General features: G+C 45.9%; 1 protein-coding gene across 1 annotated transcript; it reads left to right on the top strand.

Moving 5' to 3' along the window:
• The first annotated feature begins 13,408 nt into the window (after positions 1-13,408).
• LOC143766873 (uncharacterized) lies at positions 13,409-66,832 on the top strand. The gene is made up of 7 exons (XM_077254871.1): positions 13,409-13,566; positions 25,697-25,846; positions 25,976-26,155; positions 26,239-26,362; positions 26,446-26,543; positions 26,742-26,832; positions 65,258-66,832. Exons 1-7 carry the CDS (start codon positions 13,417-13,419, stop codon positions 66,361-66,363), a joined length of 1,899 nt encoding a protein of 632 aa, XP_077110986.1. The 5' UTR covers positions 13,409-13,416; the 3' UTR covers positions 66,364-66,832.
• Positions 66,833-72,089: the final 5,257 nt, after the last annotated feature.

Genomic DNA, 72,089 nt, shown 5'->3' with positions numbered 1-72,089 from the left:
AGCCCTAAAACAACCAAATCATGCATTTTATGTAAAACCAGGAAACGTATCACCTCGCGGTGTTCAGGAGTCATGCAAATGGTAACCTGTGTCCAATACTGCGGTTTATTTGCTGCCAATGGTGTAGCATCAATACCCCTAAGAGGAATAGGATTTTCTAATGGTTCAAGAGTAAAACCACAGCGCTTAGCAAATGAGAGATCCATGAGACTCAGGGCAGCACCTGAATCTACAAACGCCATGACAGGATAAGATGACAGTGAGCAAATCAAAGTTACAGACAGAATAAATTTAGGTTGCAAATTACCAACGGTGACAGGACTAACAACCTTAGCTATACGTTTAGAGCATGCTGAGATAACATGTGTAGAATCACCACAGTAGTAGCACAAGCCATTCCGGCGTCTATGAATTTTCCGCTCATTTCTAGTCAGGATTCTATCACATTGCATTAAATCAGGTGTCTGTTCAGACAACACCATGAGGGAATTTGCGGTTTTTCTATCACATTGCACCGAATTAGGTGTCTGTTCAGACAACACCATGAGGGAATTTGCGGTTTTGCGCTCCCGCAACCGCCGGTCAATTTGAATAGCCAGTGCCATAGTATCATTCAGACCTGTGGGAATGGGAAAACCCACCATAACATTCTTAATGGCTTCAGAAAGGCCATTTCTAAAATTAGCGGCCAGTGCACACTCGTTCCAATGTGTCAGCACGGACCATTTCCGAAATTTTTGGCAATACACTTCAGCCTCGTCCTGCCCCTGAGACATAGCCAGCAAGGCCTTTTCTGCCTGAATCTCAAGATTGGGTTCCTCATAAAGTAAACCGAGCGCCAGAAAAAACGCATCAAGATCAGCCAATGCCGGATCTCCTGGCGCCAGCGAAAAAGCCCAATCCTGAGGGTCGCCCCGTAAGAACGAAATAACAATTTTTACTTGCTGAGCAGAATCTCCAGATGAACAGGGTCTCAGGGACAAAAACAATTTACAATTATTCACGAAATTCCTAAACTTAAACCTGTCTCCGGAAAACAGTTCAGGAATCGGTATTTTAGGTTCTGACCTAGGATTTCTGATAACATAGTCTTGTATGCCCTGCACACGAGTAGCCAGCTGGTCCACACTTGTAATCAAGGTCTGGACATTCATGTCTGCAGCAAGCATAGCCACTCTGAGGTAAAGGGGAAGAAGAAAAAAAAAAAAAACTCAGAATCTTCTTTCTTATAATCCCTCTTCTGCAATGCATTAAACATTTAATACCGGCCTGGCAAACTGTTATGACCCCAATGGCGAGGGTCTCAGAGGAACGTGGAAGTCTGCAGAATACAAAAATCCAGCTCATAGGGCAGTGGTAACTGGGTTGACCATATATCTACTCCTAACGCCAACACTAGAAGTAGCCGGGGATCATTCCTACGTTGATTCTAGATGACACGCGCCAGCCGGAGAATCTAGCTACCCCTAGTAGAGGAAAACAAAGACCTTTCTTGCCTCCAGAGAAGGGGACCCCAAAGCTGGATAGAAGCCCCCCACAAATAATGACGGTGAGGTAAGAGGAAATGACAAACACAGAAATGAATCAGGTTTAGCACAGAGAGGCCCGCTTACTGATAGCAGAATAAAGAAAGGTAACTTATATGGTCAACAAAAACCCTATCAAAATCCACACTGGAAATTCAAGAACCCCCGAACCGTCTAACGGTCCGGGGGGAGAACACCAGCCCCCTAGAGCTTCCAGCAAAGGTCAGGATATAGATTTGGAACAAGCTGGACAAAAATACAAAACCAAAACAAATAGCAAAAAGCAAAAGGCAGACTTAGCTGATATAACTGGAACCAGGATCAGTAGACAAGAGCACAGCAGACTAGCTCTGATAACTACGTTGCCAGGCATTGAACTGAAGGTCCAGGGAGCTTATATAGCAACACCCCTAACTAACGACCCAGGTGCGGATAAAAGGAATGACAGAAAAACCAGAGTCAAAAAACTAGTAACCACTAGAGGGAGCAAAAAGCAAATTCACAACAGCTCTCCTTCTTGTAAAACCAGTAAGGGGCACCTTTAAGAAGGTGCGAACTATTTACAATACAGTTTGTGAACCATTCACCTACATGATTTGGCAGTCTTTGTAACATTGTGGAACAAAAGCAAAAATAAAACAAAAACAAAAATAAAAAGCAATAGGGATCCCGGGTAAACAAAGGGATCCCTTTAAGAATAACCTGGGTCGGGTATTAGCAGCAAAAAGCAGGGAAACAGTTAACTATTTACATACTCGTGGTTCCGAGGTTTATCCTTACAAGAGGTTACACTGCATCAGCTGGTGGTAGACACGCTCCGGCCGGTAAGGCTGCGGTCCTGTCCTCGGCGGATGCAGGATCGATGTCATTGGTTGGTCTCCCAGGCACGGTCAGATCACCCGGTGTCTGGATTTGAATGTCAGCTGTGGTTGCAAGTTCAGTAGCGGCGATAATACACACCGTGGCGACAGTAGTAGCGTTTGTCAAATCAGGGTTAGTCGTAGTCAGGACAGCAGGTTGCGCTACTGCCGGCTCACATCGTTGGACGTCTCGAGCGCACCACCCCTGCGCACTCCGGTGGCAAGTGTAGGTCACCTGGTGCCCTTTACATGGTAGCTGATGGTCACATCTATTGCGGGACGGGGTTTTCACATTGTAGCTGGTGAAGAAGATTTCAGTCGGCAGTCCCGGTTCTTGTATAGAGCCCCAACCCCGCTTCGGGTGAAAGGCTAGTACAGTCCCCTGCCTTACCGAGTTCCTCTTATTGTGTTCAGTCTTTGGTCTCTGTACTCTGGGTGGGTCATTTGGTTCTGTCTCTTTTTGGTTTTGCCATTGTAGAATTAAGCATTGCTTATACTGTTCCCAGGTGAGCGCAGCAATGCTGAGGCCCTCCTGCCTAGCCGCATCCGGCCCAATCCGTGGAGTGTCCCACTGGAAGATCACCCCCTCTGAGCTCACATCTAGCAGTTTCCCCATCGTTGTTGGTAACGGGGGCACCAGCTTCTCCATGGTACCTGGGGTTAGCACTACCAGCTCAGCGGTGAAAACTCGGTTATTGTCGGGCTGGGGAGCGGTCACGGGAGCAGGATCGGTCGGGGGAGCAGGGACGCTTTCCATACCAGCGTCTGATGTGGTCTTTGTCAGACCCGCGTAACCGGCTAGTAAGGAGGAATGTCCCCAGCGAAGGATGCGTTCTCGATTCAGTTTGGGCACCAGCGTCTTACCTGGAGGTACCTGCGACAGTCGAAGCGGTGCAACCATGATCACCTTGGATGGATCGATGATGGGACGAGGTTCCTCCTCCTGATCGTTGGTAAGAAAAGACCGGGAGAGGGCGTCAGCCTTGATATTCTTATCTGCGGGACGAAAATGAAGACGGTAGTCAAACCGAGCAAAGAATAAAGACCAACGGGCCTGACGAGGATTGAGCCTCTGGGCAGACTGGAGATAGGCCAAGTTCTTGTGGTCGGTGTAGATCACCACCGGGTGCACCGCTCCCTCTAGGAGGTAACGCCACTTCTCCAAGGCCATCTTGATGGCAAGCAACTCACGGTCACCAATGGAGTAATTCCGCTCACAGGGTGTAAAGGCCTTTGAAAAGAAGCCGCAAGAGACCATGCGTCCGGAGGCGGCTTTCTGCGTGAGGACGGCCCCAGCACCTGTGGAGGATGCGTCCACCTCCAGAAAGAACTGCTTCTCAGCGACAGGCCTGTGCAGGGCTGGTGCGGAGGAGAAGGCCCGTTTGAGTGCCTGGAAGGAACACTCGGCCTCTGGAGTCCATCCATTAGCAGGTATTCCCTTGCGTGTGAGTGCTGTGAGAGGCTTGACCAGATCCGAGAAGTGCTGGATAAACTGCCGGTAGTAGTTGGCGAATCCTACGAACCGCTGGATGGCTTTGATCCCGACCGGCCGAGGCCAGTTCATGATGGCTGACACCTTGTCAGGATCCATCTCCAGCCCAGAGTCAGAGACGATGTATCCAAGGAACGGCAGAGAAGACCGCTCGAATAGGCATTTCTCATACTTGGCATACAAGCGGTTCTCCCGTAATCGAAGGAGAACTCGTCGGACATCTCTTCTGTGTGTGGGTAGGTCTGGGGAGAAAACCAAGATGTCATCCAGGTATACCACTACACATACGTACAGAATGTCACGGAAGACGTCGTTCACGAACTCCTGGAAAACGGCTGGTGCGTTGCACAGTCCGAAGGGCATTACCCGGTACTCGAAGTGACCATCACGGGTGTTGAAGGCGGTTTTCCATTCGTCACTGGCCAGGATGCGGACAAGGTTGTAAGCCCCTCGGAGGTCCAGCTTGGTGAAGATCTGGGCTCCCCGGAGCCGATCGAAGAGTTCTGGAATAAGAGGCAGAGGGTACTTATTCTTTACCGTGATAGCATTTAATCCGCGGTAGTCAATGCAAGGACGCAAGGACCCGTCCTTTTTTTTCACGTAGAAGAACCCGGCTCCCACAGGGGATGTGGACCTCTGGATGAATCCCCGGGCCAAGCTGTCTGTGACGTATTCTGACATCGCCTGAGTCTCAGCAGGGGACAGAGGGTAGATTCGTCCTGTAGGAAAAGAAGCACCTGGAACCAAATCGATGGCACAATCATAAGGCCTGTGCGGGGGCAAGACCTCTGCTTCTCGTTTATCAAAGACATCCGCAAATGCCCAGTAGGCCTCCGGAAGTCTGGGCAAGGACGTAGGTGAGGGAGGCAAACGGATAGGCCGGACGGCAGGCAACGGCTATGGCAGGCCGAACCCCAACGCTGGACCTCCCCACTTCGCCAGTCTATGACTGGCTCATGCGTACGCAGCCATGGCAGACCGAGCATGAATGGCAGAGAGAGAGTGGGTAGCACGTAAAAGGCAATCTTCTCAGCATGGAGGGCTCCGATCTGAAGCTCCACCTCACTGGTAATGCCCTCAACGGAATCTTGTAGGGGTCTCTCGTCTATGGTGGTGATGATGCGGGGATGCTGCAGGGGGTGTATAGGAATGCCGAGGCGGAGAGCCATGTCTCGCTGAATAAAGTTACCTGCAGATCCCAAGTCCAAATACGCCAACTCTGAGAATCGCCTGTCACCGACTTTCACCTGTATGGAAACAGTTAACGGTTGAGAGGTATCACTCTCACCTAGGATGGCCTCTCTTACCTGTCCTAGGTGGAGGAGTTTTCCGGTCTTCTGGGACATTGCCGGCGGAAATGGTTGGAGCCACCACAATAGAGACACAACCTCTGGGCGACTCTCTCCTCACGCTACCGGGGACTCAGCCGGAGATGATCCACCTCCATGGGTTCGGGTGCTTCAGCAGAAGAAGCGTTACCTGGTAACAGGGGCCTCTGAAAAGAGGGTGCCAATCGAGGTGGTCTTCTCTCCTGGGTTCTCTCCTTGGTGCGTTCTTGTAGGCGGCGATCTATCCGGACGGCAAGGGAGATGTATTCATCCAGGGTACCGGGAAGATCTCGTACGGTGAGCTCGTCCTTCAGGCAATTGGATAATCCTCTCCGGAAGACACCGATCAGGGGCTCATCAGACCAGCGAAGCTCAGAAGCCAAAGTGCGAAACTGTATGGCGTATTGGCCAACCGACAGAGTACCTTGCTGTAAGTTGAACAACTCCTCCGTGGCAGAAGCCACCCGACCTGGCTCATCAAAGATCTTCCGCAAGGTGTCCAAGAAGGCCCGCAAATCGCATACAATGGGGTCCTCTCTCTCCAGTAGTGGGTTGAACCAGGCCAAGGCCTCGCCCTCCAGGTGTGATGCCAGAAAGGCCACTTTCGCCACATCCGTAGGGTATTGATGAGGGAGAAGCCTGAAATGCAGCTGGCATTGGTTGATGAAACCCCTGCACAATTTTGGATCCCCAGAGTACCTGGTGGGTTTGCAGAGACGAGGGGAAGAGAAGACGCCTCCTACGGCACCGGGACTCAACACGGATGCTGCAACCGGGGCTGAAGGAGACCACTGCAGATTAGAGAGCCGCTCGTCCACAGACGTCATGTAATCCAGCATCTGGGTCTGCATCCGTCCTTGTTGATCCAGCTCCTGATGGAGATCTGCAAGATGAGAGGTGTAAGATGCATCCACCCCCAGAGAGGAAGCTAGACGGGCCTCAAGGGTCCGCATGAACGCAACAACCTGTTCCTGGCTCTGGCGGAGACTAGCGAGCTCCCTCTGAGCATCGAACCTGGCATCAGCGGGGTCCATGGCCTGGGCAAAATCTGTCACGCCCTACCGAAGGATCAATCAGGTAGACCCACTGGACCGCAAATACAGCGGTTGCTGATACCAGGAAGGGAGAGCCAGACCAGGGAAGCAGGTTCAAAAGCTTTATTGTAAGAAATACAAATATACTAGGAGAGACACGCCAGAGGAAGGCCACAGGACCAAAACACCAGGGTGCCTCTAAGGAGTCCAAGGCTAGGAGTGACCCCTATACAGGGATTTCCCCTTGACCTCCAAAAGCGGGTCCGATGAGACAGAAACCTGTGTTAAACCGACCTAGGAGGTTGAGAAGAAATGAACGGACAAAAACAGGGAAGAATGTGGAACTTGGAAGCAGGCTGAAGACTGCAGGGAACCACACTGGATACGGGACTCAGGATGCTGAGAAGACCAGACACGATCCTAGGAAAAAAGGTAAACAAAGTAAGACAGGCAAATTGGACTGGTAAACCTAGCTAGACCAGACCTGGAGCAGAGACTTCAGGATAATAGAAGTTGCCCAGGCGGCGTCCAGGAGTGACTGAGATCCTTATATACCTCCAGCCTCCAGGTGATAGGCCGGGAGGAGGGGCAGTGAGTAGGGAGGGGCTGGCCCTTTAAGAAGCCAGAGAGCTCGCCTGCCCGCCCCCTATGCACTCCTGTCATGATCTCCATGGCCAGAGAACTAGCATAAGCCTCAATAGGAACAAGCTCTTGGAAGATGTAACTGTACTGACCATGAACTAAACCTACCGCATCATCTAGAAGTAGCCAGGTAGCATGTCCTACTTTTTATCCCTATATGCCCAGCGCCGGCCGGAGAACTAAATAATGCTAGCAGAGGGAAATATAAGACCTGACTCACCTCTAGAGAAATGCCCAAAAAGGAGACAGAAGCCCCCCACATATATTGGCGGTGATATGAGATGAAACAACAAACGCAGCAGGAAAATAGTTTTAGCAAATTTGAGGTCCGCTTTCTAGATAGCAGAAGACAGAAAGCATACTTTCATGGTCAGTAGAAAACCCTAACAAAACACATCCAGAAATTACTTTAGGACTCTGGCATTAACTCATAATACCAGAGTGGCAATTCCTGATCAACAAGAGCTTTCCAGACACAGTAACGAAACTGCAGCTGTGAACTGGAACCAAAATACGAAAACAAAACATGGACGAATGTCCAACTTATCTAGTAGATGTCTGGGAGCAGGAACAAGCACAGAGAGGCTTCTGATAACATTGGAGACCGGCAAGCATCTAACAGAGAAGCCAGGTTATATAGCGACACCCAGATCTAATCAGAACAGGTGAACAGGGAAGATGATGTCACAAGTTCAATTCCACCAGTAGCCACCGGGGGAGCCCAGAATCCAAATTCACAACACACTCCCTAGGAGAGGGAGTGGAAGGAGAAGTGCAGCAGACATGGGAGCAAGGACCCGGGCCGCATGTCTGCAGGGACGGACCCCGGAGCGCCGGTGGACGACCAGAGCGTGACCCTGCTGGCTCAGGACAGGACCAGAAGAGGTAAGAGCAGGCGGGGAAGAGAAAGTAGGCGCCCCGGACCGTGAGGTGGTGACAGCAACATTATCAAACATTCTCTATAACAGTCTAGCTAACTACATATTACTCCTATGTAAAACATTATTACCATCTACTTTCTTTAAGGCAAAATTATACTTCAAGTGCAACTAGTGAACGTTCCCTTTAAGAGGGAACCAAGTCTCTTTGAGGTAAGGCAGACTCTCTCAATCTGCAAGTCCGGTTAAGGCAAGAGCTTCCATGTTGTACTCAGGAACAGTCTCTTCACAAAGCTCTCCTTCTTGTAAAACCAGTAAGGGGCACCTTTAAGAAGGTGCGAACTATTTACAATACAGTTTGTGAAGCATTCATCTCCATGATTTGGCAGTCTTTGTAACATTGTGGAACAAAAGCAAAAATAAAACAAAAACAAAAATAAAAAGCAATAGGGATCCCGGGTAAACAAAGGGATCCCTTTAAGAATAACCTGGGTCGGGTATTAGCAGCAAAAAGCAGGGAAACAAACAGTTAACTATTTACATACTCGTGGTTCCGAGGTTTATCCTTACAAGAGGTTACACTGCATCAGCTGGTGGTAGACACGCTCCGGCCGGTAAGGCTGCGGTCCTCTGTCCTCGGCGGATGCAGGATCAATGTCATTGGTTGGTCTCCCAGGCACGGTCAGATCACCCGGTGTCTGGATTTGAATGTCAGCTGTGGTTGCAAGTTCAGTAGCGGCGATAATACACACCGTGGCGACAGTAGTAGCGTTTGTCAAATCAGGGTTAGTCGTAGTCAGGACAGCAGGTTGCGCTACTGCCGGCTCACATCGTTGGACGTCTCGAGCGCACCACCCCTGCGCACTCCGGTGGCAAGTGTAGGTCACCTGGTGCCCTTTACATGGTAGCTGATGGTCACATCTATTGCGGGACGGGGTTTTCACATTGTAGCTGGTGAAGAAGATTTCAGTCGGCAGTCCCGGTTCTTGTATAGAGCCCCAACCCCGCTTCGGGTGAAAGACTAGTACAGTCCCCTGCCTTACCGAGTTCCTCTTATTGTGTTCAGTCTTTGGTCTCTGTACTCTGGGTGGGTCATTTGGTTCTGTCTCTTTTTGGTTTTGCCATTGTAGAATTAAGCATTGCTTATACTGTTCCCAGGTGAGCGCAGCAATGCTGAGGCCCTCCTGCCTAGCCCCATCCGGCCCAATCCGTGGAGTGTCCCACTTGAAGATCACCCCCTCTGAGCTCACATCTAGCAGTTTCCCCATCGTTGTTGGTAACGGGGGCACCAGCTTCTCCATGGTACCTGGGGTTAGCACTACCAGCTCAGCGGTGAAAACTCAGTTATTGTCGGGCTGGGGAGCGGTCACGGGAGCAGGATCGGTCGGGGGAGCAGGGACGCTTTCCATACCAGCGTCTGATGTGGTTCCACCGATGTCGATCTGTTCCATTGACAAGGACACTGGAATCGGCTGTAGCCCGGACTGCGGTTCCTCCAATGCGACCCTCTCGCGCGGCTCCGACTTCCGTGGCTTCAAAGCGGCTGGCTCCGCGTTTGGGATAGGCTGGCCCGGCTCCGCCGCCTGTAGCTCCGAGACGTCCGGATCCTCCAGCTGCGGTGGGTTCGGGTCCGTCTCCGGTGGGCGAGGACAGGCCGGGATCACTCCGTCGTCGCTCTGGAACTCGCTGGTCGTCATCCCTGCTCCGGGATCTTCGGTGGCACATGCACGTTGCCCCTCCATTTTTTGAGGGCGTAGCTTCTTCTTCCTCTCGTTCCCGACATTGCAAATCAGGGGGCGGTTTTCCTCTGCTTCTGGGCAGGTCGTCATCTCGCAACAGTAGTCGGAGGGGGCGGTCGCCACTTTTGGCGCCGCTTTGATAGTCTCCTCCCATGGCACGCCCTTCTTCTCCCTCTGCGCTCCCCGTGGTGCTGCAATGGCGGCAGTTTTGGCGGGAACTTTTGGCGGCAAGTGGCAATCCGCAGTCTTTGCAATAAATCACAGTTCAAGCACACTTCAGACACAGTTCCAAGGCACACATGACCTGATTCTTCAGGCTTAAGTAGATCCTGTTCGTGAAGCCAAGTTGGCGCGCCCCCAGACGCAGGGCCGCGGGGTACTCTGTACCGGGCTTCTCTGTCTCAGTTCTGGGGTTGTCACGGTGGCTAGACCCGGTCCGTGACCCTGCTAAGGGGCATCCAATGAAAGATGTGATGGTGATGCGTGGTGCAAGTCACGGTGAATAACGAGGACACAGGGTTGCAGTCTCTTTACCTCTTTACTGAAGGCTTCAGGATCCACAATCCAGAGCACTGCTAACAGGGCTGGCTGAGACCGGCCGGTCTGAAGGCACATCCAGAGTTTCCTTTGCAGGTGGAAATCAGTGCCTACCTTCTAGCGCCTGTGTGTTGTAGTACCTCCCTGCTGAGCACCACGGGATAGTCCTCACAACTGTTGTGTCTGTTTCTGATGTTCTTCTCTCACAACTCGTATCTATTCTGATGTACTTTCTCCGTCCCCCAGATGATATGGATAGGACGCACCCGTATGACGGGTAGGCCTGGAGTTCTTCCGGGACCCTAGCGTCGCCCCTCTCCCACAATTGCCCCCTATGTCTGCTTAGGTAATTTAGGTGAGACAGCCAACCTAAAATTAACTGTCCTGCCGCTGTTTGAAGTAATGCTTGGAGCCTAATACTTCCTCGGTGTTCCGGCCACCGGCTACGCGCCTCAGTAGGATGTTGCCTCGATCTTACGGCACGACTCCTACTTGCTTTATCTCCTTTTTGCTGCGATCTCGTTTCTCACTTCTCCACAATAAACTTCTCTTCATTTCCTTTCTTAGGATGCCGCTACAACGGGTGCAGGCGCGGCTCCGTAACGTTCTGTTCGCTAGGCCACTGTCAGGATCCCACCCCTGACAGAGACCCCCCTGAATCTTCCCCTGCAACACCCTCTGCCACATGATGTTGCCTGGATCCAACCTAGTCAGCTTCTGATTAACTTCCTATCCAGCCCCCAGTTTTACCAGATTGTGAGGAGTGGCCTAGTACATAGAACCCTTTGCTCCCCCTGGTGGCCAGAGTGTGAAATGTAGTGTTTGACGGTGATACCAGGTCAGGTGAACTCCTTAAGTGTCATCAGACGTACCATTACTCCCCTTAGCGGTGGAGCGTCAGTACTGCAACGACCAGGACTCTGGGGTGCTGCAGATCCTCCATTCTGTAGCCTGAGTGATCAGCCAACGCTTTTTGTATCGCATTATTCCCCTCATCAACACCTCCCTCATTTTCCCATAGGCTAGGTTCACATTGCGTTAGTGGCAGTCCGCTAACGGGATCCGTTACACAGCACCACTAACGCAATGTAACGGGTCCGTTAGAGCTGCCATTGACGGCAGTTATTAATGCATCGCTAACGTATGCCATTTTTTGCATGCGCTAGCGAGGTCCCGTTAGTTTTGCAGCGTTCGAGGTCTGTTCCTCGCTAGTGAAGATCGGGCATCTGCGCTAGCGGGATCGCTAAACGCGATCCCTTTTGGGACATTACGTTAGCACAGTCCGTTAGCGTATGCGCTAAACGGATTGCCCTAACGCAATGTGAACCTAGCCTTATTCCCATTCACTACACATTCTATCAGCTTCCACCATAGTAGCTCAACCCCAATACATGCTCACTAGGTTTATGTCTCCTGTTACCAGAACAGCCGCGATCAGGAACCAACACGCGCTCTTCGAATAGACAGCCGTCACATACAAGATCCAATCACATTCTTGTGTTGTCAGCACTTCCATTTCTCACTATGTAACACCCCAGGCTGACATTCATTCTTATTACTTATTAACCATTGGGTTACGGATTTGTCTTCTGGGTCAATGGATTCTTTTCCAATAATCCTATTTCTTCAGTCCAGTGCTGATCCATCCAGTTCACTAGTGGTGCACAGCTTTACACCACTATACCTGTGACTTCAGAACCTTCCAGAACACCAGGTCACATCTCATACAGGAAACTACTGACACAACTCAATAACACCATTTATTAATGATTTATTTACTGGCAAGAACTTTCTCATTCATATCACATACAGGTTTATTCCTTCTTTTAGGTGACCTCACTTCATTCATAAGTACTTTTTATATAATTAATGTATGTAAATGTTTTGTGTTTTTTTTTTCATGCACCATAATTTATCTTTGTTTGACGGACTTTCTCATGAACTCTGACATTTCGTGCTTTGTTTGGCTTTTTTTCATAAAGACTGCATATAAAACGTTCCAAGCTTGACATGTTCATCCGCTATCAGGTTTGTCCTGAGGAAGAGGTCCTGTGTGACTTTGAAACGCGTTGACTTTGAAAACCTATTGGAATAAACGTTTTTAAGGAAATCTCCATATCTGATGGTCTTCATCAGCAGTGCAGGTACAGACACATTATACCCGGATCAGCTACTCTGCTCGGTCTTTGGCCCCGTGTCCTGCAGCAGCTGATTTATACATTGAACATGTTGCTGAGGTGCCGCTCTATCAGGTGAGTGTAATACTCCTCTATTCTCATTATATCTTGTTATCAGATAAGACCCTATTTTTCGCTTGTTTGTTCCTCAGTATCTCGACTACAAGAAATCTCTGTAACACTTTCAGGTTACTTGGTTAGAAGCCATCAAGGACTGCTTGGACCTTAACGTGGTCCATCTGAAACCTCAATGCAGAAGCCAAATGTCCTGAGATCTGGACCTGCTGTACCACAAATTGCCATTTCTCCAGGTTAGCATATAAATAGGTGTCACGTAGAACCTGGAGAACCTGTCTGACATGCTCACCATGCTCCTCCAGAGTACGTGAGGAACTCAATATATCATCCAGGAAAATTACCACAAATCTACCAGTGAGAAAAATATAATTAATGACATTTTCAAAGACTGCCGGAGCATTGGTTACCCCGAATGGCAGCATCAAATGTTCAATCTGCCCCTCAGGTGTATTGTGTGCGGTCTTCCATCCGTCACCATGGCGATACGTATAAGGTTATATGCCCCTCTCACGTTAAGTCTGTAAAACCATTTATCTCCAGGTAATTGGCTAAACAGGTCAGGTGTAAGGGGTAAAGGACAGGGAAGGTGAGCTGTGATTTTATTAATCTCTCTGAAGTCCAAGCATGGACGCCGCCCTCCATCCTATTACCAAACCCCACAGTGACTGGAGAGGAGCATGGCCGTATATGACCCTAAGGGCTCATTTCCACATGCGAGGCACATGTCCGTGTCTCGCATGTGGAAACCAACCTCTGGCGCCGGCACTTTGGAGCGGAGCATGCGGCCGCATAGGAACACATGGAGCTGCACAGCTCCGCTCCAAAGTGCCGGCGCCAGAGGTTGGTTTCCACATGCGAGACACGGACATGTGCCTCGCATGTGGAAATGAGCCCTTAGCCGGACACTGGAAGGGGGTAAATAAGCGAGATTTCGGCCTTTTAGCTCCTGGTGTGGAGGCGATAGCACAATCATATGCCGCCATATACTAGACGTCCGGTAACCGGTGATAATCCCCTCATGTGTGGGGTCTATTTGTCTCCAGAGAAATCACACGTTACATTCCACACAGAACATTGTGTAGAAAAGGCGGCGCGAGGTGATTGTGCCAGTAGTGAGGGCGAATAATGGCGGGAATGTCACTGACTGAGGAGAAGTCTCCATGTAGCGTCTTCACTGCGGATCACGTGACCCCTGACTCCTCCCCCTGTGACCTCATCACAGGTCCTGTGCGCACAGAGCAGCCATATCTGTGGAGTGCGGCTCTGCAGGTGGAGGTATGTGGAGATTCCCCAGTACTGAGCGCAGCCGGGGACATTAACCCCTTCTGCACGGAGGAGACTCTTTTGGGGTTGTTGTTGCCCCTTTATAAGAACCATAACGTTGTTGTTCTGTTTCCTGTAATAGATACATACGAGCCAACTATGGAGGACAGGAAGTGAGGAGCGGAGTGTTCTCCTAGTACAGGGCCCCTTTCTTGGCCCCACACAGTGTAATGCCCCCATTATGCCCTGTAAGCAGGTTCTGCCCCACACCCAGCTGCCTCGGGCACTTTACCAGGAGCTGGTACCTCAGATTCTTCCCCGCACCCCTTTCCTTTGTTGGCGCCAAATCTGTTCTGCCTTTGGGGCTCCGGCCTTTATAATCTCAGTAACTGCGTCATCAAGGCCTCCTGACCAGGTGCACCCTCTAGACTCTTCCCTCCGGAAACCCTCCCTCTCCCCATTGGTGTCACATGGTCCCGTCTGGACGGCAGATAGCAGTCTGTACAAATGCAGCACAGCCCTGAGGAGGCTTTTTTATGACTCTCCTTTTTACATCCCTTATGTAATATATATGATGGCGCTCACACAGTATAATGTTTCCACAGTACTGGCATCTCTCGTAAAAAAGGTATTTTCACACTACCGCCATCCCCCCACACAGTATAATGTTCTCCTAAAACCGCCATACCCCCACACACAGTATATTCTTCTCATAGTACCGCCATACCCCCACACACAGTATATTGTTCTCATAGTACCGCCATACCTCCACACACAGTATAATGTTCTCATAGTACCGCCATACCCCCACACACAGTATAATGTTCTCATAGTACCGCCATTCCCCCACACACAGTATAATGTTCCTACAGTACCACTATATCCCCACACACAGTATAATGTTCTCATAGTGCCGCTATACCCCCACACACAGTATAATGTTTCTACAGTACCTCCATACCCCCACACACAGTATAATGTTGCTACAGTACCGCCATTCCCCCACACACAGTATAATGTTCTCATAGTACCGCCATACCCCCCACAGTATAATGTTCTCATAGTACCGCCATACCCCCACACACAGTATAATGTTCTCATAGTACCGCCATAACCCCACACAGTATAATGTTCTCATAGTACCGCCATACCCCCCACACAGTGTAATGTTCCTACAGTACCGCCATACCCCCACACAGTATAATGTTCTCATAGTACCGCCATACCCCCACACAGTATAATGTTCTCATAGTACCGCCATACCCCCCACACAGTATAATGTTCCTACAGTACCGCCATACCCCCACACACAGTATAATCTTCTCATAGTACCGCCATACCCCCACACACAGTATAATGTTCCTACAGTACCGCCATACCCCCACACACAGTATAATGTTCTCATAGTACCGCCATACCCCCCCACACAGTATAATGTTCTCATAGTACCGCCATACCCCCACACAGTATAATGTTCTCATAGTACCGCCATACCCCCACACAGTATAATGTTCTCATAGTACCGCCATACCCCCACACACAGTATAATGTTCCTACAGTACCTCCATCCCACCACACACAGTATAATGTTCTCATAGTACCGCCATACCCCCACACACAGTATAATGTTCTCATAGTACCGCCATACCCCCACACACAGTATAATGTTCCTACAGTACCGCCATACCCCCACACAGTATAATGTTCTCATAGTACCGCCATACCCCCACACACAGTATAATGTTCCTACAGTACTGCCATACCCCCCCACACATTATAATGTTTCTACAGTACCGCCATACCCCCACACACAGTATATTCTTCTCATAGTACCGCCATACCCCCACACACAGTATAATGTTCTCATAGTACCGCCATACCCCCCCACACAGTATAATGTTCTCATAGTACCGCCATACCCCCACACAGTATAATGTTCTCATAGTACCGCCATACCCCCACACAGTATAATGTTCTCATAGTACCGCCATACCCCCACACACAGTATAATGTTCCTACAGTACCTCCATCCCACCACACACAGTATAATGTTCTCATAGTACCGCCATACCCCCACACACAGTATAATGTTCTCATAGTACCGCCATACCCCCACACACAGTATAATGTTCCTACAGTACCGCCATACCCCCACACAGTATAATGTTCTCATAGTACCGCCATACCCCCACACACAGTATAATGTTCCTACAGTACTGCCATACCCCCCCACACATTATAATGTTTCTACAGTACCGCCATACCCCCACACACAGTATATTCTTCTCATAGTACCGCCATACCCCCACACACAGTATAATGTTCTCATAGTACCGCCATACCTCCACACACAGTATAATGTTCTCATAGTACCGCCATACCCCCACACACAGTATAATGTTCCTACAGTACCACTATATCCCCACACACAGTATAATGTTCTCATAGTGCCGCTATACCCACACACAGTATAATGTTTCTACAGTACCTCCATACCCCCACACACAGTATAATGTTCTCATAGTACCGCCATACCCCCACACACAGTATAATGTTCCTACAGTACCACTATATCCCCACACACAGTATAATGTTCTCATAGTGCCGCTATACCCACACACAGTATAATGTTTCTACAGTACCGCCATACCCCCACACAGTATAATGTTCTCACAGTACCGCCATTCCCCCACACACATTATAATGTTCTCATAGTACCGCCATACCCCCCACAGTATAATGTTCTCATAGTTCCGCCGTACCCCCACACACAGTATAATGTTCTCATAGTTCCGCCATACCCCCACACAGTATAATGTTCTCATAGTACCGCCATACCCCCCACACAGTATAATGTTCCTACAGTACCGCCATACCCCCACACAGTATAATGTTCTCATAGTACCGCCATACCCCCACACAGTATAATGTTCTCATAGTACCGCCATACCCCCCCACAGTATAATGTTCCTACAGTACCGCCATACCCCCACACACAGTATAATGTTCTCATAGTACCGCCATACCCCCCCACACAGTATAATGTTGTCATAGTACCGCCATACCCCCACACAGTATAATGTTCTCATAGTACCGCCATACCCCCACACAGTATAATGTTCTCATAGCACCGCCATACCCCCACACACAGTATAATGTTCCTACAGTACCTCCATCCCACCACACACAGTATAATGTTCTCATAGTACCGCCATACCCCCACACACAGTATAATGTTCTCATAGTACCGCCATACCCCCACACACAGTATAATGTTCCTACAGTACCACCATACCCCCACACACAGTATAATCTTCTGATAGTACCGCCATACCCTGTTATGATCCGGTGACCCTGGAGCCGCATGAGACTATCTCTGGAGTAGGTGGTACCTGTACTGACCGCAATCCTAATACTGACACCGCAACTAGAAGTAGCCGTGGGATGTTCCTAACATGGCTTAGACACCTCGACACAGCCGGGGGACTAAATACCCCTAAAGATGGAAATGGGAAATACTATCTTGCCTCAGAGCAGATCCACAAAGGATAGGCAGCCCCCCACAAATATTGACTGTGAGTTATAGGGCTCATTTCCACATGCGAGGCACATGTCCGTATCTCGCATGTGGAAACCAAGCTGTGGCGCTGGCACTTTGGAGCGGAGCTGTGCAGCTCCATGTGTTCCTATGCGGCCGCACGCTCCGCTCTGGAGTGCCGGCTCCACAGCTTGGTTTCCACATGCGAGATACGGACGTGTGACTCGCATGTGGAAATGAGCCCTAAGAGGAAATACGTACACAGGCAGAAAAGACAGAATTTAGCAAAAGAGGCACTTCTAGCTAAATAGAAAAGGATAGGACAGATGTTGTGAATTCTGCTCTTGGGCTCCCTCCGGTGGTTATAAGTGGTAGCGCTGCTGTCTTTGGATCGGAGCATTCATCAGGTGTGTCCACTTGCAATTCTGACTGGGCTATTTAGTCTTGCTTGACCCTTTAGTCAGTGCCAGTTGTCCATTGTTCCTGGAGGATTCACATCCCTGCCTGGTCTCTCCTGCTTTGCTGTTCATTTCAACAAAGATAAGTTCTGGCTTTGTTTTTTGCAGTCCACATGTTCTGGGCCTTATAGTTCAGTGTATTTCCATGTTTTGTCTTGTCCAGCTTGGTCTGTATAAGGATTTGTTCAGCCAAGCTGGTATCTCTGGAGATGCAGATATACCCTCCATATCTTTAGTTAGATGTGGAGATTTTGTATTTTCTGTGGTGGATATTTTCTAGTGTTTTAATACTGACCGCATAGTACTCTGTCCTATCCTTTCTATTTAGCTAGAGTGGCCTCCTTTGCTAAATCCTGATTTCAGTCTGCGTATGTTTTTTCCCTCTCCTCTCACAGTCAATATTTGTGGGGGGCTGTCTATCCTTTGGGGATTTTCTCTGAGGCAAGATAGTTTTTCCGTTTCTATCTCTAGGGGTATTTAGTCCTCCGGCTGTGTCGAGGTGTCTAGGGAGTGTTAGGTACATCCCACGGCTACTTCTAGTTGCGGTGTTAAGTTCAGGGTCTGCGGTCAGTACAGGTACCACCTTCTCAAGAGTACGTCTCATGCTGCTCCTAGGCCACCAGATCATAACAGACAGAGTTCTAAGCGGTCAGTATTAAACTCTAGAAAAATCCACAGCAGAATATACTATAATCTACATCTAACTAAAGACATAGAATGTATATCTGCATCTCCAGAGAATCCAGCATGACAGAAAAATCCAAACAAAGTCTAAGGTGGACAAAAACACAATAGATTGCACTGCACATAAAAGCACACTGCATGCGTGCTACAGAGAACAAAAACCAAACACTTATCTTAGCTGAAATGACAGCACGGCAAGAGGAGCCAGACAGAGATGCAATCCCTCCAGGATACAATGGACAACTGGCAGGGATAGATGGATCCTACACACCTAAATACCTAATAGAGCTGCAATAAGCAGAAACACCTGCCCTGGCTTACAATCCAGAGACCACTGCACTACCACTAACAACCACCGGAGGGAGCCCAAGAGCAGAATTCACAACAATACCCCCACAAACAGTATAATGTTTCTACAGAACCGCCATACCCCCACAAACAGTATAATGTTCCTACAGTACCGCCATACCCCCACACACAGTATAATGTTCTCATAGTATCGCCATACCCCCACACACAGTATAATCTTCCCATAGTACCGCCATACCCCCACACACAGTATAATGTTCTCATAGGACCACCATACCCCCACACACAGTATAATCTTCTCATAGTACCGCCATACCCCACACACAGTATAATGTTACTACAGTACCTCCATCCCACCGCACACAGTATAATGTTCTCATAGAACTGCCATACCCCCACACACAGTATAAAGTTCCTCCAGTACCATCATCCCACCACACACAGTATTTTGTTCCCACAGACACAGGATAATGTTTACACAGACTGGCCTCCCCCTCACACACAGTATAATGTTCCCACAGTACTGCCCCCTACATGCACAATATGGTACCATCCACCTCACTGACTACCTCCAACCACCGACAGTTAATTAATAAATACTCACTTAGCCTTATTCTTGTGGCAAATACTAATGAACCCAGGATCTATGAGATATTTACCATACAATATTTGGATAAGCAGGAGTGTATCATCCATAAAGGTAGCCCACTCGGTTGCTATGATGCCTATGAATTGACAGGGCTCGGTGGGGTGTGTTATTGGTCACCCTCTCCTTCCCATCATAATAATTTCAGCTAAAGGGCAAGTAGGAAGAGAGAGGCTAAATGCCAGAATTGGTGCATCTTAGGGATGTGCCTTTTCCGGGCGGCTGAAAGCTGATATTTTTAGCCTGGGGGCGGAGTATCCATGGCCCCTTCCTAGGCTATTAATATCAACCCGCAACTGTCTGTGGATCGCCCCCACGTCAGGGCAATGGGATACTCGGCACCGGGTCCTTCTCAGCTCTGGTGATGTCACGGTGGCCTGACCCGGCCCGTAGCCCTTTTGAGGGGCGCCCAATTAAAGGTGTAGTTGTTTGTACGGTGTTCGTGACGCCACCTGTGGTATTTGGTCAGGATGACCGACGCTGATGGAATGGCAGCTAGATGGTATACCTTTCCACAGGTGAAGTATGTCCCCAGGGCTTCCCAGGTAGGTAAGTAGTGATGGTGGGCAGTGTAAGGCACCATGAAAAACGAGGACACAATGTTGCAGTCTCTTTACCTTTTTCTGAAGGCTTCAGCATCCACAGTCCAGAGCGCCTGTGTGTTGTAGTACCTCCCTGTTGAGCACCTCGGGATAGTCCTCACAACTTTCGTAGATGTTTCTGATGTTATCTCTCTCTCTGTCCCCCAGATGGTATGGATAGGACAACCCGTATGACGGTGTAGGCCTGGAGCTATTTTATAGGGACCCTAGAGACGCCCCTCTCCCACAATTTGCCTCCGTGTCTTCTTAGGTATTAAGGTCGGGCAGCCAACTTGGAATAGACTGTCCTGCCGGTCACTGAAGTAATGCATAGAGTTTATTACTCCCTCGGTGTTCCGGCCACCGGCTACGGGCCTCAGAAGGAGGCTGCCGATCCTGGGTCAGAACTCCTCCCGGTATTATCGCCTTGTTATGTGACTTCGTTTCTCACTCTCCACAATACAATTCCTTTCTTGTCCTTTCTTAGGATGCTGCCGCAATGGGTGCAGGCGCAGCTCCCTAAATTGCTCTCCTGTGCTTGACCTCTGTCAGGATCCCACCCCTGACAGGGACCCTCTGTCTGCAGCTCAGATGTTCCTCCTTTCCCCCTGTCTGCCTGATAGGTCCTCTCTGGGTCAAACCCAGGTAGCTTCTGACTAACTTCCTATCCAACCCACTAGTTTTACCCATGTGTGAGGAGTGCCCTAATAGATAGAAGCAAGGCTCCCCCTGGTGGACTGGAGTGTGAAGCGTAGTGTGTGACTTGTGATACCTGGTAAGGTGAATTCCTTTAGTACCATCAGATAATATCACTCCCCCTGGTGGAAGAGCGACATTACTGCAACGACCAGGACTCTGGGGCGCTGCACTCCCGCCCCGTTATATCCAGTACTCTGGGACTGGGAAAAGAAGAACAACAATTACAGGTTATTAAAAGACATACAACATTTTTGAAATGCTGTGAACAAGTTAATTTAACAGTGCTTCCCTTTATGGGAAGTAAGGACACTTGAACGTTGCAAAACAAGAACATATTTACATTGTGCAAAGGCAATTTTTGGAAACAGTTATTATCTATCTATGTAACCAATTACCCATACAGGTATCCTATCTACTAAGTGCTATAACAATAATTTAACATTCTTCTTTCTTCAAGTGCAAAGTCTATTAACCATCTATCTATGGCTCTCTAGAGGACTCACTAACCCCTACGGGTTCACTTTATTGAAATTCAGAACAGGTTTCACCTCCACTACAGGCTAGACTGTATCTTTCTTCCAACTTCTTTTGTCCTCAATTTTATTTAAAGTGCATCATTAAACATTCTACTCTCAACAGTTATCAAACATTTCTTATCACTAGCTTTCTAACTACATACTAGTACTATGTAAAACATTATGGCTATCTAACTTCTTAAAACAACATTATCCAAGTGCAATAAGTAACATTCCCTTTAAGAGGAAACTCCAAGTCTTTTCAGAGGTAGTGCAAATAATCACATCATTAATATGCAAGTTTACTTAAAGGCAACATGACGTGATAGGAAATGAGGGACTCATTATGAACCCCCGAACGTTGGTCTTGGGTGGGCTACAAGACGTGTAATCCTGACCCAGAATTCTGCCGCATCAACGGGTTTTTCTTCAGGTCTCTAAGGCAAAACAGTTATTTTCACAGCATAATTAGCAGCAATTTCTGTTAAGAGGCAGTCTCTGTAAAAGCCTCTTATGTAAAACCAGTAGAGAGCACCTTTAAGAAGGTGCAAACTATATACAAGTAGTTTGTGAATCATTCACCGTCCATGATTCAGTAGTTCTTTAAAACAGTGATGAACTTGTGCAAACTGAAAACAATAGGGATCAAGGGTAAACAAAGGGATCCATTTAAAGGGAACCTGTCACCCCGTTTTTTCGGTATGAGATAAAAATACTGTTAAATAGGGCCTGAGCTGTGCATTACAATAGTGTAGTTTGTGGACCCCGATTCCCCACCTATGCTGCCGAAATACGTTACCAAAGTAGTCGTTTTCGCCTGTCAATCAGGCTGGTCTGGTCAAAAGGGCGTGTTGTCTTCCCCCAGATTTTGCGTAGTTTTCCGTTGGTGGCGTAGTGGTGTGCGCATGTCCAAGGTCCAGAATCCTCTGCCAGGGGATTTAAAAGAGCGCGCTGTTCGTTATTCATTGGTGATCGGTGGGCGCGGCCATCTTCCTTTGGCCGCGCGTGCGCAGAAGCGGCGCTCTGCTGGCCGCGACGCTCTGCTGGCCGCGGCTTCAGGAAAATGGCCGCCGCGATATCCATCTGCGCACGCGCGGCATCCCGCGGCCATTTTCCTGAAGCCGCGGCCAGCAGAGCGCCGCTTCTGCGCACGCGCGGCCAAAGGAAGATGGCCGCGCCCACCGATTACCAATGAATAACGAACAGCGCGCTCTTTTAAATCCCCTGGCAGAGGATTCTGGACCTTGGGCATGCGCAAACCACTACGCCACCAACGGAAAACTACGCAAAATCTGGGGGAAGACAACACGCCCTTTTGACCAGACCAGCCTGATTGACAGGCGAAAACGACTACTTTGGTAACGTATTTCGGCAGCATAGGTGGGGAATCGGGGTCCACAAACTACACTATTGTAATGCACAGCTCAGGCCCTATTTAACAGTATTTTTATCTCATACCGAAAAAACGGGGTGACAGGTTCCCTTTAAGAGTTAACCCTAATCGGGTTTAGGCAGCAAAAGAAGAACAAACAGTTAAAAGAACTATGTACAGTTTTCGGTTCTCCGAGGTTTATTCTGGCGATCTCCACCAGGGCTTTACCTGACATGTAGCTCTCTGTGCTTTAGGATAGCTCGGGTTCAAGATTACTCTCGGCGCCAGGTATACTCCATTGGTTCGTTTCCCATGCACGGTCAGGTCGTGCGCAGCGATAAAAGTCTGAGTGGCCTGATGGTGAATGCAAGCTACAGCAGGTGTCGCCGCAGCCGCGTCAGCGGTGAATTCTTCCTCCAGGGTCCTGGATACCGCCAAGATGGCTGTGCACTTCTGCACGTCCCGGGCCCACCAGCTATTTCCTTTCTGGTGCCGGCGATAAGTCACAGCATCCCCGGGATTCAAGGTTAGATCCATGTTGTCTCTGCACAGGCAGGACTCCACCTCTTCCCGGGTAACATGGACTTTCACTGGGGATCTGATTTCCTGGATGAAACCCTTTTTCCGTTTCGGTTGGTACACCACCACAACACCCCACTTCGGTAGAGAGCCATCCAACAACTCGCCGTGGCCTCCCGTTCCACCTTTCTCTCATACTCTGCAATCAGATGGTACTCTCCCCAGGGGAAGGGCCCAAGATCAAGCCCTCCTGGTGTTTTGGGGTCTGGTGCCGGGGACGCCGAGGCTCCAGCAGTCGCGGTGGTAAACAGAGCAAGTGCGGTGGGAAGGCGAGCTCCCTGAATTCCGTGGCACCGAGTACCTGCACATGAGATGACTCTTTTGGCGCCACTCCACTCCTCCGGGGAAGGTGCCAGGGCTGGCGACGGTGCAGGCAGCGGAGTCTCCATGGACAGCTCCCAGGGGTCCAGGCTCTCCAGCGGCGGCATATTGGAGTAATCCTCCGGTGACGGGGGTCGGTGCAGGGCCATTCTTTTTCGGGGGTCCCCGGCGATCTCCAGCTCCATTCCTTCCTCTCCTGGGGAGCGGTTTCGTTTTTGTTGTCTCCACCCGCCATGGAGAATCAGGAGGCGGACCTCAGCCGCTGACGGACACGTCCTCAAGGTACAGAAATATTTAGACTGGGCGGCCATTATTTTTTGCGCTCCTCCGTTCGTTCACGCCCACAACTCCACGCCCTTCTTCTTCTTCTGCGCTCCTCGTGGCGCTGTAATGGCGGCAGTTTTGGCGGGAATTTTGGCGGCAATACACAGTCCTTAAGCTATTCACAGTTCCAATTCAGTTCTAACACCGTTCTTAGGCACACATGACCCGATTTTCAGGCTTAAGTAGATCCTGTTCGTGATGCCAAAGTTGGATCGCCCCCACGTCAGGGCAATGGGGTACTCAGCACTGAGTCCTTCTCAGCTCTGGGGATGCCACGGTGGCCCGACCCGGCCCGTGGCCCTTTTGAGGGGCGCCCAATTAAAGGTGTAGTTGTTTGTACGGTGTTCGTGACGCCACCTGTGGTATTCGGTCAGGATGACCGACGCTGCTTAGGGGTCCGCTGGGGTGATGGAATGGCAGCTAGATGGTATATCTTCCCACAGGTGAAGTATGTCCCCAGGGCTTCCAAGATAGGTAAGTGGTGATGGTGGGCGGTGCAAGGCGCAATGAATAACGAAGACACAAGGTTGCAGTCTCTTTACCTTTTACTGAAGGCTTCAGCATCCACAGTCCAGGGTACAGACCACAGGGCAGGTGGAATCTGGCCGATCCGAAGGCAAATCCAGAGTTCCCATATCCAGGTGGAAATCAGTAGCCTTCCTACTAGCGCCTGTGTGTTGTAGTACCTCCCTGCTGAGCACCACGGGATAGTCCTCACAACTTTCGTAGATGTTTCTGATCTTTTCTCTCTCTCTGTCCCCCAGATGGTATGGATAAGACAACCCGTATGACGGGGTAGGCATGGAGCTTATTTATAGGGACCCTAGAGACGCCCCTCTCTCACAATTTGCCTCCGTGTCTTCTTAGGTATTAAGGTCGGGCAGCCAACTTGGAATCGACTGTCCTGCCGGTCTCTGAAGTAATGCATAGAGTCTATTACTCCCTCGGTGTTCCGGCCACCGGCTACGCGCCTCAGAAGGAGGCTGCCGATCCTGGGGCAGGGCTCCTCCCGGTATTATCTCCTGGTGCTGTGACTTCGTTTCTCACTCTCCACAATACAATTCCTTTCTTGTCCTTTCTTAGGACACTGCCGCAATGGGTGCAGGTGCAGCTCCGTAACATGCTCTCCTGTGCTTGGCCTCTGTCAGGATCCCACTCCTGACAGGGACCCTCTGTCTGCAGCTCAGATGCTCCTCCTTTCCCCCTGTCTGCCTGACAGGTCCTCTCTGCGTCAAACCCAGGCAGCTTCTGACTAACTTCCAATCCAACCCACCAGTTTTACCCATGTGTGAGGAGTGCCCTAGTAGATAGAAGCAAGGCTCCCCCTGGTGGACTGGAGTGTGAAGTGTAGTGTGTGACTTGTGATACCTGGTAAGTTGAACTCCTTTAGTACCATCAGATGTAATATCACTCCCCCAGGTGGAAGAGCGACATTACTGCAACGACCAGGACTCTGGGGCGCTGCACTTGCATAGCCTTTGCTGGTTATTTAAATATAGGGGGACCCTACATCACGTTTTTTGGGGGGTCCCCCATTTTAATAGCCACTAAAGGCTAAATATACAGTTGTGAGCTGATATTACTAGCCTGGGATGCTCCATGGGTATTACCCCCTTCCTAGGCTATAAACAAACTTCTGTGTGTGAATCAGGGCTGAGATCTAACGTGATAGAAGATTCCAGTGCGGGGAAGACGGGAAACCTTCATATAGACGGCCGGTGGTGATGGAGTCAGTGACCGACTCTGGCCAAATATGTCTCTAGAGCTGTAGTAGAAGATGAAGATGTCGTCCTCATCATGAAGCAGTTATTTCTCATGTCGCGTGTAATGAATATCTCCTGCAGTATTGCTAATGCCGATTCCAGGGTCGGTAAATGAGACGAGAATTAGCGTTATGGAAGATGAGTCTATGAGAAACGTATTCAGCTGCCGACTCCGAGGAAGAAACTGCTTGTTGTCTGTGGCCTAAATATATAGGATTTATTAGTAGATGTAAAGAAGGAAACTAAATACTGTCAAATAATAAATCTCCTCATATGTTTCCCTTATTATCTCCAGTAATTGTATTATTACACATGATTCTTATGTTGTTACATCGGCTCATCTTCTCATTCAGGTCGCTACAATATCGGATCCTCTCAGTGAAGATCTTCTACAAAAGAAAATTTTCCTGATTTACCCATCAAAGATGGATATGGACAGAGACAAGATGGCGGAGAGGATATTACACCTCACCCTAGAGATCCTCTTCCGGCTTACTGGAGAGGTGAGAGATTCTGATGACGTCACATTACATCATTCTTATCTATGGGAATAACAGATGGACAGAACTGGAGAGGTGAGGACTCTGGAAATGTCCGTAGTGAGATTTATTAATGTGTCTCTCCATTACCAGGATTACACTGTGGTGAAGAAGACCTCTAGTGATCGCTGTCAGGACCCTGTGTCTGAGGGATGGGGAAGACCCCTGAGCCCAATCACGGGGCCTGCACCTCACCCCCTGATCCATGAGGACATCAATGACCAGAAGATCCTAGAACTCATCTACAAGATGATTGAGCTGCTGACTGGAGAGGTGACACTGCTGGGAATGCTGGGACATTATACAGTAACACTATGAAGGGATCGGGGGGATGACGGTATCATTGTATGTGTCAGGTTCCTATAAGGTGTCAGAATGTCGCTGTCTATTTCTCCATGGAGGAGTGGGAGTATTTAGAAGGACACAGAGATCTGTACAAGGACGTCATAATGGAGGTTCCCCAGCCCCTCACATCTCCAGGTAATAGACAGGACTAAATACACATGGCCTATAATTATCTGTATGTAAAGAATGAATTCAGTCCCTGTATGTGTTTCCTCCAGATCTATCCAGTAAGAGGACAACACCAGAGAGATGTCCCCGTCCTCTTCTTCCACAGGACTGTAACCAAGAAGATCCCAGTGCTCCTCAGGATCATCAGGTAGATGGAGAGAAGGTGTCAGGAGATCTCCCCTATGATGTGTAGACGCCGGTGAAGGTCTTGTGCTCAGTCTTGTTTTATCCACCAGTATTATATGTTTTATACTTGTGTAATGAGAACGGTGGAGATGGCAGGATTAGAGCTGATCAGAGATGGGACTTCTCCATCTGTCGGTGACTTTTACAATATTTGTTTCAGGCTGAAGATCTGACCCATATTAATACTACAGAGACATATGTGAGGGGTGATGAGCGGTGTAAAGAGGAGATTCCTACATATGGCTACCCAGGTGAGTAGTGACCACTAAATGCAGAGAAGTCACAGATTCTTCTCATCACCGGCTGTGGCTGCTTTATCGGTGGTGTAGTCTGGCCGTATTACCATGATCACCATTTTACCTCTAGACCACAACATTCTCCTTCTATACACTGACCTGAGAGGCTTCCTGATCATCACTGCGCATGACAGGAAGCCTCTCAGGTCTGAAGACCCGGATGTCATCATGATGACATCGGATCTCCATGGCAGCGATCGGAACCACGCGTCATGCCACGGGGTCTAGGATCCAAAGTCAGAGGGGATGTTGGCCCATGTAGTGAGGGATCAGCGACCTGTCATAAGCCAATACAGATGCATATGTAATCAGAGCAGCACATAAAGCCCCGCCCACAGCCCCGCCCCAGAGCACCACATAAAGCCCCACCCACAGCACCACATAAAGCCCCGCCCCAGAGCACGAGAATCTCATTAACTGAAAACTACAGATTACACAACAAACACAAGACGGATTTCATCACCAGGTATCGGTGTAATCAGTATAACGGCACCGACCTGACAGTGTCTGTAGTCACTGAGCACAATCCTGCTGACAGGTTCCCTTTAAGACATCTCCGCTCTGCACTATTATACACAGTTCTCTTTAAACCCTTAGTGACGGAGCCAATTTTTACAATTCTGACCACTGTCCCTTTATGAGGTTATAACTCTGGAACGCTTTAATGGATCCCGCTGATTCTGAGATTGTTTTTTCATGACATATTCTTCTTCATGTTAGTGGTAACATTTCTTCGATATTACTTGCGATTATTTATGAAAAAAAAAACGGAAATATGGCAAAAAATGTTTAAATTTTGCAATTTTCAAACTTTGAATTTTTATGCCCTTAAATCAGAGAGATATGTCACACAAAATAGTTAGTAAATAACATTTCCCACATGTCTACTTTACAACAGCACAACTTTGGAAACAACATTTTTTTTTGTTAAGAAGTTATAAGGGTTAAAAATTGACCCGCAATTTCAAATTTTTACAACAAAATTTACAAAACCATTTTTTTTAGGGACCATCTCACATTTAATGTCACTTTGAGGGGTGTACATGACAGAAAATACCCAAATTTGACACAATTCTAAAAGCTGCACCCCTCAAGGTGCTGAAAACCACATTCAAGACGTTTATTAACCCTTTACGTGCTTCACAGGAACTGAAACAATTTCTAAGGAAAAAATTAACATTTAACTTTTTTTTGCAAACATTTTACTTCAGAACCAATTTTTTTTATTTTCACAAGTGTAAAAAGAGAAAATGAACCACAAAATTGTTGTGCAATTTCTCCTGAGTACGCCGATACCCCATATGTGGGGGTAAACCACTGTTTGGGCGCATGGCAGAGCTTGGAAGAGAAGGAGTGCCGTTTGACTTGACAATTCAGAATTGGCTGGAATTGAGATCGGACGCCATGTTTCGCGTTTGGAGAGCCCCTGATCTGCCTAAATAGTGGAAACCCCCCCAAGTGACACCATTTTGGAAACTAGACCCCTTAAAGAACTTATCTAGATGCGTTTTTTTTTTTTGTTGCGACCGCCGGTTAACGGTTAATTACCAGCGATCGCAACTCTGGGGGTCGGTAAAACTCCCCCGAATCATGTTCTCTGGGGTCTCGGCTACCCCCGGCAACCGAGGCCCCAGAGAAAATCCGACTCTGGGGAGCGCTATTCACTTTTTTCTATTCGCCACGACAGCACCCACTGAGAGAGGGGATCCGCCCCTGGGAACAGGAAACCTACAGAGAGATAAAAGGGGCGGCCCCCCCTCGCTCCTCAGTTGGTTTCCTGTTCCCGGGTGGAACACCTCAGAGAGAAACTCTGCGGACTTAAGGAAGAAGAGGACAAGCTTGCCTGGACTGCCGCCTGTTCGTCTCTGTTGAGCGGCAGGGGCTCCAGAGTAAGTCTCAGTGAAGGGGGATGTCCTGTTGGCTTCCCCCTGTCCTGATAGTATCGGCATGGATACGGGATTAATAACAGTCTCCCTGCTGGGACACTGTTATAGCGCTCCACCGCATGAGGAACCCTTCGGCTTCTGTCCGGTAAGCGGTTTCATTTTATTACCTTACACCTCGGTGTAGCGGTGTGCAGTACGGCAGCGGCAGCGGTAAGCGGTGGCTTCAGCCGCATGGTGGACGATGAGAGCGCACATGCGTGGTCTGATGGCGTCCCGGAAGTGGATAATAGAACTTCCGGGGGCGCGAGGTCAGCCGGGGCTCGGCTGTAGGCGCCATTTTGGTTGCGGTGATTAGTGCAAAGCATCTGCAGCTGGAGGAGGAGACTGCGGGCCGCGCCAGGGCTAATCGCTAATCTCCCCTAATGGTCAGGTACAAAAAAAAAAAGGGGGGAGGAGTGTTTCTCAGCTGTGAGGCACAGGCGGTGCTATATAAGGCAGTTTAGAGCACTGCTGGTTGCGCAACATGTCGTCCCAGGAGGATATCGAGCGCCCACTGGAGGATTCAATCCTGCCTAGTGGTGATGCAAAAAAGAAAGGCAGTGGACACTCAAAGATGAGTGACTCCACTGAGAAATCGGTGAAAAAGTCAGGCCGCTCTGCACCGAAAGCTGATCGTACAACCCGGCAGACGGTATTTAACCTTACTCCTGGGTGAATGCGTAACTGACTTTATGGGGGCTAATGGTAGTTTCTCCTACTTCTATCTTATAGGGTAAGCGGACGGAGAAATCTAGGCACAAGCAGTGTGCGATGTGTAATGAGCCCCTGCCGGACTCCTATATTAAGAAATTATGTCAGAGTTGCATAGATTACACCTTGCAGCAGGAGAGTTCGGTCAGGATGAAGGAGATTCGTCTCATGATAAGGGAAGAACTTCAGTCCTTGGGAGGTAGTCCGGCGGTGAATGTTGAGAAAAGAACCAGGAAAGCGCCTTCACCTGCAGCAGACACGTCAGCAGAAAGTGGGGAGGTCAGCTCAGACATTTCTCAGAAATCGGGCTCCTCGGATGACGAGGATTACGTCTGTTTCCCTACAGACAGTGTAAATAATCTGATTAAATCTGTGAGAGGTACTATGGGGGTATCAGAGTCTAAGGAACCTCAGACACCTCAGGACGTTATGTTTGCTGGTCTTTCACAGAAGAAAGGCCATGTTTTTCCGGTAAATCAGGCCATCAAGGACCTGGTTAAACGGGAATGGAGTAAAGGACAAAAGGGGTTTGTACCAGTCTCGTGTAAAAGGCGGTACCCCTTTGATGATGAGGACTTGTCCACTTGGTCCAAAGTACCTAAAGTGGATGCGGCTGTGGCATCCACCTCCCGCCGTTCCTCCCTGCCAGTGGAAGATGCAGGTTCCTTATCAGATCCTATGGACAGGAAGTCTGACACACTACTTAAGAAGTCATGGGAGGCCTGTGTAACTGCCTTTAAACCTGCAATTGCAGCCACATCTACTAGCAGGTCTATGCTAGTGTGGCTCGACCAGCTGGACCAAAACATCAAAACTGGGGTATCCAGGGAAGAATTGCGCTCTGCTATTCCTTTGATTAAGGGGGCTGCGGCGTTTATGTCTGATGCCTCTATTGACTCACTCCGTCTGGCGGCCAGAACGGCTAGTCTTACTAATACGGCTCGTCGGGCCTTATGGTTAAAAAACTGGAAAGGAGATGCCCAGTCCAGATCCAAGTTGTGTACCATACCCTGTCAGGGTGAGTACCTCTTCGTCACTATATTAGATGAAATACTCACTAAGGCGGGTGAAAGGAAGAAGGGGTTCCCTAATCCCTTTATTCCTTCTTACAGAAGGGCGTTCAGGAAGCCACCATTCGGCAAGAAGGGAGGCTTTAAAGACCGGTGGAATAATAATAAAGATTTTAAACAAAAAGGGAATTTGTTCAATAAACGTCCCTTTAAGCCAGCGGATAAATTCCGTTGACCCGGTTTTGCCAGTGGGAGCTAGACTTCTAGAGTTTGTGGAGCAATGGAAGGAGATAACGGTCAATCCATGGGCCATCAATTTAGTATCTTCAGGCCTCGTTTTAGACTTCATTCAAACACCTCCGGATTCCTTCCTTCTCACATCCTTAAAATCTAGGCCTCAGCAGGAGGCCCTTGAAACGGAAATTAAATCCCTCATATCCAAATGGGTATTAATAAAGGTGCCGCCATCCCAGATAGGGAAGGGCTTCTACTCCCTCCTGTTTCTGATTACTAAGCCCGACGGCTCTTTCAGAACCATAATCAATTTGAGAAAATTAAATTCCTTTATAAAACCCAGAACATTTAAAATGGAATCTATTCGTTCGGCTATTAAAAATTTGTTTCCAGATTGTTACATGGTAGTACTGGATCTTAAGGATGCTTATTACCATCTCCCCATACACCAGTTACACCAGCAATTTCTTCGGGTAGCAGCGGTTATAGATGGGCAGGTCTGTTATCTACAATACCGGGCTATGCCATTTGCTTTATCCATGGCTCCGAGGGTTTTTACCAAATTATTGTCGGAAGTAATGTCCTTTCTGCGAGTAAGGGACACACTGGTAATTCCGTATTTAGATGACCTGTTGATTGTAGGTAAAAATTCCCTACAGTGTAAGAAGAGGTTGGAGGAAGTAGTATTTTCTTTGCAAAAACTTGGCTGGATTATAAACTGGGAAAAATCCAGGCTCCAGCCAGTGACATGTCAGAAATTTCTGGGGCTCCTATTGGACTCAGTTGACCAGATATGTAGGCTTCCTGATGAGAAAAAGACCACCATAATACATAAAGTGAGTTTAGCCATCAGTAAGCGTAGTATGTCATTAAGGAATGCCATGTCTTTATTGGGTTCCCTGACTTCTTGTTTTCCTGCAGTCCAATGGGCACAATTCCACACTAGACAGCTACAGAAATTTATATTACAAGAGGACATTAGGAAGGAAGGAGAGCTGGATAACACAGTTGTTCTAACGTCAGATGTAATACACTCCCTTGCATGGTGGTTAGATTGGGGCAATCTGTCTAAGGGAGTTTTGTGGGTTATCACTTCGTCCACTAATGTTACCACGGATGCTAGTCCTGATGGCTGGGGGGCACACTTTCAGGATCAGGTAGCCCAGGGTCTCTGGTCTTGTGCAGAGCTTGAGAATTCCTCTAATGTAAAAGAGTTGAAAGCTATATTTTATTCCCTGCTCCACTTTCTCCCTCAGCTGAGAGGCTCTCACACAAGGGTCTTCTCCGACAACACTACCGCAGTGGCCTATCTGAACCATCAAGGAGGTACACGGTCAGAAAGTCTTATGGGAGTTGCTTCAGACATCATGGAGCTAGCCGAAGGTCACCTACTATCCTTGTCGGCAGTACATATCAGAGGCATAGACAACTTTCGTGCAGACTTCCTCAGCCGCCACACTCTGCATCAGGGGGAATGGATGCTCAACAGGGAAGTTTTCAAGTTAATAACAGCCAAATGGGGTGTACCCCAGATAGACTTGTTCTCCACACGAGCAAACCGTCAGGTCAAGACATTCGCCTCTCTATGCAGAGAGGACCATCCGGACATATTCGATGCCCTCCATATAACATGGGCATTCGACCTAGCCTATGCATTCCCCCCATGGAATCTACTGCCTGTGGTCATAAGAAAGATAAGGGAAGAAGGGGCAAGAGTTCTGCTGATAGCCCCATTCTGGCCCAAGAGGCCATGGTTTTCGTGGCTCAGAGCGATGTCAATTTCAGACCCCTGGATTCTGCCTCAGACCAAAGACCTTCTATCTCGGGGGCCGTTCCTACATCCTCAAGTAAGAGGAATGAACTTGACTGTCTGGAATTTGAGAGGCAGTTACTAGAGCTTAGAGGATTTTCTAGAGGGTTAATAAATACCCTCATGAGGAGTAGAAAGCCTTCCACTACCAGAATTTATGTTAGGATTTGGAAGAAATTTCTTGAATTCCATACTGCACAACTCTCTTCGGAGGTTCCTATATTCTCAATATTAGAATTTCTACAGAGGGGTCTGGACTTGGGACTCTCGGTTAGCACGTTAAAGGTCCAAATTTCGGCTCTAGGAGCTCTGTTTAATTCTGATGTTGCAGGCGATAGATGGATATCTAGGTTTATTTCCGCATGCGAGAGATCAAAACCTATTAAAATACCACAGATTCCTCAGTGGGATCTGACGTTAGTCCTGGATGCATTGACACAAAGCCCTTTTGAGCCTCTTCAGACAGCCTCTTTGAAGCATGTCTCATTAAAAACGATATTACTAGTGGCATTAGTATCTGCCAGAAGGGTGAGTGATCTCCATGCCTTATCAGTAGATCCTCCATTCCTATCAGTGACTTCTGACAGAATAGTTTTAAAGACAGATCCATGTTATCTCCCTAAGGTAGCCACTAGTTTTCATAGGTCTCAGGAGATCTTGTTACCTACCTTTTATGAGGACCACTCGACTCCAGAAGAAGCTAGGCTTCACACCCTAGATGTTAAAAGAGCTGTTCTAACTTATATAGATAGAACTAGGGACTGGAGGGAGAGTAGGGCTCTCTTTGTGTCTTTCCAGGGGAAAAACAAGGGATCCAGAGTCACAAAGAGCACACTATCGCGCTGGATCCGGGATGCTATAATCTTGGCGTACAGATCTAAGGGAAGAGATCCTCCTCTGCATATCGGAGCACACTCCACTAGAGCCTTACCGACTTCCTGGGCAGAAAGAGCGAACGTGCCAATACACCTTATATGTAAGGCTGCAACTTGGTCTTCGCCTAATACCTTCTATAAGCACTATAGACTAGACCTATCTGCTGCTTCTGATCTAACCTTTGGGGTGTCGGTTCTCGGCTCAGTTAACCCACCCAATCTATAATCTCTGTAAATCTCTCAGTGGGTGCTGTCGTGGCGAATAGAAAATACCGGATTACTCACCGGTAATGCTCTTTTATAGAGCCCACGACAGCACCCATTCGATTCCCTCCCTTTTCTTTATTTAGTTGCACGTGGGGTCTTATAGGGAGATGTATATAATAGAGTATTATGATATGAAATTGTAAATATGTATATATGACTACATAGTTACATAGTTACATAGTTATTGAGGTTGAAGGAAGACTTTAAGTCCATCTAGTTCAACCCATAGCCTAACCTAACATGCCCTAACATGTTGATCCAGAGGAAGGCAAAAAAAACCCATGTGGCAAAGAGTAACTCCACCATGGGGAAAAAAATTCCTTCCCGACTCCACATACGGCAATCAGACTAGTTCCCTGGATCAACGCCTTATCAAGGAATCTAGTGTATATACCCTGTAATATTATACTTTTCCAGAAAGGTATCCAGTCCCCTCTTAAATTTAATTAATGAATCACTCATTACAACATCATACGGCAGAGAGTTCCATAGTCTCACTGCTCTTACAGTAAAGAACCCGCGTCTGTTATTATGCTTAAACCTTCTTTCCTCCAGACGTAGAGGATGCCCCCTTGTCCCTGTCTCAGGTCTATGATTAAAAAGATCATCAGAAAGGTCTTTGTACTGTCCCCTCATATATTTATACATTAAAATAAGATCACCCCTTAGTCTTCGTTTTTCCAAACTAAATAGCCCCAAGTGTAATAACCTATCTTGGTATTGCAGACCCCCAAGTCCTCTAATAACCTTGGTCGCTCTTCTCTGCACCCGCTCTAGTTCAGCTATGTCTTTCTTATACCCTGGAGACCAGAACTGTGCACAGTATTCTAAGTGTGGTCGAACTAGTGACTTGTATAGAGGTAAAATTATGTTCTCCTCATGAGCATCTATGCCTCTTTTAATACATCCCATTATTTTATTTGCCTTTGTAGCAGCTGCCTGACACTGGCCACTGAATATGAGTCTGTCATCCACCCATACACCCAGGTCTTTTTCATTGATGGTTTTGCCCAGAGTTTTAGAATTAAGCACATAGTTATACATCTTATTACTTCTACCCAAGTGCATGACCTTACATTTATCCCCATTAAAGCTCATTTGCCATTTATCAGCCCAAGCTTCTAGTTTACATAAATCATCCTGTAATATAAAATTGTCCTCCCCTGTATTGATTACCCTACAGAGTTTAGTGTCATCTGCAAATATTGAAATTCTACTCTGAATGCCCCCTACAAGGTCATTAATAAATATGTTAAAAAGAAGAGGGCCCAATACTGACCCCTGTGGTACCCCACTGCTAACCGCGACCCAGTCCGAGTGTGCTCCATTAATAACCACCCTTTGTTTCCTATCCCTGAGCCAGCTCTCAACCCACTTACACATATTTTCCCCTATCCCCATTACTCTCATTTTATGTATCAACCTTTTGTGTGGCACCGTATCAAAAGCTTTGGAAAAGTCCATATACACTACGTCCACTGGGTTCCCTTGGTCCAGTCCGGAACTTACCTCTTCATAGAAGCTGATCAAATTAGTCTGACATGAGCGGTCCCTAGTAAACCCGTGCTGATACTGGGTCATGAGGTTATTCCTCTTCAGATACTCCAGTATAGCATCCCTTAGAATGCCCTCCAGGATTTTACCCACAGTAGAGGTTAAACTTACTGGCCTATAATTACCGAGTTCAGTTTTTGCCCCTTTTTTGAATATTGGCACCACATTTGCTATACGCCAGTCCTGTGGTACAGACCCTGTTATTATGGACTCTTTAAAGATTAAAAATAATGGTCTATCAATGACTGTACTTAGTTCCTGCAGTACTCGGGGGTGTATCCCATCCGGGCCCGGAGATTTGTCAATTTTAGTGATTTTTAGACGCCGCTGTACTTCCTGCTGGGTTAAGCAGGTGACATTTAATGGGGAATTTTTATCACTAGTCATATTGGCTGCCATGGGATTTTCTTTTGTAAATACTGATGAAAAAAAGTCATTTAGCAGATTGGCTTTTTCCTCATCCTCATCCACCATTTCACCCAGACTATTTTTAAGGGGGCCAACACTGTCATTTTTTAGTTTCTTACTATTTATGTAGTTAAAGAATATTTTGGGGTTATTTTTGCTCTCTCTAGCAATGAGTCTCTCTGTCTCAATCTTTGCTGCCTTGATTTGCTTTTTACAGAATTTATTTAATTTTCTGTATTTATTTAATGCCTCCTCACTACCTACTTCCTTTAATTCTCTAAATGCTTTCTTTTTGTTCCTTATTGCGCCCCTAACAGCTCTATTTAGCCATATTGGTTTCCTCCTATTTCTAGTATGTTTATTCCCATACGGTATATACTGTGCACAGGTCCTATCCAGGATGCTAATAAACGTCTCCCATTTTCTTTGTGTATTTTTGTGTCTCAGGATATCGTCCCAGTTAATTGCACCAAGATCCTCTCTCATCCGTTGGAAATTTGCCCTCCTGAAGTTTAGTGTCCTTGTCACCCCCCTACTACCCATCTTATTAAAGGTTACATGAAAACTTATTATTTTATGATCACTATTCCCCAAGTGACCCCCAACCCTTATATTTGATATGCGGTCTGGCCTGTTGGTTAATATTAGATCTAGCAGTGCCCCCCTCCTTGTTGGGTCCTGAACCAGCTGTGAAAGGTAATTGTCTCTCATAGTTGTCAAAAACCGATTACCTTTGCTGGAACTGCAGGTTTCTGTTCCCCAATCTATTTCAGGGTAGTTGAAGTCCCCCATAATAATGACTTCTCCTTGAGTCGCAGCTTCATCTATTTGCTTTACGAGGATATTCTCCATTGCTTCCATTATTTTTGGAGATTTATAACAAACCCCTATCAGTAATTTATTATTTTTTCCCCCTCCCCTTATCTCCACCCACAGGGACTCCACATTTTCATTAGATTCACCTATATTATCACGCAGGATGGGTTTTAAGGTCGATTTTACATATAGACACACCCCTCCCCCTCGCTTATCTGTACGGTCATTTCTGAACAGGCTATAGCCCTGCAAGTTAACAGCCCAGTCATGGCTCTCATCCAGCCACGTCTCAGATATCCCCACCATGTCATAATTATGCTCCAACAATATTAGTTCTAATTCGTCCATTTTGTTGGCGAGGCTTCTGGCATTAGTATACATGCACTTTATGTTCATCTCTGTACCTCTCTTCTTTCTTAAATTAATAACTGTTCTAACCCCACCCCCCATGCCACCGCCACCCCCAACTTCCTTATTTGTGCCCAGCTCTCTATCTGCACTATCTTCCCCTCCTATAAAATGAATACCCTCCCCCCCAATCCCTAGTTTAAACACTCCTCCAACCTTCTAACCATTTTCTCCCCCAGCACAGCTGCCCCTTCCCCATTGAGGTGCAGCCCGTCCCTAGCGTAGAGCCTGTAGCCCACTGAGAAGTCGGCCCAGTTCTGCAGGAACCCAAACCCCTCCTTCCTACACCAATTCTTGAGCCACTTATTAACCTCCCTAATCTCCCGTTGCCTCTCTGGCGTGGCACGTGGTACAGGCAGTATTTCGGAAAATACCACGTTGGAGGTCCTTGCTTTCAGCTTGCAGCCTAATTCCCTGAAATCATCTTTAAGGACCTTCCACCTACCTCTAACTTTGTCATTTGTGCCAATGTGCACCATGACCGCTGGGTCCTCACCAGCCCCTCCCAGTAATCTGTCCACCCGATCAGCGATGTGTCGGACTCGAGCGCCAGGTAGGCAGCACACCGTCCGACGATCCCTGTCTTTGTGACAGATTGCCCTATCTGTTCCCCTAACAATTGAGTCCCCCACTACCAGCACCTGTCTGGCCTGCCCTGCTCTCCTATTTCCCTCCTTACTGGAGCAGTCACTCCTCCGGCTTTCAGAGGAACCTAAACCTGTTAAACTAAAAAACCTGGCGGCGGTTCCTCCTTTTCTCTGTAAAACAACTGAGGAGCAGGGGGGGCCGCCCCTTTTATCTCTCTGTAGGTTTCCTGTTCCCAGGGGCGGATCCCCTCTCTCAGTGGGTGCTGTCGTGGGCTCTATATAAAAGAGCATTACCGGTGAGTAATCCGGTATTTCCACAGCGCCGTTAATTAGCGCCGCTGTGGTTTAAGTACCCTTAACTGCCGCCGTTAAAAGGCGTATCGGCGGTCGTTAAGGGGTTAAATGTGTAAAATTTCTTCTTGAAACTCATCTGACATAAAATATTGGACCTTATGATAGTTTAGATTGTGAAGTCACCGAGCCCCGTGCTCTAATTACCCCAGAGAGGTTTCACCACTAGCTCCTCATTTATTACTGATGGAGACTGTTCAGTTTGAGCATTTCAGTAGATGTTATTGTCTGTAGTCAGTTTTTGATTACAGTAGTGTCCAGAATACTCTGATTTATCCTCTTCCCGCAGCCAGTTTTGTGTTCTTAATCAGCCCCATTTTTACAATCTGACGTGTGTCACTTTATGTGGTGATAACTTTGGAATTATTCACAAAGGATAATAGAAAACAAATGGATCTTACAAATTATTTTCCAGCTTCTCACAATACCCTACATACGATTGTACACTACTCTCTGGGCACATGGCAGTGTTCAGAAGGGAAGGAGCGCCATTTAGCTGTTTGAATGTAAAATATGTTGGAATAATTAGTGGTTGCCATGTCGCGTTTGGAGAGCCCCTGATGTGCCTAAACATTGAAACACCCCACAAGTGACACCATTTTGTAAACTAGACCCCTTAGGGAACTTATCTGGATGTGTATTGAGCACCTTGAACCCACAGATGCTTCACAGAAGTTTATAATGTAGAGCCATGGAAATAAAAAAAATATACATTTTTCACAAATCTTTTTAGCTCCATATTTTGCATTATCGTAAGGGTAATAGGAGAAATTGCTCCATGCAATTTGTTGTGCAGTTTCTCCTGAGCACGCCAATATCCCATATGTGGGGGAATACTACTGTTTGGGTGCATGGCAGAGCTCGGAAGGGAAGGAGCGCCATATTGGAGAGCAGATTTTGCTTGAATTGTATGTGGGTGACGTCACATTGTCCGAGCCCCCATCGTGTCTAAACAGTAGAAACACCCCAACAAGTGACCCCATTTTGGAAACTAGACCCCCCAAGAAACTTATCTAGATGTGTGGTGGGCACTTTGAACCTTCAAGTGCTTCACAGAAGTTAATTACGTAGAGCCGTGAAAATAAAAAATCATATTTTTTTCTGCAAAAATGATCTTTTTGCCGTTAATTTTTTTCCAAAGGGTAACCGGAGAAATTGGATGCCAAAAGTTATTGTGAAATTTCTCCTGAGTATGCCGATACGCCATATGTGGGGGTAAACCACTGTTTTGGTGCATGGCAGAGCTCAGAAGGGAAGGAGCACCATTTTGGAGAGCAGATTTTGCTGGAATTGTTTGTGGGTGACATGTCACATTGTCAGAGCCCCTGAGTTGCTAGAACAGCATAAGCCCCCAAAAGTGACTGCATTTTACACAATACTTCCCTGAATGAATTCTTCTAGTGGTGCAGTGAGCATACTGACACCACAGCTGTTCCATAGAAAATTACACCATTGGGCAGTGAAGAAAAAATAATTACATTTTTACCACTGAAATGTTGTTTTAACTCCAGAATTTACATTGGAAAATAGGGAGATAGGTAAATGTCACTACACCCATAGATGAATTCGCAGAGGGGTGTCATTTCCAAAATGGGGTCACTACAGGGGGGATTCTTCTGTTATGGCACTTTGGAGAGCCGGTAAGTGCAAGAACAACAGAATCCCCCTGAAGTGACCACATTTTGGAAATGACGCCCCTCTCGTTATTCGTCTATGGATATAGTGACCATTTTCACTACACGGATGACTTCCAGCAACACTTAGTGGGAGTTTTAGAACAAAAATGTCATTGTAGTGCCCAATATATTGTGCCCAGCTTGTGTCTCTGGAGACATCCCCCCCCCTACCCCCGGAAATTGTTAAGTCAGCTCTACTGAGATGTGTCTGTCACTAAATAAACCAAATGCTTGAATGTCAAAACAGTGTAAAAACATGGTTCTGTGTGGAAGATTGTAAATCAGTCATGGAGGCATAAGGCCGGCAATGATGGGCATTGTGGGCAATAATAGCGGGTATCATGGCTCATTCCTCTCTTGGAACATACACGACATCCTCTCTGGAGGTTCTTTCTTGTTTCAGTTGCTGGACTGAGTACAATAAAATGTCGCTCAGTGAGTCTTCTGACATCTACAGATCATAAAGGATTGGCGGGGACAACATATTTTTTAAAAAACAGGAATACTGCAGGAATTCCGATACTGCAGGTAACCGTGTATGTGACACATGTACTGCTGCAAGTCATACAGTCACCAATAACCATTGTCTCAGGCCTCACTTAATACATTGCTTGGTATTTCCTGCATATTTACATGCTCCACATCTGCCCCCGCAGCTGAAGAAACTTTTAGTAGACAACCAGGACGTTCTACCAGGACCATCCATCACCAGATTAGGAAGGTGGGAGCGCTCCTTGTGGAGAATAAACCCCCTCCTGAAGAATACTCTCTAGTATTATACATGGTTACCTGCAGTATCTGTGATCTCTCCTATATCGGGGGCATGAGACCTCCGGCAGCCTCAGTGAGCCCCTCAGGGATCAGTGACCAGAGACCTAATCCCTCTAATGTATCCAGACATTTTATCAGGTGCACGGCGGTGATCTGAGCGGTTTCCAGTTTTTCGGAATGGAAAGTGTCAGTAAGCCCAGAAGGGGCAGAGCTTGGCGACAAACTTCTTAGCCAAGAAACCCACTGGATCCTGATGATGGAGACCGCCCGTCCCACTGGTGTAAATAAGCGCAGATAGAATATTGTGTTATTAATATTGATCACCGACCTCTTCTGTATAATGACAGCAGCAGATTGTTGGGTTTAAGTTTGTATTTTTGTACTGGTAGAAGAGTTTTAATGTTGTGGATGTGAAATAACTGAACCCTGTGATGGGGCGTTTTATATAAACCCTGACTCACTGGTATAACACTAGGTTATGACTAAGGGGCATATTTGGCCCTGAAACGTGTAACCCGGTGTCTGGGTCCCCTGCTATTTATGCCATTTTTCTACTGTCGGTTGTCCATGCTTTTAATGAAGATTTTGCAGTAAAGCTTATTGGACTGCAGCCTCTTGGTGCTGGATTTTTTACTACCTGTTGGATTTTCCTGGGATGGCGGCCATGGACAGAGGGGACAGGTGAGCTGTAAAGGACTTTTTATTTACTTAAGAATTTCAATGACCTTTTCCTGATAATCAAGGAAAGTATCTGCATTTCCGGCTTTTTTGTATGACACATAAGAATTATATGTGGCCACCTGAAACAAATAAATGACTAACTTCTTATACCAGATATATGATTTTCTTGATACCCGGTATGGCTGTAGAACCTGATCTGTAAGGTCCACACCCCCATATATTTGTTGTAGTCAATGGCAGACACCGGTTTTGGAGTAGTGGATCCCTGTTGGTCTGCAGTGGCCCTTGTGGCCTCTGTGTGGATCGAGCTCAGGATAAAAATATATATTTCTTATCCTTATTCTTAACGGCACACAACTCTCCATTGCGTAAAGCCCTTGACTGCCCCTTTCAGGACTTTTTGTTGACCAATGATTGCGGAAACCCCTGACGGTTTTTGCGAGTGGTCCCACAAGCCCCCATGTTATGTTCAACCAGACTTTTAACCCCTTTACCCCCAAGGGTGGTTTGCACGTTAATGACCGGGACAATTTTTACAATTCTGACCACTGTCCCTTTATGAGGTTATAACTCTGGAACGCTTCAACGGATCCGGTGATTCTGACATTGTTTTCTCGTGACACATTGTACTTCATGATAGTGGTAAAATTTTTTTGATATTTCCTGTGTTTATTTGTGAATGAAAAAGGGAAATTTGGCAGAAATTTTGAAAATTTTGCAATTTTCCAACTTTGAATTTTTATGCCCTTAAATCACAGAGATATGTCACACAAAATACTTAATAAGTAACATTTCCCACATGTCTACTTTACATCAGCACAATTTTGGAACCAAAACTTTTTTTGTTAGGGAATTATAAGGGTTAAAAATTGACCAGCTATTTCTCATTTTTACAACGCCATTTTTTTTAGGGACCACATCTCATTTGAAGTCATTTTGAGGGGTCTATATGATAGAAAATACCCAAGTGTGACACCATTCTAAAACCGGCACCGCTCAAGGTGCTCAAACCACATTCAAGAAGTTGATTAACCCTTCAGGTGTTTCACAGGAATTTTTGGAATGTTTAAAAAAAAAAATGAACATTTAACTTTTTCCCAAAAAATTTACTTCAGATCCAATTTGTTTTATTTTACCAATAGTAACAGGAGAAATTGGACCCGAAAAGTTGTACAATTTGTCCTGAGTACGCCGATACCCCATATGTGGGGGTAAACCACTGTTTGGGCACACGGCAGAGCCGTGAAAATAAAAAATATTTTTTTTTCCACAAAAATAATTTTTTAGCCCCCAGTTTTGTATTTTCCCAAGGGTAACAGGAGAAATTGGACCCCAAAAGTTGTCCAATTTGTCCTGAGTACGCTGATACCCCATATGTGGGGTAAACCACTGTTTGGGCACACGGCAGAGCTCGGAAGGTAAGGAGCGCCGTTTCACTATTTCAACGCAGAATTGTATGAATTGAGATCGGACGTCATGTTGCATTGCAGAGCCCCTGATGTGCCTATACAGTGAAAAACTCCAAATTCTAACTCCAACCCTAACCCCAACACACCCCTAATCCCAACCCACCCCTAACCCTAACCACACCGTAAATGTAATCCAAACCCTAACTTTAGCCCCAACCCTAATGGGAAAATGGAAATAAATAAATTTTTTTAATTTTATTATTTTTCGCTAACTAAGGGGGTGATGAAGGGGGGTTTGATTTACCTTTGTAACGGGTTTTTTAGCAGATTTTTATGATTGGCAGCCGTCACACACTAAAAGACACTTTTTATTTCTAAAAATATTTTTAGCGTTACCACATTTTGAGAGCTCTAATTTTTCCATATTTTGGTCCACAGAGTCATGTGAGGAATTGTTTTTTTACGGGACGAGCTGACGTTTTTATTGGTAACATATTCGGGCACGTGACAATTTTTGATCGCTTTTTATTCCGATTTTTGTGAGGCAGAATGACCAAAAACCAGCTATTCATGAATTTCTTTTGGGGGAGGCGTTTATACCGTTCCGCGTTTGGTAAAATTGATAAAGCAGTTTTATTCTACGGGTCAGTACGATTACAGCGATATCTCATTTATATCATTTTTTTATGTTTTGGCGCTTTTATACAATAAAAACTATTTTACAGAAAAAATAATTATTTTTGCATCGCTTTATTCTGAGGACTATAACTTTTTTATTTTTTTGCTGATGATGCTGTATGGTGGCTCGCTTTCTGCGGGACAAGATGATGTTTTCAGTGGTACCATGGTTATTTATATCTGTCTTTGATCGCGTGTTATTCCACTTTTTGTTCAGCTGTATGATGATAAAGCATTGTTTTTGCCTCTTTTTTTTTTTTTTTTACAGTGTTCACTGAAGGGGTTAACTAGTGGGACACATTTATAGGTCGGGTCGATAGGGATGCGGCGATACTAAGGCCATGTTCACACGATCCTTTTTTTGCTGCGGATCCGCAGCCGTTTTCCATGCAGGGTACAGTACAATGTTACCCTATGGAAAACAGAAACCGCTGTGCCCACGTTGCTGAAAATCCCGGAAAAAAAGGTCCTGATTTGCTGCGGAAAAAAAGGAGCATGTCACTTCTTTCTGCGGATTCCGCTGCAGTTTTCAACATGCACCAATAGGAAAGTGCAGTTGAAAACCCGCAGAGGAATCCGCAGAAGAAACCGCATGAAAATCAGCAGTGCAGTTTTGCACTGCGGATTTTCCAAATCAGGACCTGAAAAAAACCGCAGCAAAAAAAGGATCGTGTGAACATGGCCTAATAATGTGTACTTTTTTTATTTACATAAATAAATGTATTTATTGGAACTAATACCGTATATACTCGAGTATAAGCCTAGGGTGGAAAATGCAGCAGCTACCGGTAAATGTCAAAAATAAAAATAGATACCAATAAAAGTAAAATTACTTGAGACATCAGTAGGTTAAGTGTTTTTGAATATCCATATTGAATCAGGAGCCCCATATAATGCTCCATACAGTTCATTATGGCCCCATAGATGCTCCATATAACAATGTGCCCCATATAATGCTCCATACAGTTCATTATGGCCCCATAGATGCTCCATATAACAATGTGCCCCATATAATGCTCCATACAGTTCATTATGGCCCCATAGATGCTCCATATAATAATGTGCCCCATATAATGCTCCATACAGTTCATTATGGCCCCATAGATGCTCCATATAACAATGTGCCCCATATAATGCTCCATACAGTTCATTATGGCCCCATAGATGCTCCATATAATAATGTGCCACATATAATGCTCCACACAGTTCATTATAGCCCCATAGATGCTCCATATAACAATGTGCCCCATATAATGCTCCATACAGTTCATTATGGCTCCATATAATAATGTGCTCCATATAATAATGTGCCCCATATAATGCTCCATACAGTTCATTATGGCCCCATAGATGCTCCATATAACAATGTGCCACATATAATGCTCCATACAGTTCATTATGTTCCCATAGATGCTCCATATAACAATGTGCCACATATAATGCTCCATACAGTTCATTATGGCCCCATAGATGCTCCATATAATAATGTGCCACATATAATGCTCCATGCAGTTCATCATGGCCCCATAGATGCTCCATATAACAATGTGCCACATATAATGCTCCATGCAGTTCATTATGGCCCCATAGATGCTCCATATAATAATGTGCCACATATAATGCTCCATGCAGTTCATTATGGCCCCATAGATGCTCCATATAACAATGTGCCACATATAATGCTCCATACAGATCATTATAGCCCCATAGATGCTCCATATAACAATGTGCCCCATATAATGCTCCATACAGATCATTATGGCCCCATAGATGCTCCATATAATAATGTGCCACATATAATGCTCCATACAGTTCATTATGGCCCCATAGATGCTCCATATAACAATGTGCCACATATAATGCTCCATGCAGTTCATTATGGCCCCATAGATGCTCCATATAATAATGTGCCCCATATAATGCTCCATGCAGTTCATTATGGCCCCATAGATGCTCCATATAACAATGTGCCACATATAATGCTCCATACAGATCATTATGGCCCCATAGATGTTCCATATAATAATGTGCCACATATAATGCTCCATACAGTTCATTATGGCCCCAAAGATGCTCCATATAACAATGTGCCCCATATAATGCTCCATACAGTTCATTATGGCTCCATAGATGCTCCATATAATAATGTGCCCCATATAATGCTCCATACAGTTCATTATGGCCCCATAGATGCTCCATATAACAATGTGCCCCATATAATGCTCCATGCAGTTCATTATGGCCCCATAGATGCTCCATATAATAATGTGCCACATATAATGCTCCATACAGTTCATTATGGCCCCATAGATGCTCCATATAACAATGTGCCACATATAATGCTCCATGCAGTTCATTATGGCCCCATAGATGCTCCATATAATAATGTGCCACATATAATGCTCCATGCAATTCATTATGGCCCCATAGATGCTCCATATAACAATGTGCCCCATATAATGCTCCATGCAGTTCATTATGGCCCCATAGATGCTCCATATAATAATGTGCCACATATAATGCTCCATGCAATTCATTATGGCCCCATAGATGCTCCATATAATAATGTGCCACATATAATGCTCCATACAGTTCATTATGGCCCCATAGATGCTCCATATAACAATGTGCCACATATAATGCTCCATGCAGTTCATTATGGCCCCATAGATGCTCCATATAATAATGTGCCCCATATAATGCTCCATGCAGTTCATTATGGCCCCATAGATGCTCCATATAACAATATGCCCCATTGTTGTGAATTCTGCTCTTGGGTTCCCTCCGGTGGTTGTTGGTGGTAATGCAGTTGTCCCTGGGTTGCAATCTTGGTCAGGTGTCTCTGCTGATTGCAGCTCTGACTGGGATATTTAGGTGTGCAGGATTCAGTAGTCCTTGCCAGTTGTCCATTGTTCTTGGAGGTTTTGCACCTCTGTCTGGTTCCTCCTGCCCTACTGCCAAGTCAGCAAAGATAAGTGTCTGGTTTTTGTTTCTCAGCACACATGCTGTGTGCTTTACTATTCAGTGCTATTCATTGTTTTTTCTTGTCCAGCTTAGACTGTGTTTGGATTTTTTCAGTCAAGTTGGATTCTCAGGAGATGCAGATATACATTCTATATCTTTAGTTAGATGGTGGAATTTTTGTATTATCTGCTGTGGATACTTTTAGGGTTTTAATACTGACCACTTAGTATTCTGTCCTATCCTTTCCTATTTAGCTAGAGTGGCCTCTTTTGCTAAATCCTGCTTTCTGCCTGCGTGTGTCTATCCTCTCCTACTCACAGTCAATATTTGTGGGGGCTGCCTATCCTTTGGGGTTCTGCTCTGATGCAAGATAGAATTCCCATTTCCATCTATAGGGGTATTTAGTCCTCCGGCTGTGTCGAGGTGTCTAGGATGTGTTAGGTACACCCCACGGCTACTTCTAGTTGCGGTGTCAGTTTAAGGTTTGCGGTCAGTACAGGTTCCACCTACTCCAGAGAAAGTCTCATGCTGCTCCTAGGACACCGGATCATAACACCCCATATAATGCTCCATACAGTTCATTATGGCCCCATAGATGCTCCATATAATAATGTGCCACATATAATGCGCCACATATATATGTGAAATACTCACCTGCTCTCTGATCGGTTCCTGGCAGCTTCTCCCAGACAGATGGTCTCCAGCGCCGGCAGCTTCTTCCCCTGTTCAGCGGTCACTGGTACTGCTCATTACAGTAATGAATATGCGGCTCCAACCCTATGAGAGTGAAGTCCATATTTATTACTTTAATGAGCGGTACCACGTGACCGCTGAACAGGGGAAGAAGCTGCCGCGGTGACTGTGTGCGTGTATGTGTGTGCGGGCGGGGTCTGCGGACTGTCCATGGGTCTGCCAATGCATCTGCGAGCTGTCTGAGGTTTTGTGGGGCAGTCCGGTTGTGTGCGGCGCTGTCCAGGGGTCTGCGGCGCTGTCCAGGGGTCTGCGGGGGTGGGTCTTTAGGGGGTTATGCGTGCGTGTGTGTGTGTGTGTGTGCAGGCATCGTCCGATGGGACTACAAGTCCCATCGAGCTTTGCCTGCTACAGTGACAGTTATTGACACATTAGCCAATGATGGGACAGTAGTAGTCCCATCATCCGGCTAATGTGTTGAATGTAAAAAACGAAACACATACATAGACATACAGTACATACAACATATACAGGGGTTGGACCAAATAATGGAAACACCTGGAAACATCAACAAAAGTTAGTTTAATCTGGTGTAGGTCCACCTTTTGCGGCGATTACAGCCTCAATTCTCCGAGGTATGGATTCATACAAGATGTGAATTGTTTCCATAGGAATTTTAGCCCATTCTGCAGTTAAAACACCCTCCAGTTCTTTGAGCGACGATGGCGGCGGAAATCGACGTCTAACTTGAATCTCTAAAATCGACCATAAATGCTCAATAATGTTGAGGTCTGGGGTTTGTGGGGGCCAGATGAGATGCTCAACTTCATTAGAATGTTCCTCGCGCCATGCTTTAACGATTCTAGCTGTATGAATTGGTGCATTATCATCCTGAAAGATGGCGTTCCCCTCCTGGAACAGTGCTTGAACCATTGGATGCACTTGGTCGCCCAAAATGCCTAAATAATCTCGGCTGTTAATTCTTCCATGAAGGGATATCATTGGCCCGGCAGATCTCCACGAAATGGCACCCAAGATCACCACAGAACCTCCGCCATGTTTTACGGTTGGGAGAAGGCAGTCTGGATGGAATGCTTCTTTCAGCTGTCTCCGAGCGTACACTCGGCCGGAGGTCGGAAATAGGGTAAACGATGATTCGTCCGAGAATATCACATGTTTCCACTACTCGAGGGACCAATTCTGGAGGTTTCTACACCACCCTAAATGCTTGGAAACATTTGTCACTGAGAGCAGCGGTTTTCTAATTGCAGCTCTTCTGTGGAATCCAGATTTGTGCAGCTCCCGACGAACAGTTTTGGTGGCAACTGGGTTCTGTAGGTGTTCATTGAGCTCAGCAGTGATTTTCAGGCCCGTGGTCTTGCGATCCTCTCTCACAATTCGCTTTAGAGTCCAACGGTCTCTCTCAGTCAACTTTGACTTTCGGCCGGACCTGTGTTTTGCTGCGGACATTTTTCCTTCTCTTTCAAACGCAGTCATTACTTTGGAGACAGTACCTCTTGACACGCCAAGCATTTGGGCACTTTCTGTTACACTAGCGCCTGCCATACGAGCACCAACAATTTGGCCTCTTTAAAAATCCGAGAGGTCTGCCATTGGTATCAGGTTCTCATAAATGTTCTTACAATTCTGCAAAACAAACAGTTAATTTACATACACATATCACATAACACAAATATTCAACTACAAAACATTACCATATGTCACGGTTTGCATGTTTATAACATGTTCGAAGATTATGATGCCAAAACGTTAGGTGTTTCCATTATTTCGTCCAACCCCTGTAACATACAACATACAGTACATACAACATACAGTACATAAAACATATAACATACAACATATAGTACATAAAACATATAACATACAACATACAACAGTATATACAACATATAACATACAACAGTACATACAACATACAGTACATATAACATACAGAACATACAGTACATAAAACATAACATACAACATACAGTACATACAACATACAGTACATACAACAAATAACATACAACAGTACACATAACATACAGTACATACAAACATACAGAACATGCAGTACATGCAACATGCAGTACTAGCAACATATAACATACAACATGCAGTACATGCAACATGCAGTACTAGCAACATATAACATACAACATGCAGTACATGCAACATGCAGTACATGCAACATAGAGTACATACTCGCCAATCACCTTGATCCCAAAGCCCTTGCTCACCAATAAAAAAAATATTAAAATAATAAACCTACAATATACTCCCTGATCCGCAGATATCCAATTAATACGAGTGTCCCACGACGATCTCCGGTGGAGAGCTGCCACATCAGCTGATGCGACCGCTTTCCAGGGGCTCCGGCGATACAATGGCAGAAGGTATCCCTCCGCCGCTGTGAGAAATAGTTCCTACTCTTACTTGTGGCACTGCTGTGTGGGAAAAGTCCCACGCAGCTTTGCCATAAAGTGAGATTCTGAACTAAGGTAACCTCTTCAGTGATGCACTGCAGGAGCCATTGTCTACTGTCAGTGTGTCACTGGAGGCCCAATAGAGCGGTGACATCACCCGATGTCACTGGAGGCCCTATAGAACAGTGACATCACCCGATATCACTGTTCTATAGGGGAGATCGTTGTGGGACACTCGTTATTAATTGGACTACAGCAGAAAGAGAGTATACGATTGGTTTATTATTTTAAATTTTTTGCAGGCGATCGAGGGCGTCACAGGAATTAGGCGTATTTGTAAGTATGGTGAAATTAAGAATATTAAAATACATTTTTCTGGCTGTCTTTTTTTTTTTTTTTTTTTTTTTTTTACTCTTTCAGTACTATAGGATTAGTAATGGATAGGCGTCTTATTGACGCCTCTCCATTACTAATCGGGCTTAATGTCACCTTACAATACAAAGGTGACATTAACCGCTTATTACCCCATACCTAACCGCTACATGGGAGTGGGAAGAGAGGGGCTAAGTGCCGGAATTGGCACATCTTACAATGTGCCATTTCTGGGGCGGCTGGGGCTGGTATTTGTAGACGGGGGGGGGGGGGGTAAATATCAATGGCCCCTTCCCAGGCTATGAATATCAGCCCACAGCTGTCTGTGTAGCCTTTACTGGCTAGTAAAATAGGGGGACCCCCTCCAAAAACAATGGCATGGGGTCCCCCTATTTTAATAGCCAGTAAAGGCTACGCAGACAGCTGCGGGCAGATATTCATAGTCTGTTAAGGGGCCATGGATATTGCCCCCTTCCCAGCCTACAAATATTGGCCCCTGCCATTTTTTTCCCGTTTTAATTTTTTTTTTTTTTTAAATTAAACATGTTGATTGATAAACATCGGCCTTGCTATTATATATCTATATATCTATAGATGGATATCTATAGATATATCTATAGATATAACTATGGATATATGTATAGATATATTTCTAGATAGATATATCTATAGATACATACAGTACAGACCAAAAGTTTGGATACACCTTCTCATTTTAAGATTTTTCTGTATTTTCATGACTATGAAAATTGTACATTCACACTGAAGGCATCAAAACTATGAATTAACACATGTGGAATTATATGTACTTAACAAAAAAGTGTGAAACAACTGAAAATATGTCTTATATTCTAGGTTATTCAAAGTAGCCACCTTTTGCTTTGATGACTGCTTTGCACACTCTTGGCATTGTCTTGATGAGCTTCAAGAGGTAGTCACCGGAAATGGTTTTCACTTTACAGGTGTGCCCTGTCAGGTTTAATGAGTGGGATTTCTTGTCTTATAAATGAGGTTGAGACTATCAGTTGTGTTGTGCAGAAGTCTGGTGGATACACAGCTGGTAGTCCTACTGGATAGACTGTTAGCTGCTTTTTTCTTGCCATAATACAAATTCTAAGTAAAGAAAAATGAGTGGCCATCATTACTTAAAGAAATGAAGGTCAGTCACACCGAAAAATTGGGAAAACTCTGAAAGTGTCCCCAAGTTCAGTTGCAAAAACCATCAAGCGCTACAAAGAAACGGGCTCACATGAGGACGGCCCCATGAAAGGAAGACCAAGAGTCACCTCTGCTTCTGAGGATAAGTTTATCCAAGTCAACAGCCTCCGAAATCGCAGGTTAACAGCAGCTCAGATTAGAGACCAGGTCAATGCCACACAGAGTTCTAGCAGCAGACACATCTCTACAACAACTGTTAAGAGGAGACTTTGTACAGCAGGCCTTCATAGTAAAATAGCTGCTAGGAAACCACTGCTAAGGACAGGCAGCAAGCAGAAAAGACTTGTTTGGGCTAAAGAACACAAGGAATGGAAATTAGACGAGTGACAATCTGTGCTTTGGTCTGATGAGTCCAAATTTGAGATCTTTGGTTCCAACCACCCTGTCTTTGTGCGACGCAGAAAAGGTGAACGGATGGACTCTACATGTATGGTTCCCACCGTGAAGCATGGAGGAGGAGGTGTGATGGTGTGGAAGTGCTTTGCTGGTGACACTGTTGGGGATTTATTCAAAATTGAAGGCATACTGAACCAGCATGGCTACCACTGCATCTTGCAGCGGCATGCTATTCCATCCGGTTTGCGTTTAGTTGGACCATCATTTATTTTTCAACAGGACAATGACCCCAAACATACCTCCAGGCTGTGTAAGGGCTATTTGACCAAGAAGGAGAGTGATGGGGTGCTACGCCAGATGACCTGGACTCCACAGTCACCGGACCTGAACTCAATCGAGATGTTTGGGGTGAGCTGGACCGCAGAGTGAAGACAAAAGGGCCAACAAGTGCTAAGCATCTCTGGAAACTCCTTCAAGATTGTTGGAAGACCATTTCCGGTGACTACCTCTTGAAACTCATCAAGAGAATGCCAAGAGTGTGCAAAGCAGTCATCAAAGCAAAAGGTGGCTACTTTGAAGAACCTAGAATATAAGACATATTTTCAGTGTTTCACACTTTATTGTTAAGTATATAATTCCACATGTGTTAATTCATAGTTTTGATGCCTTCAGTGTGAATTTACAATTTTCATAGTCATGAAAATACAGAAAAATCTTTAAATGAGGTGTGTCCAAACTTTTGGTCTATACTGTAGATATATATATATCCATATATCTATCTACATCTATCCATAGATATATCTATCTATACATAAATATCTATCCATAGAGATATCTATAGATAGATAGATATATGAATAGATAGATCTATGTATCTATAGATCTATCTATATGTAGATCTATCTATACAGTCATGGCCAAAAGTATTGACACCCCTGGCAAAACATTGATCATTTCACACAAAACTCCAAAAATGGGCCAGACAAAAGTATTGGCACCCTCAGCCTAATACTTGGTTGCACAACCTTTAGCCAAAATAACTGCGACCAACCGCTTCCGGTAACCATCAATGAGTTTCTTACAATGCTCTGCTCGAATTTTAGACCATTCTTCTTTGGCAAACTGCTCCAGGTCCCTGATATTTGAAGGGTGCCTTCTCCAAACTGCCATTTTTAGATCTCTCTACAGGTGTTCTATGGGATTCAGGTCTGGACTCATTGCTGGCCACCTTAGAAGTCTCCAGTGCTTTCTCTCAAACCATTTTCTAGTGCTTTTTGAACATTGTCCTGCTGGAAGACCCATGACCTCTGAGGGAGATCCAGCTTTCTCACACTGGGCCCTACATTATGCTGCAAAATTTGTTGGTAGTCTTCAGATTTCATAATTCCATGCACACGGTCAAGCAGTCCAGTGCCAGAGGCAGCAAAGCAACCCCAAGACATCAGGGAACCTCCGCCATGTTTGATTGTAGGGACCATGTTCTTTTCTTTGAATGCCTCTTTTTTTCTCCTGTAAACTCTATGTTGATGCCTTTGCCCAAAAAGCTCTACTTTTGTCTCATCTGACCAGAGAACATTCTTCCAAAACGTTTTAGGCTTTTTCAGGTAAGTTTTGGCAAACTCCAGTCTGGCTTTTTTATGTCTCAGGGTAAGAAGTGGGTTCTTCCTGGGTCTCCTACCATACAGTCCCTTTTCATTCAGACGCCGATGGATAGTACGGGTTGACACTGTTGTACCCTCGGACTGCAGGGCAGCTTGAACTTGTTTGGATGTTAGTCGAGGTTCTTTATCCAACATCCGCACAATCTTGCGTTGAAATCTCTTGTCAATTTTTCTTTTCTGTCCACATCTAGGGAGGTTAGCCACAGTGCCATGGGCTTTAAACTTCTTGATGACACTGCGCACGGTAGACACAGGAACATTCAGGTCTTTGGAGATGGACTTGTAGCCTTGAGATTGCTCATGCTTCCTCACAATTTGGTTTCTCAAGTCCTCAGACAGTTCTTTGGTCTTCTTTCTTTTCTCCATGCTCAATGTGGTACACACAAGGACACAGGACAGAGGTTGAGTCAACTTTAATCCATGTCAGCTGGCTGCAAGTGTGATTTAGTTATTGCCAACACCTGTTAGGTGCCACAGGTAAGTTACAGGTGCTGTTAATTACACAAATTAGAGAAGCATCACATGATTTTTCAAAAGGTGCCAATACTTTTGTCCACCCCATTTTTTATGTTTAGTGTGGAATTATATCCAATGTGGCTTTAGGACAATTCGTTTTGTGTTTTTTTCATTTAAGACAAATTAAATGAAGATAATACCAAAGAATTTGTGTTTGCAGTCATTTTCAGGAAGAAACTGAGTATTATCTGACAGAATTGCAGGGGTGTCAATACTTTTGGCCATGACTGTATATCTATCTCATTCCTTCTATCTGTGTATAGATAGATAGATAGATATGGGATAGATAGAAGGAATGAGATAGATATATCTATTCATATATCTATCTATGGATAGATGTAGATAGATATATGGATAGATACATAGATATATCTATCCATATATCTATCTACATCTATCCATAGATAGATCTATAGATAGATATATGAAAAGATATATCTATCTCATTCCTTCTATCTATCCCATATCTATCCCATTCGTTCTATCTATAGATAGAAGGAATGAGATAGATATATATATATATATATATGATAGATAGAATAGATAGCTGGAATGAGATAGATAGATAATAGATTTATAGATAGATAATATCTATTGATCTATTATTATTATTTATTATTATAGCGCCATTTATTCCATGGCGCTTTACATGTAAGGAGAGGTATACATAATAAAAACAAACCCGGAAGACGCTTATTGCGAAACGCGCGTTGGGGTGAGGTGGAACGCTGTGCTGACTGCAGGTAGATATCATTACAATGTCTGGATGTATATGCACTAGGATTTTTTCTGTATTATGAGCATGCTTAGGCAGCTAGAGGTACATCGGACAGTAGGGAGTTATATAGTTACTACTTTGCATTTATCATTATTTTATGGTGTACAATATCCAGCTTTCCACCTTATGTTATGGTGCTAGAGCATTTATGCATTTCTTATAATTTTTTCCAATAAAAGCCTTAAATTCCCTTTAACCCCTTCACCCCCAAGGGTGGTTTGCACGTTAATGACCGGGCCAATTTTTACAATTCTGACCACTGTCCCTTTGTGAGGTTATAACTCTGGAACGCTTTAACGGATCTTGGCGATTCTGACATTGTTTTCTCGTGACATATTGTACTTCATGAAAGTGGTAAAATTTCTTCGATATAACTTGCGTTTATTTGTGAAAAAAACGAATATTTGGCGAAAATTTTGAAAATTTCGCAATTTTCCAACTTTGAATTTTTATGCCCTTAAATCACAGACATATGTCACGCAAAATACTTAATAAATAACATTTCCCACATGTCTACTTTACATCAGCACAATTTTGGAACCAAAATTTTTTTTTGTGACGGAGTTATAAGGGTTAAACGTTGACCAGCAATTTCTCATTTTTACAACACCATTTTTTTTTAGGGACCACATCTCATTTGAAGTCATTTTGAGGGGTCTATATGATAGAAAATACCCAAGTGTGACACCATTCTAAAAACTGCACCCCTCAAGGTACTCAAAACCACTTTCAAGAAGTTTATTAACCCTTCAGGTGTTTCACAGGAATTTTTGGAATGTTTAAATAAAAATAAACATTTAACTTTTTTTCACACAAAATTTATTTCAGCTCCAATTTGTTTTATTTTACCAAGGGTAGATGTGTGGTGAGCACTTTGACCCAACAAGTGCTTCACAGAAGTTTATAATGCAGAGCCGTAAAAATAAAAAATCATATTTTTTCACAAAAATGATCTTTTCGCCCCCAATTTTTTATTTTCCCAAGGGTAAGAGAAGAAATTGGACCCCAAAAATTGTTGTGCAATTTGTCCTGAGTACACTGATACCCCATATGTGGGGGTAAACCACTGTTTGGGCGCAGGGCAGAGCTCGGAAGGGAAGGAGCGCCATTTGACTTTTCAATGCAAAATTGACTGGAATTGAGATGGGACGCCATGTTGCGTTTGGAGAGCCCCTGATGTGCCTAAACATTAAAACCCCCACAAGTGACACCATTTTGGAAAGTAGACCCCCTAAGGAACTTATCTAGATGTGTTGTGAGAACTTTGAACCCCCAAGTGTTTCACTACAGTTTATAACGCAGAGCCGTGAAAATAAAAATTATTTTTTTTTTCACAAAAATGATTTTTAGCCTCCAGTTTTGTATTTTCACAAGGGTATCAGGATAAATTGGACCCCAAAAGTTGTTGTCCAATTTGTCCTGAGTACGCTGATACTCCATATGTGGGGGGGAACCACTGTTTGGGCGCATGACAGAGCTCGGAAGGGAAGGTGCGCCATTTGAAATGCAGACTTAAATGGATTGGTCTGCAGGCGTCACGTTGCATTTGCAGAGCCCCTGATGTACCCAAACAGTACAAACCCCCCACAAGTGACCCCATATCGGAAACTAGACCCCCCAAGGAACTTATCTAGATGTGTTGTGAGAACTTTGAACCCCCAAGTGTTTCACTACAGTTCACAATGCAGAGCCGTGAAAATAAAAAATATTTTTTTCCCACAAAACTTATTTTTTGGCCCCCAGTTTTGTATTTTCCCAAGGGTAGCAGGAGAAATTGGACCCCAAAAGATGATGTCCAATTTGTCCTGAGTACGCTGATACCCCATATGTCTGGGTAAACCCCTGTTTGGGCACACGGGAGAGCTCTGAAGGGAAGGAGCACTGTTTTCCTTTTTCAACGCAGGATTGGCTGGAATTCAGATCGGATGCCATGTCCCGTTTGGAGAGCCCCTGATGTGCCTAAACAGTGGAAACCCCCCAATTATAACTGAAACCCTAATCCAAACACACCCCTTACCCTAATCCCAACAGTAACCCTAACCACTCCTCTCACCCAGACACACCCAACCCTATTCCCAACCGTAAATGTAATCCAAACCCTAACCCTATCTTTAGCCCAAACCCTAACTGTAGCCCCAACCCTAGCCCTAACCCTAGCAATAACCCTAGCCCTATCACTAGCCCTAACACTAGCCGTAACACTAGCCCTAACACTAGCCCTAACACTAGCCCTAACACTAGCCGTAACACTAGCCGTAACACTAGCCGTAACACTAGCCGTAATACTAGCCCCAACCCTAGCCCTAACCCTAGCCCCAACCCTAGCCCCAACCGTAGCCCTAACCCTAGCCCTAACCCTAGCCCTAACCCTCGCCCTAACCCTAACCCTAGCCCTAACCCTAGCCCTAACTCTAGTCCTAACTCTAGCCCTAACCCTAACCCTAATGGGAAAATGGAAATAAATACATTTTTTAATTTTTTTATTTTTCCCTAACTAAGGGGGTGATGAAGGGGGGTTTGATTTACTTTTATAGCGGGTTTTTTAGCGGATTTTTATGATTGGCAGCCGTCACACACTGAAAGACGCTTTTCATTGCAAAAAATATTTTTTGCGTTACCACATTTTGAGAGCTGTAATTTTTCCATATTTGAATCCAGAGTCATGTGAGATCTTGTTTTTTGCGGGACGAGTTGACGTTTTTATTGGTAACATTTTCGGACACGTGACATTTTTTGATCGCTTTTTATTCCGATTTTTGTGAGGCAGAGTGATCAAAAACCAGCTATTCATGAATTTCTTTTGGGGGAGGCGTTTATACCGTTCCGCGTTTGGTAAAATTGATAAAGCAGTTTTATTCGTCGGGTCAGTACGATTACAGCGATATCTCATTTATATCATTTTTTTATGTTTTGGCGCTTTTATACGATAAAAACTATTTTATAGAAAAAATAATTATTTTGGTATCGCTTTATTCTCAGGACTATAACTTTTTAATTTTTTGCTGATGATGCTGTATGGCGGCTCGTTTTTTGCGGGACAAGATGACGTTTTCAGCGGTACCATGGTTATTTAGATCAGTCTTTTTGATCGCGTGTTATTCCACTTTTTGTTCGGCGGTATGATAATAAAGCGTTGTTTTTTGCCTCGTTTTTTTTTTTTTTTTCTTACGGTGTTTACTGAAGGGGTTAACTAGTGGGGCAGTTTTATAGGTTGGGTCGTTATGGACACGGCGATACTAAATACGTGTACTTTAATTGTTTTTTTTATTTTATTTAGCTAAAGAAATGTATTTATGGGAATAATTTTTTTTTTTTTCTTTATTTAGGATATTTTTTTTATTTTTTTTTTACACACATGTGGGGAATTTTTTTTTTACTTTTTTACTTTGTCCCGGGGGGGACATTACAGATCATTGATCTGACAGTGTGCACAGCACTCTGTCAGATCGACGATCTGCTGTGCAGGGCTGCAGGCTTACCAGCGCCTGCTCTGAGCAGGCACTCGGTAAGCCACCTCCCTCCCTGCAGGACCCGGATGCCGCTGCCATCTTGGATCCGGGACCTGCGGCGAGGAGGGAGGTAGGAGACCCTTGGAGCAACGCAATCACATCGCGTTGCTCCGGGGGTCTCAGGGAAGCCCGCAGGGAGCCCCCTCCCTGCGCTATGCTTCCCTATACCGCCGGTACACCACGATCATGTTTGATCGCGGTGTGCCGGGGGTTAATGTGCCGGGGGCGGTCCGTGACCGCTCCTGGCACATAGTGCCGGATGTCAGCTGCGATAGTCAGCTGACACCCGGCCGCGATCGGCCGCGCTCCCCCCGTGAGCGCGGCCAATCGCGTATGACGTACTATCCCGTCGGTGGTCATACGGGCCCACCCCACCTCAACGGGATAGTACGTCAGATGTCAGAAAGGGGTTAATCTGGATCTCTTCGTTGTGGCTACCTTTAAGATGTGACCGCTTTTTTTGCTTGGTATAATAAAAACAAGTACAATAATGTTAAACAATACAAGTCATAACTGGTACAGGAGGAGAGAAGACCCTTCCCGTGAAGGCTCACAATCTACAAGGGATGGGTGAGAATACAGTAGGCGAGGGTAGAGCTGGTCATGCAGCGGTTTGGTCGATCGGTGGTTACTGCAGGTTGTAGGCTTGTCGGAAGAGGTGGGTCTTCAGGCTCTTTTTGAAGGTTTCGATGGTAGGCGAGAGTCTGATGTGTTGTGGTAGAGGGTTCCAGAGTAGGGGTGATACGCGAGGGAAATCTTGTATACGATTGTGGGAAGAGGAGATAAGAGGGTAGTAGAGAAGGAGATCTTGTGAGGATCGGAGGTTGCGTGTAGGTAAGTACCGGGAGACGAGGTTACAGATGTATGGAGGCGACAGGTTGTGGATGGCTTTGTATGTCATGGTTAGGGTTTTGTAGTGGAGTCTCTGGGCAATGGGGAGCCAGTGAAGGGATTGACAGAGGGGAGAACCCGGGGAATAGCGGGGGGACAGGTGGATTAGTCGGGCAGCAGAGTTTAGAATAGATTGGAGGGGTGCGAGAGAGTGTTCGAGGGAAGGCCACAGAGCAGGAGGTTGCAGTAGTCAAGGCGAGAGAAAATGAGGGCATGGACTAGGGTTTTTGCAGATTCTTGGTTGAGGAATGTACGGATGCGTGAAACATTTTTGAGTTCAAGTCGGCAGGAAGTGGAAAGGGCTTGGATATGTGGTTTGAAGGTGAGATCAGCATCAAGGATTACCCCAAGGCAGCGAGCTTGTGGGACTGGGGACAGTGGGCAGCCGTTTACTGTAATGGATAGGTTCGTTGGGGGGGGGGTCGCGTGAGATGGGGAAAGATGATGAATTCTGTTTTGTCCATGTCAAGTTTCAGAAATGTAGCGGAGAAGAAGGATAAAAAGGTGGACAGACATTGAGGGATTCTGGTTAGTAGGGAGGTGATATCAGGTCCAGAGATGTAGATCTGTGTGTCATCAGCATAGAGGTGATACTAAAAACCGTGATATTCTATGAGCTGTCCCAGGCCAAATGTGTAAATGGAGAAGAGCAGGGGCTTGCGGGACTGAGGGTGAGGTGAGGATGTGGTGTGTGAGTGGGAAACTCTGAATGTCCGGTGTTATGGACCTGGTGGTTAGGTGCACCCGGAATGACCTGATAGTTAATCTCGGAATCGGGAAAAGCTCTGGGGAAGTGGGAACTCTGCTGACCGCAAACCCTACTCCTATCACACACACTAGATATAGCCGTGGAGCGTGCCTAACTCTGCCTAGATGCCTCTTCACAGCCTAAGAGCTAACTACCCCTAAAGATAGGAAATAAAGCCTCACCTTGCCTCAGAGAAATTCCCCAAAGGAAAAAGCAGCCCCCCACAAGTATTGACTGTGAGTTAAGAGGAAATCACAAACACCGGAATGAAATAGGTTTTAGCAAAGGAGGCCAGTCTAACTAAACTGATTGAGGATAGAAAAGGGATCTTTGCGGTCAACACAAAAAACTACAAAAACCACGCAGAGTGTGCAAAAAGACCCCCGCACCGACTCACGGTGCAGTGGTGCCACTCTGCACCCCCAGAGCTTCCAGCTAGCAAGGCAATATCATGATAGCAAGCTGGACTAGAAAATAGCAAGTACACAATGAAAAGCAAATGAATTAGCAGGAACTTAGCTTCTGCTGGAGTAGACAGGTCATCTGAAAGATCCAAGAGAGAACTGAACCAGTACTAAGACATCGACAGCTGGCATGAAGTAACGATCTGAGTGGAGTTAAATAGAGAATCCAGCCTAGAATAAACGAGGACAGCTGAGAAGGAACCTCAAGCACTAGTAGCTCCACTCACAGCCACCAGAGGGAGTCGACAGACAGAACTCGCCGAAGTACCATTCATGACCACAGGAGGAAGTTCGAGAACGGAATTCACAACAGTCCGGTCTGTTAGGTATGACGAGATCCAGGATAGGACCAAGTCTGTGATGCCAAGGGATGAGAGGGTCTGTAATAATAGGGAATGGTCCACTGTGTCAAAGGCAGCGGACAGGTCCAGGAGGAGGACAGAGTAGTGTTGCTTGCTCTTGGCGGTTAAGAGGTCATTGGGGACCTTAGTTAGGGTAGTTTCAGTGGAATGGTGTGACCGGAAGCCAGATTGTAAGCGATCGAAGAGGGAGCAAGAAGAGAGATGGGAGGACAGCTCAAGGTAGACGTGTTGTTCCAGTAGTTTTGAGGCATAGGGGAGAAGTGATATAGGGCAATAGCTAGATACAGAGGATGGGTCAAGAGAGGGCTTTTTGAGGATAGGTGTGATTGAGGCATATTTAAAACTTGAGGGGAAAACACCAGTTGTTAGTGATAAGTTGAAGAGATGAGTTAGGGTTGGGATGAAGACTGGCAAGGTTTGGGATGAAGTGGGATGGGATGGGGTCAAGTGCACAGGTGGTGAGATGCAATCTTGAGAGTAGAGTGGAGAGTCGATCTTCTGTAATGGTGGAGAAGTTGGTTTTGGAGGTGGAGGGCTGGGAAGTCGGGAGGAAGGGCTCTGGTTGTTGTTGACCAAAACTGTCTCTGATGTTATCAATCTTCTGCTTGAAAAATGAGGCAAAGTCTTCAGCTGACATGAGTGGGGAGGCAGGATGTGTTGGGGGACAGAAGAGAGAATTGAAGGTGTTGAATAACTGTTTAGGGTTGTGAGACAGGGAGGATATGAGAGATGAGAAGTAGGTTTGTTTAGCTGTGGCGAGTGTGGTCTTGAAAGTAGTGAGGGACTGTATGAATGTGATGAAGTGCTCGTTGGAGCGGGATCTTTTCCATCTCCGCTCAGCAGCCCTGGAAGCTTGCCTCAGTTCTTTGGTCAGGCTTGTGTGCCAGGGCTGTCTGTTGATTTTGCGAGCTTCGGTATGTGTAAATGGGGCAGCAGATTCCAAAGCTACAGCTATTGTTGTGTTATATAGAGCGGCAGCATCATCCGCATTGTGTAGGGAACTTATGTCTGTGAGAGGGAGGAGGGATTCGGAGAATGAGTGTAGGTCAAGGAGTTTAAGATTCTGCGAGGGTGTGGAAGTTTGTGGGGTGGGGATTGTAGACATGGAGTGGAGAGGTAAGAGAATTTGAGAAGGTTGTGGTCAGAAAGAGGAAGAGGTGAGTTAGAGAGGTTAGATAGGGAGTAGAGGCGGGGGAAGATGAGGTCCAGTGTGTGACCACCTTTGTGGGTGGCTGCAGAAGACCATTGAGTGAGGCCGAAGGAGGAAGTGAGAGATAGAAGTTTAGTGGCAGCTGAGAGGGAAGTGTCAATGGGGATGTTGAAGTCGCCCATGATGATAGTGGGGATGTCCCCGGAAAGGAAATGAACTAGCCAGGTGGTTAAGTGGTCAAAGAAGATGGTGGCTGGCCCTGGGGGTGGTAAATGACAGCCAGTTGGAGGTTGGAGGGGGAGTAGATGCTAACAGAGTGCACCTCAAAGGAAGGGAGGGTAACAGAGGGTGGCAGTGGCATTGGGGTGAAGGAGCAGTTATCTGACAGGAGAAAACCAACTCCTCGTCCATGTTTGCTGCTGGGGCAGGGTGTGTGAGAAAGGTGGAAGCCACCATATGAAAGTGCAGCAGGGGAGGCTGTGTCAGAAGGGGTGAGCCAGGTTTCGGTAATGGCGAGGAAGGAAAGTTTGGTAGCAACAAAAGATCATGGATGTAGGAAAGCTTGTTGCAGACAGCAAGTGTTCCACAGAGCTCCTGTTAGTGGGACTGGGGAAGCAGTGGCTGTGTGAATGGGTATAAGGTTAGAGAGGTTACAGAAGTTTGTAATAGAGCGTGGATAGGAGGTAGAAATGACTGTGCGGATGTGGTGAGGAGGGCCAGTATTTGGAGAGATATCACCAGCAGTGAGAAGGAGCAGAGAAAGTGTTAGCAGGTGGGAGCAGGAGAGGGCATGAGGTGGCTGTCTGTGTTTGGAGACAGAGGATTGTATGTTGAGGAATAGTTCTGAGGAGGAGGTGAAATGGATGGGGGAGGATTGCGGAAGAGATGAACAGTTCCTTACTTGGTGCAAGGATTAGGGGAGTTAGCAGAAAGTGAAGGATTATAGGGGTGAGAGTGAAAACAATCAGAAACATTGTTTACAGTGACTGGGCAGTTATCTTCAGTTCCCTTCAGGTTCAATTCTGGTTTTAATTCTACTGTAATCTTCACACTTCTAGGACACACTTATAGGAATCACACTGCAGATTAAAGTCTTTGCAGACTTGAGCTATGCAATATATCTGCCACAAAGTGCATTCAGGTGTGAACCAGAGAGGAGTGGTCTCTGTTCATCTTGGTCAGAGAATTAAGAGTGGATGCATATAATCAAGCCAAAGTAAACAAGGTCATAAATAGCACGGGTGGAGGGGGTGTTTGGGTGAAGCTGGGGTTGGTTGAGAGACATACCAAGTGGAAGATAGGAGTAGAGGCAAGTCTGTGTGGAAAGATGGATGACACTACATGCACTTCATAGACAGACAGCAGGAGAGCTGGGTGGATCAACATATCATGTGAATGCTAGGTGCAGGGGCGAGTCTGTGTGCAAAGCTGGGTGATGTAGTATATGCACTTCATAGACAGACAGAGCAGGAGCAGGAGAGCTGGGTGGATCAACATACCTGTAGGAAGAATATACATGCTTGTTATCTATGTATAGATCTATCTATCCATCTCATTCCTTCTATCTATTATTTATCTATATTTATGTCTATTATCTATCATCTATCTATCTATCTACCTATCTATCTGTGTGTATAATGGAGTGTGGGTTGGACAAATGTAAAAGAGGAGGTTGGACAAGAAATGACATAACATCTTTTTTCTTTGTTCAATAATGCATCTTTATTTAGCTTTCAAAAAACGAATTAAAAAAGGGGAAAAAACGCATCAAAAACGCACCTGCGTTTTCTGCCGAGAGATGCAGATTCAGTGCAGAAAAATCTGCAGGCAAATCTGCAACGTGTGCACATACCCTAACGGTAACCCTAACTTTAGCCTATCAGTAACCCTAAGGCCTCTTTCACATTTCCGTCGGTATGTGAACGTTGCTATGCGTCGTTCTGTGCAAAAAACACATCCTGCAAAGTTGCCCACAGGATGCGTTTTTGCACATAGACTAGTATTACTGACGCACCGTGACCTATGGACACACGTTCCATACGTCGTGCACTGGATGCGTCGGTATATGGCGGACCGTCGTTCAAGGGAATGTTTTTTCGCACGTCGGGTCCTGCATTTCCGACTGCGCATGTGCGGCCGGAACTCCTCCCCCTCCTCCCCGGGACTTTACAGTGGGCAGCGGACGCGTTGAAACACTGTGTCCGCTGCCCACGTTGTGGCGAATTTGCACGTCGTTGGTACTTCGGGCCGACGCTTAGCGACGGCCCTGTACCGACGGAAGTGTGAAAGAGGCCTAACTTTAGCCCCAACACTATCCGGAACTATAGCGCTAAACCTAACCTGCCTTATCTGTTTTTTTAACTTTTTAACAAGATGGCTGACTGGCACAGCTGTTGCCAGCAGCACTTGTAACACTATTTCTCCTCTAATCTCTCACTGACATCTGAGGAGAAACAGCGTTTTTATGAGGCAGATCGCCCGGGAAAGTTCATTGCTACAACACACTTTCATAGTGATTTGTCTCATTGGCTGGTGTGATGCTGAGGTCATCAGGACCTGAACCAATCGGGTATCGATAAGGTCGGGGGTCACAGTAAGGGTTGTACGCCGGAATCCCATCGTTATAGCTAGGGCTCATGTTTATCTATCGTTGGTGGTCACGAAGCAGTTAAGTTAAGGGTACCATCATTTCTGTCCAGGCCTATTTCATTATTTTTTTTTTTTTTTTTTAATTCTGTGGAAGCAAGGTTAAAAAGCAATGTCTGACTTTCATTTGTTCATTCTCATAGATTATTGATTTGTTATTATTTTTGTCAGATTCAAGTTATTTCTGTGACCATTGTGAGTTTTTCTGTCATTAAACCAGGGATACCAACAATTTTGACCACGTGTGTAGGAGGAATTAATATTTTGACTCCACAGCCACTTTCTGGAAATCAGCACGAAGCGGATGTTGGAGAGTGAAAATTACAATTTGCCATTTTATTACCCAGCACATAGTGCCCAGATTGTGCTCCAGGAGACACACACTGCAAATTAAGTGGATTCATCTCACTATATAATATTACTAAATACAGAGATCCTAAATGTTGTTTGAGCACACTGCAAGACTCAGAAGTGAGAGCGGATTTTACTGGATTGGTTTATAGAAACTCTGTTACTTTTCAACAGCCTTTGAGCCACTAGTAGTGTGGGAACCTCTGTTTCTACATTGACAGATGATGGACCTGAGTGGGGACTTGGCTTTTTGTGAGATGAGAATAGGTATTATTTTCGCCTACATAACATTGATTGGTTTCTTTTTATTCGATAGTTGGGAGGCAGAATGAACAAACAGTTGAACACCACGCACTACTGGCTCATCCAACAAGGTGGACTGTCATTGTCTTGATGAATAATTAAAGGGAACCTGTCACCCCCAAAATGGAAGGTGAGCTAAGTCCACTGTCATCAGGAGCTTATCTACAGCATTCTGTAATGCTGTAGATAAGCCCCCGATGTTACCTGAAAGATAATAAAAAGGGGTTAGATTATACTCACCCAGTGGCGGTCCCGCTGCGGTGGGCTTCACTGGTCCAGTCCGGCGCCTCCTATCTTCATTCTGTGACATCCTCTTCTGGTCTTCACACCGCGGCTCTGGCGCAGGCATACTTTCTCTGCCCTGTTAAGGGCAGAGCAAAGTACTGCAGTGTGCAGGTGCCGGGAAAGGTCAGAGAGGCCCAGCGCCTGCGCACTGCAGTACTTTGCTCTGCCCTAAACAGGGCAGACAAAATACGCCTGTGCCGGAGCCATGCCGTGAGGACCAGAAGAGGACGTCATGGAATGAAGATAGGAGGCGCTGGACCGGAACAGTGATGCCCTTCGGACCGGACCGCAGCGGGACCGCCCCTGGGTGAGTATAATCTAACCTCTTTTTATCATCTTTCAGGTAACATCGGGAGCTTATCTACAGCATTACAGAATGCTGTAGATAAGCCCCTGATGACTGGGCTTGGCTCACCTTCCATTTTGGGGGTGACAGGTTCCCTTTAAAGTTTTTTACATAGCTTGCCATTTTTATGGACAGTTTAAGTAGAAATGTTCAAAAATATAAAACTCAAGGATTTTTTTTGCCTTGGCAGATGACTGTACCAGGAGATCAGAGGGACAGCTGACATCTTCAATTTTTAAATCTGATAATCTTGAAATCCTACAAGATACAACTAAAGTGATTGCTGTTACTCCAGATATATCGACATCCATTCACAGCAAAGATCTGTCATCCGATCCTATGAAACAGGTCCCGTCTTCTGATTCATTACTGACTACTAAGGAAGATCAAAGTCACAAAGGAGGCATTAAAAAACAAACTGCTCCTAAAGCAAAGAAGTCATTTTCATGTTCAGAATGCGGGAAATGTTTTAACAAGAAATCAGATTTGGTTAATCACTGTATAACTCACACAGGGGAGAAGCCTTTTTCCTGTTCAGAATGCGGGAAATGTTTTAACAAGAAATCAGATTTGGTTAATCACCATAGAATTCACACAGGGGAGAAGCCTTTTTCCTGTTCAGAATGTGGTAAATGTTTTAACAGGAAAGGGAGTCTAGTTAGTCACCAGAGAACTCATACAGGGGAGATGCCTTTTTCCTGTTCACATTGTAGTAAATATTTTAACCAGAAAGGGAGTCTAGTTTGTCACCAGAGAACTCATACAGGGGAGAAGCCTTTTTCCTGTTCAGAATGTAGGAAATGTTTTACCCATAAAAGGAGTCTAGTTAGTCACCAGAGAACTCATACAGGGGAGAAGCCTTTTTCCTGTTCAGAATGTGGGAAACGTTTTAACCTGAAAGGGAATCTAGTTAGTCACCAGAGAACTCATACAGGGGAGAAGCCTTTTTCCTGTTCAGATTGTGGGAAATGTTTTAACCATAAAGCGAGTCTAGTTAGTCACCAGGCAACTCATACAGGGGAGATGCCTTTTTTTTGTTCAGAATGTGGGAAATGTTTTAACCAGAAATCAGATTTGGTTAATCACCATAGAATTCACACAGGGGAGAAGCCTTTTTCCTGTTCAGAATGTGGGAAATGTTTTAGCCAGAAAGGGACTCTAGTTAGTCACCAGAGAACTCACACAGGGGAGAAGCCTTTTTCCTGTTCAGAATGTGGGAAATGTTTTAAATGGAAAGTGCTTCTTGTTAGACATCAGTGCAGTCACACAGAGGAGAAGCCTGTTTTGTTTTCTTAATGTGGGAAATATTTTACTTGGAAATCAACTGTTGATAAACATCAGAGACGTCACATAGGGGAGAAGCCTTTTTTATGTTCATAATGTTGGAATAGTGTTAACCAAAACTTAATCTTTTTAAAGGGGTTGTCTCTTGTCATTCCTCATGTTTGCTGACAAAAGGATAAAATTAAACTTTATTAATTCTAAATGTAAAACTATACCCATAATTCACACCCTGAAGGTTAGTCAGTAGGTGACTAATAGAAAAAACATGTACCCCACATTTCATTATATAGGGTGAGGTGACGTATACACACTCACTCTCCAAGCTTCTCATTTCTACGGGTTTCATCATCCTCACCAAAGGCGACTCATCAGGAGACTATTTAATATTGACCTATATTGAAGCGAGACTAGACAAAAAAAAAACCAAAATCAGGTATCATGTTATCCGAAACAGTCAGAAAACCAGCCACATATTGGCAGATTCCAGACCTCAAGCTATATACTTCATAAGTTTATAAACCACTCCAGTGTCAGGAATAGATAGTATGTGAAAATACAGTATAATTCTTGAGTTTTTTCTCCTATAGGGACTGCCCTAGTTTGGTATTGTAACAGCTAGGGTTGAGCGACTTTTATTTTTATAGGATCGGGTCGGGTTTCACGAAACCCGACTTTCTCAAAAGTCGGGTCGAGTGAAATCGGCCGATCCTATAAAAAAGTCGGGGTCGGCCGAAACGCGAAACCCAATGCAGTGCAATGGGATACTATGGTTCCCAGGGTCTGAAGGAGAGGAAACTCTCCTTCAGGCCCTGGGATCCATATTTAAGTGTAAAATAAAGAATTAAAATAAAAAATATTGATATACTCACCTCTCCGACGCAGCCTGGACATCGCCGCTGGTAACCGGCATCTTCCGTTCCTAAAAATGGCGCTTGAAAGACCTTTCGAATGCTTCACGGCTTGTGATTGGTCGCGGCGGCCCACGTGACCGCTCAGCGACCAATCACAAAGCCGTGACGTAATTCTTAGGTCCTAAATTCCTCATTCTAGGAATTTAGGACAATGAGAATTACGTCACGGCTTGTGATTGGTCGCTGAGCGGTCACGTGGGCCGCCGCGACCAATCACAAGCCGTGACGTCATCGAAAGGTCCTGAACGCGCTCATTCTTAAGAAGGAAGGCTGCCGGAAAGAAGCAGGGCGCGTCCGAGGGTGAGTATATACCTAATAGGAATATACTCACCCTCGGCTTCTTTCCGGCAGCCTTCCTTCTTAAGAATGAGCACGTAAAGGACCTTTCGATGACGTCACGGCTTGTGATTGGTCGCAGCCGCCCACGTGACCGCTCAGCGACCAATCACAAGCCGTGACGTAATTCTCATTGTCCTAAATTCCTAGAATGAGGAATTTAGGACCTGAGAATTACGTCACGGCTTTGTGATTGGTCGCTGAGTGGTCACGTGGGCCGCCGCAACCAATCACAAGCCGTGAAGCATTCGAAAGGTCTTTCAAGCGCCATTTTTAGGAACGGAAGATGCCGGTTACCAGCGGCGATGTCCAGGCTGCGTCGGAGAGGTGAGTATATCAATATTTTTTATTTTAATTCTTTATTTTACACTTAAATGTGGATTCTGATACCGATTTCCGATATCGCAAAGATATCGGAACTTGGTATCGGAATTCCGATACCAGATTCAGAAGATCGCCGACCTCATGGCCGACCCCACACAGGGGTCGGGTCGGGTTTCATGAAACCCGACTTTGCCAAAAGTCGGCGTTTTCTGAAAATGGTCGACCCGTTTCGCTCAACCCTAGTAACAGCTGTTAATTAGTAGTGCAGACAAATTGTCCTAGACTAAACTCCGTTTTCAGACGGCCCAATATGTACCACTCAGGGAAAACTTACCTGCTCTAAAGATCAATAGCAGCTTCTAACTAATGGCCATGCTGCGGTCTGTCAAGGAATGAGTGCAATATTGTTATAAAGACTAGGGATGTGTGCAATCATAATGTCTGGAAGATCTGTGCCATTATTTAGTATGAATATGGAGATTATCTCTGAAAGTTAGTGTTCCCTGAGCGGTATATACTGTATTGTCACATACTCTCTATTCCTGACACTGGAGTGGCTTATAAACTTACAAAGTATATAGTTTGAGGTCTGGGATCTGCCAATATGTGGCTGGTTTTCTGACTGTTTCCGATAACATGATTTTAGTTTTTTTTTGTCTAGTCTCGCTTGAATATAGGTCAATATTAAATAGTCTCCTGATGAGTCGCCTTTGGTGAGGACGATGAAACCCGTAGAAATGAGAGGCTTTGAGAGTGAGTGTGTATACGTCACCTCACCCCAGGGCCGTATTTAGAGTTTCTGCTGCCCTAGGCACTTTTAGTGCTGCCTCCCCCATTGGTGAGTATGACACTATCGGCAGTGACTTTGGCAAGAATCGCTGTTGTGAAAATAGCCTTTTGCAGCAGATTGGGCAGTTTTTTCACATCTGCCGCGTATCGGATCACTGCGGCAACACTGCGTTTGGCTTCATTCATTCCCTATGGGATTTGCGGCACTTGCTGTGATCTGGCAAATGCGGTACCATACCTCCCAACTCTTGAAGGGAAAGAGGCATAAAGGTTGCGGCGCACGTAGTGCGCCGCGGCAAATTTTAGGCCACGCCTCTGACCACACCCATTTCACAACTAGTCACACCCATATCCAAGTCCCAACCACACCCATTTAGCACTGCTGATCACACTTTCATATACAATAATTATAACCAAAAAAATATGGCCACACTGCTCCATACTGTATAATGGCCACACATGATGCTCCATACTGTATAATGACCCCACATGATGTTCAATACTGTATAATGGCCCCACATGATGCTCCATACTGTATAATGACCACACATGATGCTCCATACTGTATAATGACCGCACATGATGCTCCATACTGTATAATGGCCACACAGTGTTCCATATTGTATAATGGCCACACATGATGCTCCATACTATATAATGACCCCACATGATGTTCAATACTGTATAATGGCCCCACATGATGCTCCATACTGTATAATGACCGCACATGATGCTCCATACTGTATAATGACCACACAGTGCTCCATACTGTATAATGACCACATGATGCTCCATACTGTATAATGGCCACACATGATGCTCCATACTGTATAATGGCCACATAGTGCTCTATACTGTATAGTGACCCCACATGATGTTCAATACTGTATAATGGCCCCACATGATGCTCCATACTGTATAATGGCCACACATGATGCTCCATACTGTATAATGGCCACACAGTGCTCCATACTGTATAATGGCCACACATGATGCTCCATACTGTATAATGGCCACACATGATGCTCCATACTGTATAATGACCCCACATGATGTTCAACACTGTATAATGACCCCACATGATGCTCAATAGTGTATAAGGCCCCCCTCCCATCTTGTATGCATGGCTCATCTTCCTCCCATCCCATATGCATGGCTCATATCCCCCCGCGTATGCATGGCTCATAATTCCCCCCCCCCTGTATGTATGGCTCATATCCCCTATGCATGGCTCATAATTCCCCCCCACCTCCTGTATGCATGGCTCATAATTCCCCCCCATATTCATGGCTCATATCCACCCCCCCGCCCTCCTGTATACATGGCTCATATCCCCCTCACCTCTTGTATGCATGACTCATATTCCCCCCTATACATGGCTCATCTCTCCACCCCCCTGTATGCATGGCTCATATCCCCTATGCATGGCTCATAATTCCCCCCCACCTCCTATATGCATGGCTCATAATTCCCCCCTGTATGCATGGCTCATATCCACCCCCCCGCCCTCCTGTATACATGGCTCATATCCCCCCACCTCTTGTATGCATGACTCATATTCCCCCCCTATGCATGGCTCATCTCTCCACCCCCCCCCTGTATGCATGGCTCATAATTCCCCCCCCCCCCACCTGTATGCACGGCTCATAATTCCCCCCCTGTATGCATGGCTCATATCCCCCTATGCATGGCTCATAATTCCCCCCCACCTCCTGTATGCATGGCTCATAATTCCCCCCCCTGTATGCATGGCTCATATCCACCCCCCCGCCCTCCTGTATACATGGCTCATATCCCCCCACCTCTTGTATGCATGACTCATTCCCCCCTATGCATGGCTCATCTCTCCACCCCCCCCTGTATGCATGGCTCATAATTCCCCCCCCCCACCTCCTGTATGCACGGCTCATAATTCCCCCCCTGTATGCATGGCTCATATCCCCCTATGCATGGCTCATAATTCCCCCCCACCTCCTGTATGCATGGCTCATATCCACACACCCTCCCCGCCCCCCTGTATGCATAGCTCATAACACCCCATGTTATGGTTCTCAATGGCAAGAGAACATAGCCCAGCATACATAGGAACTAGCTCTTGGAAGGATGGAAACTTAAACTAACCATGAACTAAACCAGCCGCACAACTAACAGTAGCCGGGTAGCGTAGCCTGCGTTTTATCCCTAGACGCCCAGCGCCGGCCGGAGGACTAACTAATCCTGGCAGAGGAAAATATAGTCCTGGCTCACCTCTAGAGAAATTTCCCCGAAAGGCAGACAGAGGCCCCCACATATATTGGCGGTGATTTAAGATGAAAATGACAAACGTAGTATGAAAATAGGTTTAGCAAAATCGAGGTCCGCTTACTAGATAGCAGAAAGACAGAAAGGGTACTTTCATGGTCAGCTGAAAACCCTATCAATACACCATCCTGAAATTACTTTAAGACTCTAGTATTAACTCATAACATCAGAGTGGCAATTTCAGATCACAAGAGCTTTCCAGACACAGAAACGAAACTGCAGCTGTGAACTGGAACAAAATGCAAAAAACAAACAAGGACAAAAGTCCGACTTAGCTGGAAGTTGTCTGGTAGCAGGAACATGCACAGAAAGGCTTCTGATTACAATGTTGACCGGCATGGAAGTGACAGAGGAGCAAGGTTAAATAGCGACTCCCACATCCTGATGGGAACAGGTGAACAGAGGGGATGATGCACACAAGTTCAATTCCACCAGTGGCCACCGGGGGAGCCCAAAATCCAATTTCACAACAGTACCCCCCCCTCAAGGAGGGGGCACCGAACCCTCACCAGAACCACCAGGGCGATCAGGATGAGCCCTATGAAAGGCACGGACCAGATCGGAGGCATGAACATCAGAGGCAGTCACCCAAGAATTATCCTCCTGACCGTATCCCTTCCATTTGACCAGATACTGGAGTTTCCGTCTGGAAACACGGGAGTCCAAGATTTTTTCCACAACGTACTCCAACTCGCCCTTAACCAACACCGGAGCAGGAGGCTCAACGGAAGGCACAACCGGTACCTCATACCTGCGCAACAATGACCGATGAAAAACATTATGAATAGAAAAAGATGCAGGGAGGTCCAAACGGAAGGACACAGGGTTAAGAATCTCCAATATCTTGTACGGGCCGATGAACCGAGGCTTAAACTTAGGAGAAGAAACCCTCATAGGGACAAAACGAGAAGACAACCACACCAAGTCCCCGACACAAAGCCGAGGACCAACCCGACGCCGGCGGTTGGCAAAAAGCTGAGTCTTCTCCTGGGACAACTTCAAATTGTCCACCACCTGCCCCCAAATCTGATGCAACCTCTCCACCACAGCATCCACTCCAGGACAATCCGAAGATTC

The sequence above is a fragment of the Ranitomeya variabilis genome, chromosome 4 (assembly GCF_051348905.1).
Source record: "Ranitomeya variabilis isolate aRanVar5 chromosome 4, aRanVar5.hap1, whole genome shotgun sequence".
NCBI classification, from domain to species: Eukaryota; Metazoa; Chordata; class Amphibia; order Anura; family Dendrobatidae; genus Ranitomeya; species Ranitomeya variabilis.
Note: the sequence above shows the minus strand (reverse complement) of the source record. Positions and strands in the feature narration are given on the sequence as shown.

Bases quoted from the DNA above. Each gene is read 5' to 3' on its own strand.
- LOC143766873 (XM_077254871.1), top strand. From the start codon at position 13,417: ATGGCGGGAATGTCACTGACTGAGGAGAAGTCTCCATGTAGCGTCTTC. The intron at 13,567-25,696 runs GTATGTGGAGAT...CTTCTCATTCAG, and splicing joins GTGCGGCTCTGCAGGTGGAG to GTCGCTACAATATCGGATCC. The intron at 26,833-65,257 runs GTGAGTAGTGAC...TTGCCTTGGCAG, and splicing joins TCCTACATATGGCTACCCAG to ATGACTGTACCAGGAGATCA.